Below are 72089 nucleotides of genomic sequence, written 5' to 3'. Positions count from 1 at the left end.
GCAAAATGTATAAATTCAGTGTAAGACTTAAGTTTCTAGGGGCAACATCAAAAGACCAATGTGCATGCTAAAGCAAAAATGGAATTCACATAGTTAAGTCTGTGGCTGCTGTTGTTTTTTTCAAACTCATGATCAAGTTCATAACAAAATTACTAGATTACAAAAGGAATGCAACACTAACAGAATACAGAAGGACAATCAATGAACAAAAGACAAATAAATAAGAAACACTGATCCCGAAAAATAAGGCCTACGTCTTAGGGAAAACAGAACTTACTATTTGCAAAGTACTCGCCGTAAACACAATTTGTTAAACATTTAAATAATATGGAACGCCGTAACTGCCTTATGTTAAAAACTTTCATTATAGGATGGTACTTTGACATTATACGTTGGTACTTTGACAGTATCCGATGGTACTTTGACATTATATGATGGTACTTTGACATTATACGATGGTACTTTGACATTATACAATGGTACTTTGACATTATACGATGGTACTTTGACATTATACGATGATACTTTGACATTATATGATGGTACTTTGACATTATACGATGATACTTTGACATTATATGATGGTACTTTGACATTATACGATGGTACTTTGACATTATACGATTGTACTTTGACATTATATGATGGTACTTTGTTATTTTACAAAGACAAAGGGAATCATGGGAAATTAGAAAAAAACAAAATGAAAGAATCACTAATGTTGAGTGTACTTAGGAAGGTTGATTTGAAGCATGCGTTTGTACATTTTGAAAGAGAAAAGATAACACCAAACATTGTGGGTATGCTTTCGATGCATGAATTAGAAGCTCTAGGAGTTTCAAATTCAGCAGACATGATGAAGCTTCGAATTGAATGTATTAAATATGGGACTATCAAACCAAAGAAAATTCAAGGAAGTTCTGGACCTCCTAAATTTGACATAGATAAATCTACACTTGAAAATTTACTTGGTAATGTCATTGCAATTCAACATAGGATCTAGCAAATCATCTGAGTCACTGTTTGGATTTTCTTCATTTAGTTTCGCAAAAACACATGTATTTGTATGTTCTCGGATATCTTTTACAGAAAAAGTTTTAAAGCAGCTATTACATTTAACTTCTGATCGAGAATTACAACTCTTCTGTACTGGCTCCATATCTAAATCTGTTTGTATAGGCCTTACATACAATTTTGCCTGATTTCCTAAGTAATCGTTTAGTTTCTTGACGGACCATGTACAGTCAATAACCTGAAGGTCAGTGGAATTCTGGTTACATTTCAACAGCTCAATCCCGCCACAACCTTTTAGTTGAGGGAACCCAACGGTTTCATTATCTAGGCCTTCAACAATATCAGAATTTATTTTATCCAACAAATCTTGCTCTGTGTCATCTGCATGAAATTATATTTTCTTTGACCCTAAACCAGCCTTAAAAAGATTTTCCTTTTCTGAAGGGGATGGAACTTTGTCAGCATTTTTATTTGATAGACATACTACTGTTACTGTCCAAGTTCTATTGTTTTGTTTGGCCTTCTTTTTACTTTTCCCTTTAGATTGACCACCTTCCAAATCCGCTTTGTTATCATCCGTATCAAAATTTGCCAGGGACGATGACCTTTTCTTTGAATTATGTTTTCTTTTACCAAATAACATATTTCTTTGTCTCAGTATTCCAAGTGCTAATGAAGTGGGTTGCGATGAAGAAGACAAATCCGAGGTTCCTTCTTTTAACTGGTCATCTTTGCATAATTCCGACCTTACCCTTTCATTTAACCGCAATATATCACCCATTGCATTTACACCTAATCTAATTAGCTGTGTGTCATTAAATGACATGCATGTTTGAAGGTCAATCTTCTCTGTCTCGAAAGTAGGTATGACACTTTCCAAACCTAGCTCTTGTAGAATGATGTTTATTTTGTCTGCCATTGTCTTGTACGAATGTCCTGCCTTTGAAAATAAATCGCTATTTCTAATAATGCTGATATTGATGATATGATGAGAGTACTGAAGAATGCAATGACCGGATATAAAGTGATGTTTCAAGATCAAGATGGTGTGGAGTGGAGATTCCCACTCGTACCAAATAAGTCACTAATACTAACTATGCTGAAATTGAGGGTTTGACGATACAATACGACACTACTAGATGAGAAAATGAGACAGTATGCGAAGGTAAGCTAAAATGGTGTGGAGTGGAGGTTCCCACTCTTACCAGATGAATCGCTATTTTTTATTATGCTGATATTGACGATATGATGAGAATAATGAAGAATGTAATGAGCGGTATAAAATCACGTTTCAGGATGGTGTGGAGTGGAGGTTCCCACTCGTACCAAATAAGTCGCTGTTATAACTAAGCTGAGATTGAATGTTATGATGAGACTGCGCAAATTTACTGGAGAAGGCAGGGAGAGAACAAAAATGTTGGTTTAGGATGGTGTGGAGTGGAGGTTCCCACTCGTACCAAATTATTCCGTTTTAGGTGAACTTTCTTCAAGTGCTAGTGCCTGCTCTGTAATGCAGCAAGTATATATCAAATCAAACTTTTTTTATCGAGCCAAATTGTGTGAGTTTGCTTTTTAAATAGACAAAAGTAATGGTGTAGAGTGGAGGTTCCCACTCATACCATAGACCTGGTGTAGATTTTATAGTACAGTATTCTAAAAAAATCGATCCTCAAGGCACAAATAAAATATCCAGGTAGATAAAATATTATTGCGAATTCAATAAAATTTAGATATGTATCTGTTAAAAATTAGTTCAACTTCAATACAGGTAAAACCATTGGATAAAATACACTAAAATTATTGATCAAAGTACCTTCACTTTAGAAAGGAAGATTTAAAATTATATATATATGTACATCAAAGGTCACTCTAGTCTTTTCCGTGATGTATGAATGGTGTGGAGTGGAGGTTCCCACTCATACCGTGAAGTGTCTTGTATTATACAGTAGGAATGGTGTAGAGTGGAGGTTCCCACTCATACCAATGTACAATAAAATATAGTTGCCTGTTATCTAAATTCCAGTCCAGCAGTCCTTACACATTTGAATTTTTATTCTTTTAAGCCAAACTTTGGATAATAGCCTATCAGGATGAATTCTGTCTCTGTAAAGATCTAAATTGTAATGAAATCTTGGAATTGAGCCTGAATTACGACGAGTTAGCCTGCTGGGGTTGTGCAGAATATTATCTCTAATATGGTCTCGTAGCCAAGCAACCCTCTCAGCTGATTTTGCTCCATCTATTTCAGATGTATTTTGGTTTCTAAGGTATATGCCTTTACTGTCTGACAATACCACTGGGGTACGAATTTTTACCCCCTTTTCTGGACTAACTGACTTCCTTAAGTATTTTCTGAGTTTATTCTCAGTCATATATGAGGTTAATTGAGCTGTTATATATATATATATAGATGATAATATACGGTTATTACACAGCGACAATGAAGCAGACAATATTGAATCTAGGTGAGAATACACAGTAAGTTAAGTGTCAAATGTTAAAAGCAGGTAATGCACACGCAAATATTTCAAGCAATATGGATGATTATTATTAATGTGTATGATATCGATGGCTAATGATGGCTACACAATTAAGATATTTTCCAATTTTGCAACACTCAGTCAAAGGGCGCGAAAAACTGATGCGTTAAAATTGCATCGAATTTAACTAAAGTCTGAAATATTTAACGACAAACGGTCAATGTCTATTTACAGCAATACTAAATAATCAATATTTCAATGTTATACGAGAAAACACAAATCAATATATAGGTGCAAAACGTTTTCTTCTGTGACAGTCAAAATCCAAAACCATTCCCTTCACCGGATATGTACATGTACATATTTCATAAAATCATGCTGCGGTACCGGTCTTCGGTTCCGGAGTACGTAAGGAAAATTTTCTACAGCATGCGAGTCAAGTGGAATAACATAATGGAATTCTGTAGAGACAATACGTACAGTAACACTTGACAGAAGATAATATATGAGAGCTCTTCAACAAAGAATTTCATTTACTTATAGTTTGTCAAGAGGCAACTTGATGGACTGGCCAAAGACGCCGAAATGTGCATGACCATATCCTTGCATTTTTACACTTTAGCCGAAATAATGAATAGGTAAATAACAAAATAACTTCACTGCCTTTAGTCAGAGACATTTTTTTATGTCTCTGTTTCAGTTAACTTGAAACTGTGGTCTGTTAAAAAACGTGATTGCTAGAAACATCTCTCTTTTTTTCTTTTTTCTTTAAAAAAAAAGGGGGGGGCAATCTACTTGTTTTCAAATTAACTGAAACTAAAGAAATGATATCTAGATAATGAATCTAAATGGGGAAGTATGTGATATGCGGGATTTGTTTTTAAGCCAAACCATCTAAGTAGTTCACTTTTAGAAAATAGTTTTAAAAAAGAATGATTGTTTTGTTATCTCAATAAGTTACATGCGCATTTCGACAATACAAGTCTCTTTAGTGATGCTCGTGGCCAAAATATTTAAAATCCAAAGCTTATACAAAAGATGAATAGCTATAATCCAAATGGTCCAAATATAAAATATCTTATTTGATAATCTCACTCTTTTAAATATATTTTGAAACATTTCACAATAAAAATTGTCATACGTACATTGTATACGGCCTCCCAAGAGCAAACTGCAGGTTAATAAAATAAAATATCATACATTCTTCAGTGTGACTTAAAATAATTAAAATGCTTTTCAATATATTATTATTTATGTTTCTTTTAATAATAAACCTCGCAACTGATATAAAAATGATTAAATTTGTAGAAGACACCCGAGCTACTGTTAATTGACAAAGTACCATCATATAATGTCAAAGTACCATCGTATAATGTCAAAGTACCATCGTATAATATCAAAGTTCCATCATATAATGTCAAAGTACCATCGTATAATGTCAAAGTACCATCATATAATGAAAGTTTTTAACATAAGGCAGTTACGGCGTTCCATAAAATAATATTAATACTTTTATCATTAAAGAAAAATGGGACGTGTTTCCCGATTTTTGGGGGGAATGAGATGAATTTATGAAGAATCTGGTGCCGTCTCAGACTTTCGATTAGACCTGGTGAGTTATTTATTTTCAATACATTGCAAGTCAGGTAATTTTTTTCAAACCACCACAGATCAAACCATTTTTGTGATTATCAAGGCTGAATTATTTATTTTCAAAATCCTCCCCCCCCCAGAATATCAAATGGTCGTCCCCTAACATCCAAATTGTTTGAACATTGGTGGACAGTTGACTCATTGCCAATAATAGCAGATCTCCTTGTTTTAATATGTTGTAATCATTTCAGAACAAAATCATTGACTGCAGATCTGATTAACAATAGGGGAGTTATTTCTACCTAGTATTCAAACAAACATATTCTTTTGGAATAAACGCGATTATCTTGATTGCCTCTTATTAGTCACGTTTGTATCTAAGATGTGGAACAATCGAGATTTCAAGAATCAAAATTCGAATATATTTTAAATGATTTTAATTGAAACAAAGATACCAGGTATCACGTTAAATTAAATGATGAAAAATGTCTTAAACTGCTCAGATGGTTAATTATGTTAAATGATTTAACTTTTTATATGTCAGAGTCGTTTGCTGTAATCCCGATCATTAAATCGTAAACATTCACTTACAGATTGATGTATGATAACATTATGTAAATATGTTTACCACTAAACAACCGCACACATTACATGAAACATCTTTTTAACACTATAGTACAGTTCTTGCCAGTATCATGGATATCTATCATAATTACACTTTGCTGATGTTATCTCAAACAGAAGCGAATCTACTTAATATTTTATATTTGCTGGCTATTTTGACTGCATACATATGTCCCTGGGTTATTTTGCTACAGTTATTCTATTTATGATAACTAAATTATGATATTTGCAAGTGCTATGTATTGAATTACATCATGCAGTGTATAAACGCACCATCAGTACCAGGCGTATATTCACAACATAATATCGATGCATGCGAGACACAAAAATTAGACCAGAAATAATACGAAATTGAAGAGCATTGAGGACCAAAATACTTAAAGTTGTGTTAAATTCATTTTAGGTTATAGATTCCTGAGGTAGAAAAGCCTTAATATTTCAAAAACAAGGAGGGATGCATCACTTTAGAAACAAGATCTTAGTTATACAGCTCAGCCACAAAAACAAGGTCCTGATATCTTATGTCAACATGCTGAAAAAGTTGTAACTGTATATTATTAAATAGAGAGGTGAAATCTGACAGCTGAATATAGAAACTCATGGGATAAAATTGATTACAAACTATAGACAACCAATAGTACATAAAATTCAACATATAAAACTGAAAACATGACAACACGAACAAACAACAATCGGGGGTGATTTGGAGAACTCCTGACGTATAAGTTTGCTCAATACGTTGCACTCGGTAATTTTTCCAATATTCAAATATGAAAAAATTGTAGGGCACATAATTCAAATGAATAGGACACATAATTCCTGCTCTTTTATTTCATTTCTGATTAATATTTAAGGAAAGTGTACGTTCTTAAACCTATTCTGTCAAATTAAAAAAAAACTTATGAAAAAAAAAAGAAAAATGACTTTGTCTGATTATAATATGATGCAACATTTAAGGCGTTTAGATTATTTTTTTCTCATTTATACCTGGCTGACATCAGCAAAGTATTTTTTGTTATTTAATAAGTTCATGTTTCATGTTCGTGATAGTTGCATGCTGTTTATTTGACTTTGTCCACAAAAAAAACCTGCTTAATCATGATATGCACTACTTGCATATTTTGAACCACAATTTTTAACTCTCCTTCTTCATAATATATCAAACCAATGTTGTTTAAGCTATGTATCACGTGTCAAACAATAGAGAGAGAGTATAGAGTATATAAGGACTTCACATCTTCTACAAATCAAAGTCACTCATCAAAATGTTGACTCTACTTTTGGTTTCGCTTATCGCCTCTGTTTCGGCATACACCAAAGTAGGTCCTTTATAAGGAGGACTTGTCAATGGTGGAGTTCTCACAAATGGCCCACTCCTTGGCGGTGGTGGAATTATTGGTGGATCTGGAGAAATTATCGGTAGTAGTGGTCTTCTGTTAAATGGTGGCGGATTAGGAGGATGAGGTGGATTAGGAGGATTAAATACCGGTATGTTCTAAATGACCATTTATATTATCAAAAAGCACAAATAGCTACCCCTTTCAAAAATGGTTCTTAACAACACCATACACAACATATATCATATTTGCATGTATATTAATTCTGACATTTCGTGCAATTTTCTTTACAAGCAATTACCTAATTGTAAGTATTGAACACGTAGGACAACCTTTAGTTGTGTCATTTGGTCTTTAGCGAGTTAACTCATTGCCAATTACACCACATATTCTTTTCGATGTTTAAATCTTTGCATTTAACCATGTATAATATTCAAGCTTAAAATAAAACCCCATAATACTCTATGAAATACGCAACACTTACAGATTAAAACCTGGTTGGTTATTAATCATCGGTGGAATACACAGCTGAAAATAATACATGTATTCCCTGCAGATAACATACGAAATATAAAGCATCTGGGTTTAAATTTCAGCAGCCATAACTACATTTGGTCATTTATTGTATTTCCTGTTTTCAACATACAGGTCTACACAATTCATTGTATTTATTTATCTCTGGATTTTAGATGACTTCTGATGAGAGTTCTTTATTATGAAGAATCATGAAAACCGCAAAGAAAGTTCCAAATATGCATATGAACTTCATCAACCAATTGGACGATGTTATATACATGACAATATCAAATCTTGAATTTATTACATTTTGCTCATTTGCAGGACTTGTCGGTTGAGGTCAACCATGGTGCACATGTAGTTTGAAATGTGCTCAAGGACATATTAAGGAAGCTGGCTTGTCATGTTTTGGATTTTTTGACAGATTTTCGGAATCCTCTGGTTTTATCCATTTGAATACCTGGAAAAAATTTGCCCGGTGACCCCCATTTTTCTTTTTATAAATCTTTTACATGTATAATGATAAGCAATCTGTAAAAGTCTTATAAAATTTTAATTACTTTTTAACAGATTTTGAAAACTTTAACGTGTCAATGATAAAGCTATGAAAAGTCAAGAGAGAATATTTTCCCGCCAAAATTTCAATGGCATATATCTCGAAAACAAGCACGGTGACCTATATATTTGTTTTGCTCTTTGGACTCCTTTAATAACCCCCTATCTATATAAACTTGTGTTTTGAAAAGTTAATTACTTTGAAACTGAGAAGCGAACTCCCTTAAACTCCTCAATAACTGCAACTTGGCACATCTCCTGCCAGGTAGTTGAATACTTTTTGTTCCTTATTGCCATGGTGGGTAACCAACCAAAATTAAGGTGCTTCCCTAGGAAGAGGTGGTATTATTGGTGGTGGAGGTATCATCGGTGGCGTGAGTGGTATTGCAGGAGGTAATAGTGGACTTATTGGTCCAATTAATGGTATTGGAGGCACAATCGGTGGTATTGGAGGTACAATTGGTGGTGTTGTTGCAGGACCAGTCAGTGTAGTTAGCGGAGGCAGAAATGTTGTCGGTGGATACGGATCAACTGGTAAAGGGTACTAGTAGATATTCTAAAGGTAAGTTTCTAGTTTATCATTCATTTTTTTTTCATATCGACCGCTTTAATATTGTATTGTTCAGGTAGAGCAAAAGAAAGTTATATTCAGATGGCTTGAAGTTTCCAGATTTAAGACTGTTTTAAGCTGATCGAGTTGTCAAAATGAGGTTATTTATAGTTGCATGCTTCCTGCTGTGTTTTTCTAAACATAATACATACTTAGATAAACAACACCTTGCTACATAATCCAAACTTACATCAACTAGAGTTATGAAAATAAAATATAGGTGAACCTTTTTTTGTGTCAATCTTAGCACTATATACATGTTTTATAATATATTTTATCCAGAAAATCTTTGAAACATTCTAATTAATGTATTGTTTCGTTGTAGGTAACACAAAGAAGACCTGGTTTGAACTGCTTTAACATTGTAGATTTGTAGAATAAATATATCCCTGATCAACTTCCATGTTTATTTTGGTTATGTATTTAGTTGAGTAATGATTTTTTTAACTATTTTTTACCCAAATATTGTGAAGATTTTCTCATTCGTACGCAGAATGCACCACGACGACAAGACGAACATCATTCTATAGAACAAACTTTGTAGTAATCTATACTCTAATCAACTAAAACTAGAAAAAAATGCCAAAATCAAAACCGTAAGTCAATGAACGAATGGATATCGACTGTCTTATTTTTTACTGTGTATAGGCATTTTTACTTATTTCTAACATTGCGGAATGAAGATGATTGTTAAGCTGCCGACAATTATCACTTATATGACAGAACAAAACACACAGCCACAATACATGTAAAAACTAGGGGAAAACAGTCACATTGTGATGTACTCTTAAACACTATTAAACAAGGAAATATGTCAACAAATAAAATCACAACAAGGAATACAGCCAACAGCATGTAAATGAAAACTACAGACAATAGCACAAACATTTATCATAGCACAATGAGGTAATTTTAGAATGTACCGAGCCACGTGAATTGGATATTGTCATTAATAGACTAAAAAGTAAAAGTAATAAGTTTCATAGACGTACATGTAAAAAGACAATACTATAACACGTTATCAAGATGGTAAACAATGTCAGTACCAATACTTTATGATTCACGACAGTCGTATATTATTTGTGAATTTGAAACAGTATAGTTATCAATAAGGTCTTGGTTTCTTCTGATAAACCTTTTTTCAAGAAAAAGGACGATACGTTATTTGACATACTCTTTGATCAGCAAATTTCTACTTATACACTTGTTAATTTAACAAAGTATGTGTTTTTTAAAACTTCCCTGTAGTTGTTAGAAGAGGAAGCTTTCGCAAATGTTTCACCAAGCTTGTTGGCAATATCCTTTTCAGATGTTAATAAATCATTGCCGTCTTTCAAATGTTTTACAGTGGCTTTAGAATTTTTATCTTTTATTTTTTGTATTAATTCCAAACGTTTGTCATCGGAGTGCGAGATGTTATCCCCGAGACAAATTTTGTCCAGGATGATCGTCGGACTTGCTTACAAGTCCACCGTGCCTTAGCGCATAAATTACGGAAATTACTCAAGTTGTCCGTCGTTTGTTGTTGATGGAACCGTCTTTCAGATTTTACGGTCACTTATGGCTTGATCACAAGCGTCATCAAACCATGTTTTTGATGTTTCAGATTTGCCGAGGTCTTACGAATAGTTCTGTCAACAATTGACGTTAAAACTGTATTAAAAGTTAGAAAGGGATCTTGTACAGTCTCAAACATCTTTGACTGAAATTCCGCTTGACAGAGATTTTCAAACAAGGACCAGTCCGCCTTGTAAAGTTTCCAACGTGGTACTCTCTGTTGGGCAGAAGTAAAAAGATGTTCAAGTACTATTAGAAAGTGATTACTTTCACATAGTTCATCATGAACACGCTATGAATAATCCAGAATAAGAGAGGAATCGCAAATAGTGATACCAATAGAAGAATAAGACCCGTTTCCAGGATGAAGATAAGTATTAGATCCATCGATAAAAAATACATAATCCTTCTTGAGAGACAAAGTCCTCAATGATCTACCTTTGGCATTGTGAGACTTGATACCCCACAATGGATTGTGGGCATTGAAGTCGCCCATAAGTATAAATGGTGAGGGTAGATGATCAGTGAGGTTTTTGAGTTATTTGCTTTATCTATAATTGAATTGGGTGGAATATATATCAAACATAATGTAATTGTTTTATCTAATAATAAACGGATTGCAACTGCCTGCAGATCCGTGGTGAGTTGGACTGTGCTATGAATGACGTTGTCCTTCACAAAAATGGATGATCCGCCTGCAGCTAGTTCATCTACCTTAGAAAATGTGCTATACATGTAGTATCCTTTTAAAGATACATTGTCACTTTCTTTTAGAAAACTTTCTGGAAAACAGAATGCAATAGGTAAAAATGACTGAACTAGAAGATTTATTTTAAGACCTCGGCAATTTCATTGGATGATATTAGTCATTATTTGATAATAGAAGGGCGAATGCTGTCGAGTTTGCCAGCATTCTTATTTCGCTCACCCTGAGATTGTGATCTTTCGGGTGGCGGAACACTTTCGATTTCCATTTCAGTTTCGTCGATAAGTGTTGAAATTCTGTTGTTTGAGGATAGTCGTCGATCTGCAGGACCACACGCAGCTTGTTTTACTCCGCCTCGACCCCTATCCCGCGACCTAGAATCAGAAGACCTCTGAGAGTATGTATTTACTGGCTTCTTTTGGACATCCTTCTTTTCTGGAGAACGAAGAGGAGATGGGACTCTAGTAGACTTTGTACTGGATGAAGAAGATAACTTCTCAGATGCAGATGAAGGAAGACTATTTGAGGGGGAATAATCATCTATGTCACTGGGAAGATCCTAGACAGATTCACCGCCTCAACTGTCTGATTTAACTGTTTCCTTTTTACTTGATTTCTTTCTTTTTTTTTCTTTTTTTTTATGGTGATGATAGTGAGCTCTGTAAGGAAGATTGAGTTTACTGAGTACTGGTTTTAGAAGATTTTGGTTTTCTTGGAATTAATATTTGATCGTTAGGTTCTGTTTCAACACACAGCATTGTAAATGTGTTCGCATCAATTGGCCAAGTCATGCGAGTTGGTATATTCTCGTAACTTAATGAGCGGATACCTTTGCAGGCGTACGATGATCTGTTTGAAACAAGGAGATCATTGGAAACAGAAGCTATCTGTTTAGCTTCTCGGTAACTGATGTTTCTTTCTGTTTTAATTTTAATAATATGTTTTCTTTAAGGTAAACAGGGTAGTCCCTAGACGATGAAAAATGGGATTCACCACAGTTAATGCATTTAGAAGATTCAGAGTTACAGTTTGTTCCCTCGTTTACTTCGTAAGTCCACTTGAAACATCTTTGCGTACCACGACATTGTTTGCTTCCATGACCAAAATTTTAACAAGAAAAGCATCGAATTTGGTTAGAGATAAACATGTCAACTTTGATTCCAAAGCAACCTGTAGTAATACATGGAGGAGGAGTTGGAGTTCTTCAGGTCAAAATATGTGTTTTTAATTTGATTATATTTCCATTCTTTTTTATTTAGAATGTAACAACATCAGTGACACCTTGGCTTGAAAGTTCCTCACATATTTTCTCCCACGATAAGGTCACCAAGGTATTGACTGCTGTCTCGAATGATCCCCTTACAGCTGTTCAAATTGTTGTGAGAAGAGGCAGAAACAGGAAAGTTTGTTATTGTAGTCATTGTAAGCAAAATTGTTGATTGACTTTTGTTAGAACATTCAACCAACAAATTGCCAGATCTCATTTTTGATACTTTTTTTACAGTACCAGAACCGCTTTGCATTTGTTTGTGAATTGCGAAGGGTGATATGTTTGAAATTGATTTTGCATCTGTTCTGTTTATTGCAATAAATCTGGGCCAACTGTCATGTTCCCGACAGGGCACTGAATCATCACATTTTCTTTTATTATGTATTAAAGCTGATTTAGTGGTGTTTTTTCTTTGTGCAATATGAAAGGAGAAAGGATCACCATTCTTGTCATCCGCCCACCTCGGAGTGCATACAAGGGCGATGCTGTGTTTCCGTGGCGAACCGGGATCAAGTTCTAATGCTGCAAACGAGCTCCAAATATAATGTAGCTGGTCCTCAAAATAAGCACCTAAGATTCAATGCGGAAAGCACCAGATGTTCCAAGAATAGTATACTCAAGCAGAGTGTATCCATCAAGCAAAATAGAAAGCGTATCACTTGATTGACCCATAAGCCATCGCCGTCTTCAGTTATCCGAAATACAAAGCGTAATGTTAAACACATGTATATATAATGAAAATTGTTACAAGAAAGCTTATTGTTAAGGATTAACTGAAGGGCTCGACATGACCAGCCGATTGATCGAACTGGGTTCATCCGACCTCCCGTTGAGATGATATCGGAGCCAAAGCAGCTTATTGAACTATAGTCTCGTACGTCCGGGTATTTTCTGACCGTAAGGAGTCTGGCTATAGCTCTCATCCACCAGGATCTCGTCAACCACCGACACGGGTAGCAACCCTCGGCAAAAGGGTAGAGAGCCTATTTTATTCAAAACATCGGGCCACTCGTACGATATTTGGATCACTTTAGTCTGGTCTCTACCCTTTGACCTGTCCAGCATGAGTAACCCTACCAGAAGACCAGCTGGCATAGCTCTTGGGGTCACTGAGACACGCAAGCCCCCCGTACCACGGCAAGTTTAGCGATCCACCGAGGGGCCATACAATTTAAAATACAATAAAAACATATAAACAATATGAATATGTAAGTTGCTACTATTTTGAAAATGTCAATTGCAATGCTGAATCTTATACAAAAGGAAAACAGCAGTTAGTATATCAATAATATGTGTTTTAAGCGCTTGTCTTGAATTTGACCCTCACCAGGAATGTCAACATTATGTCGACTTCTGTTAAATCAAAAAGCGCACCAGTTCAAATATTTGGTAAACAACGTTGTCTGTGTAATGGACAGAATAATATCAAAGAAATGATTTTATCACTAAAAACAACCCAGAGCATTGTTTGTATAACAATTTTTTTAACGCTCATATTCTAGTGTGATACATATTAGACATTAGTACAACAAAAGATTCAAGTACCCTTTATTTTTTGTATGATCAATTGCAAAAGTGAATACACACCTCATGGAAACAAGATCTGAAAATGAGTATATGCGCCAGACGATCGTTTCGTCTGCATAAGATCAGTAACACTCGAATAAAAAGTTACACAGCCAATTAAAGAACAAAGTTGAAAAGTATGGAAGACCAATGACAGACTCTCTGTTTTCTTAATTTGTTGCTTGGTGATAAGTATGGCAAAAAAAAAATAAAGAAGTATTTGTATAATAAATATTATATTTGGTTGATGTTATTTCTACGTTTTAAATTGTTCTTTCTTTCTAATGACAAATCCTAGATTTTAAGTTAACGTACATTTGTATCTATCTGTTTTTGTCAAGTTATTGTATAACTTATAAATATATGTCTTTAAAAAAAACCATATACAAGATGCAATAGTTACAGGTTTACACTTGTCTCAATAACAATTTGCTTACATTAGCAAAGTTTATTATTATTAGTTGATCTTATCAAGTCATCAGTAATTTGCGTGATTGCTGTGTGCTCTGTGTCGTACTTTGTCCAACACCGAAAAACCTAACGTGCTTAATCAGCATACGAATGAACTTTAATCTTTTTAACCACAATTTTAAAATTCTCCTATTTCATCATATATCAAACAATTGGTTTTTTCTTCTTCTTAGCTATGTACAACGCGCCTTACAATCTCAGTAGAATAAAAGGACAAATATATCCGAATGTTACTGTACGTCTTCTACATATCTCGTAAAACCATGTCCGTGTTGACTCTACTTTTAGTTTCACTTGTCGAATACGTTTCGGCGTATGACAAAGGAGGTTCATTGTTAGAAGGACTTGGTAGTAGCGGACTTGTCAATGGTGATATACACTGATTGGAGTCGCGGTTAGGGTATCGGTGGTGCTGATGGAATTGTCAGCGGTGGTTGGAGGAATAAATACAGGTGAGTTTTAACTGACCATTTATTTATAACGTCGGTACAAGAATCCTATTCGAAAATAAAACCTTTTATAACAACGTCTCTCAAATATTTGAGATGTTACATGTGTATGAGATGCTTTAGTCCGAGGGAAATAACACTTACTCGGGTTGTCCATTTTGGATATTTATAGACACAATGGGTCATGATTGTTTTATGATACTCAATGAACATATTACATTTAAAAGATAAATTTTGTAACAGATAATAGTCAAAACACTCACGTTAGATATACAATGTATATTGTAGTATTGACAGTTTGGGTATGTACAACAAAGGTAGACTTATTCTGTAAAATATAGATGGCCCTGAAAAGGTCCGTTTACAGTATGTGTAATGTTTTAATGGAGCCCCATATGTATGTGACACAACAAATGTTTGATTAAAAAGAATGTATTTGATGTGATGAAACAACAACAAATATTGCAACGGTCAGGGTATAAGTCAATAAAGTGACGACAGAACAAAAATATACAAGACATAGCCGTTCATCTAGTGTCGACAATATCTCTTTTAAACGAGCCTTTTTAGGGCCATCTATATTTTACAGAATAAGTCGTTAAAATGTAATATGTTCATTGAGTAAAATAAAACAATCATGACCCATTGAGTCTATAAATATCCATAATAGTCACACTTAGCTCTATGTATAATGAACTTGGCCCAATAGTTACAGAGGAAAATATTTTGTAAAATTTTACTATACAGAGGAATATCTCCTTAAGGAGTCAATTGACCTTGTTGGTCATGTTGAATTATTGAAATGTCTTACTTTTTATTATTTCTGTTTAGTTGACGCGTCATTGTAATTATAAAGGAATTTCATGAGACTGTCAACATAGTGAGTGGTTTAGCGCTATAAAACCAGGTTTAATCCACCATTTTCTACATTCGAAAATGCCTGTACCAAGTCTGGAATATGACAGTTCTTGTCCGTTCGTTTTTTATGTGTTTTGTCATTTCATTTTGCCATGTGATTATGGACTTTCCGATTTGATTTTCCTCTGAGTATAGTATTTTTGTCTGATTGGTCGGATTTGATTTAAATGCTTTGGTTTCAGAGATATAAGCCAAAAACTGCATTTTACCCATTGTACTATTTTTAGCCATGTCGGCCATCTTTATTCACCTACGGTGTCATCAGACACATTTTTAACTAGATACGCTAATGATGATTGTTGAAAAGTTTGGTTAAATTTCTCTAAATAGTTTCAGAGGAGAATATTTTTAAAAGATTACAAGAATTTACGAAAATTTGATAACAATTATTTAAAGGGTTATAACTCAATAAGGGGTCAACTGACCATTTTGTTCAGCTGACTCATTTGTAGATTTTACTTTGCTGAACATTATTGCTGTTTACAGTTAATCTCTATCTATAATAGAATTCAAGATAATAACCAAAAACGGCAAAAATTCCTTAAAATTATCAATTCAGTTTGAAAAGATTTAATCAACAATGCTTTCCGGTATGAAAATGATAGCATAAGCTAGAATTGTATTAAATTATGGAAACCTTACCATGATGAATATTTCGTTATAACAAATAAAAAGGTGAAACATGCCTCTTTGACAAACAAGTGATTAATATGCAGCCAGTTTCTTATTAACAACATTTTTGTGGACTTACTTGGAGACAAATGTGTTGATTTTGACAAAAGCGGTCATCTCAGAACCATTATTTATAACAAACAAGACGATTATTTTCTTTGTTTTGAAATGACCAATTTCATCAACCTGAGTAGCAACTTCATCTGCTTATGGGGAATGCATTCCCCTATTCATTCATGGTGATTTTACAGGCTGCGGCTACAACTGTACTACTCAGAATTTATAACACGTCATCAGTATCTGCGTAAAAAGTTAATGAACTAGAATGATTTGAAAAAACTTCTCGCCTTTTTTTCAATTGACACAGAGTTTTAAATACAGGGTCAATATATCTGCTGGTAGACTATCAGGCGTCGATGTAAAATGTAAGTATCACTATATATCTTTCATGTCACCGTGACTTTATATTAGTTGCAATTTTCTTGTAAAAAAGGGACGAAAGATACCAGAGGGACAGTTCAACTCATACTCATGAATTCCTTGATAGAGGAGTTGCTGCTTAGAAGGAATCTATGAAACCAAGCGTTCAAAATGGTGACGTTTAAAGTATCCCTTCGTAATATTTTATAGACGCCATCACGAAATGTTTGACCGTTATGGAATAAGCATTTCACAGATGATATCGAATAATATGTTATTCACTTCGTAACTACAATCCCCTTCCATTTTCATGAATGTGACCTTCTGAATTCGACTGTTTACCTGTAATAACTTGAGCAACACGACGGATGTCACATTAAAGTAAGATCTGCTTATCCTTCTTGAACACCTGAGATCAACCCTAGTGTTGTTGGTTTTCGTGTTTCTAAGTCTTCAGTTTTCAATGTTGTTTCTTGTGTACTATTAATTGTCTGTTTGTCATTTTCATATTTAGCCATGGCGTTGTCAGTTAATTTTCGATTTAGGAGTTTGACTGTTCCTCTGGTATCTTTCGATTTAGGAGTTTGACTGTTCCTCTGGTATCTTTCGATCTTCTTAAGTGTATCCAGCAATGCTTAAACGTTAAAGGCTATCATTATTTCCTGTTATTTTCTTCTTTTTTTTTTTAAAGACAGGTCAACAAAAACAAGAAACGAACAATTATAGAAGACTCTGTATTTAGAACAAAAGGATGGATATGATTGTGATTTTATTTTACATATACATTTTTTAAATATAACATATATGTATGGTATCTTAAACACAAAATCTTTAATTGGTACATTTTGGTTACAGAATGTTGATTGATTTTGTCATAACTATATTAACTGTTTATTAAACTTCAAATTTTCAATATACTGATTATATATAAAGCTTTAATTGTCTTTCTTATAAAGACAATCTGAATGTGAGTTATAGTAATACATTTTTTTGTGACTTTTTTAAAATTTTTTTGTGTAATTTTAAACAATCATATTATATGTACATTAGGTAAGTAAGCAAACATTTCCTCAACGCATACAAATACCACCACATGGAAATCTCAAATATATACACAACAGTCAAGCACACTACAAAATGATAACATACAGTAATCATGTTAATACGTAAAGAAATGTTTTTTTCCACACAATTTTGATTATTTCAATTTAAAGCTTATGGTTTTGCAATGTCACGTAAATAACCAACTCCACCTGCATCAACTCGTTGAAGTGCCATCATTAGACTAAATATTGTCGTTACTTTTGACTTTGCCTTCCATTTTATCAATATGTCTTCCACCAAACCAGGCAGATCTTTTGGAAATCTGAACAAACTTTGTTCAACTTCAGTGAAGCTTAATCCTAGCTCTATTCCTAACTGAAGCGGACAATTTCCTATTTGGTTTGACAATTCCTTCAAATGTTGATCAGTCGGATCCGCTTGGAGATTAAGCTCTGCATGTTCTAGTGCATGTAAATTGATCGTCAGTTTAGTGTCATCTTATGATTGATTATGTATTATAAATAAGGAACAATATTTATGTTTTGCTTTTTGTTTATATGTCTAGTTTCTTAATTAAAATAATACTGTTAAGGATTTCCTTATATTTCAAATAAAGAAGTACTAGCTTACATGTAAAATAACAAAAATACAGATTTCAAAATAAATCTTAAATGAAAAGTCCCTAATCAAATGGCAAAATGAAAAGCCCCGAGTACTTCATAGTAATGTTTGACAACTGTCACAACATTGACAAAACTGGAACAATATTCCAGATGTGGTATAGGCATTTCCATATGTAGAAAATTGCTAATCAAACCTGGTTTCACGATAGAGAGACTATTTATTAGATTTAAAGTACAAAATGCACTTTTACGTGTGTTAATCTGAACACCATTTTACCTAAAATGGCAGGTACCATATATTGCAATTAGCATGATTAGTATAATTCTGTGATGTTGCATTTGTGTTGTTGTACATCAGTGATCCTCACGTTCCTTTGTTTTCCTCTTATAGTTGATGTGTTTATCGCTGTTTTACTTCGTAATCAGGGCATGTTTTCTCTGAATCGATTAATGACTTTCAAACAGCGGTATACTACGGTTGCCTATATAAATCACTACGAAACATCATATATTTTACAAAAAAACATAACGGTATATAGTCAAATCACATTCGCAAAAACAAAAGATACTACTTGTCGTTTGTCATAGATTCTGGCACGGAGAGGACTGCGATTATCAAAATCGTGGTAAAAGTCTAAAAATGAGAGAGAGGAAGCCATGGCTGTTGTTCCTTTAATTTCTGGTTCCGAAGTATATAAAGTGAACTCAATCAGGAAAGTTTGAATTATGAATTTTTATAACATCATGAATATATCGGTAAGGGAAACTAAATGATTAGTCTTACATAATCTCACTGTCTATTGCAAGTATCTAAATGAACTCCGAATAATATCAAAATAACGTACAGATAAGTCGACAATTGGTCGCCATTTGTACGGATTCTTGTAATAGTACCCCCCAAAAAAACTCATCAAAGATAATGCAATCCAGGTAAATATATTTAAATATAACTTACCTACTAAATCCATGTTTTCTCTGAATATCTAATAAAAACGATAAGATTTATTTTTCTTATTTAAAAACAAAAATCATATTTCAAGTTCTCAATTATTCTCTGTAATGCATTACGAAAGAGGTAAACGATCTGAGCGAACACCCTAATTTACAAGTAAGGACAGCCAATAACACAGCTCGTATCACGACAGAACCATTTACATCTGGAACGTATTTGTGAATACATAAAAGTATATCAGTTTAAAAAGAGGATCTGTAGAAAACTCAACATGACAATAATACTTACTGTTATCGTAAACATCTGATCGTGTTAGTTGAGAGTGCATCTCGTTAGGCGATTAATGAATATTCTAAATGACAGAAACATACAAAAACACAAAAAACAGCAGTATTGTACTTACGCTCATGGTTTGGCGAAAACGTGTCGTACCATAAACCGTGAACTAACCTAGGTTCTCCGACCAGGTAGTTTTTAAATCGCATATGATGTTATTAATATGACTTTGGTGTAAAATAAACTGCAGTAAATGATGCAAACTAAAACGGGTAAAGTGAACGTCAAAAGTGATAGAAAAACTCGTCAAAACTGATAGAAAAACTTTAAACTTTAACTGGTGAAGCAAGATTCTTACCTGGCAAACAAGATGACTATCGAGGTTAACTTTTTTCAATGCGTCAGAAATGTCTTTCAAAGTAGGATCCTTTAGTTTTGATAGATTGCATGTCTTCCATTGTTTTAGTGCCATCAATCTAATGTCTTTGGAACAGCGAGAAGCATACGTGGACTCTGTGTGTTCCCATGTTTGTGATTCCATTCCCAAATAGAGTAAAAATTCTCTAAATATTCCATATTCAATCTGACTTCCCAATCTACCAAGATGCTTATCACTTGGTTGTGTTTGCAGTTCAATATCTGTGAGACCTTAAACAAGTACGTAATGTGTACTGGACGATCGCAAACGAAATTTGAAAATGAACATCATAAGTTGACCAGGTAAAAGCATTAATAAGTGAAAAACTGCATGTTACGAGTTTTTACGACTAGTTCAGAAGACAAGATCATTTTAAATGTATAATTTTGTGTTATTATTGTATTTTGATGAAAACACCAAATTTTAAATAAACACATATCCAAAATTATACTTTACTTACATTGTTATTTCTTGTTTGTTGCAGTTTACAACCATGGTATCTTAAATATTTGAGTGATGTGTAGTATATGTTAACATTAAATAACAATGAAATTCTGTCTTTTCAGAAAGCACAACACTGACTACATATATAGATTGCTTTGAATACATGACCTATATACATTGGTAAAGCATTGTTTGAAATTTGAGTATGTACCTTATACTGACCAATTAGAACACTGAGCTTGTAAGCATTAAGTGGCCTCTAGGTCATTCAGGTTTATCAAATACATGTATATATCTAATGCTTACTTAATAAGAATACAAGTATTACGAAACCAAATTACTTGATTCTGGTTTTTTAACTATAACTGAGTGTATGTTTAAACAGGTATATGCGTCTTGTAAATAGTTCCAATTACATAATATTACATTACAAAATGCGGTGAATGCATATCTTCGTCCATATTTTCTAATGTCTCTATATTTACCTGCACATCCTGGACTGCAATTTTTTTGGGACTGCAATTTTATAAAGTCACCAATAAGTGTAATAAAACAAAATAAATACTATTTCAAAATGTCAAAAGGTACACAGGCCCTTTCCAAATAGTATATACTTTAAGTCGAGAATGTCCATAACAACAATATAGATAAAAAGTATATCAAGATATAAATATACAAACTGAATTTAACTTAGTACAAATATTACCATATTTCTTCTTTGCTTTAATCTAATTCTTTCAGAAACAGATCGTGGACATTTGCAGTACTTCCAGTAATTCAAAGACAGGCTTCCTTCTTAGATATTTTTGTAAGTTTATTTAAATAAATATATACACTCGTTCCAGAGAAAGTATCATTTGAAAGATATATTTGTGGTTTTCATCATAATTTTGCATAAATTACAAGCGTTCTACCGGAAAAAAAACACGAGGATGAAGAACAGGAATTTGTTTGTGCAAAATCGTCTGCAGACATTTTTGTAACAAATTAAATATTAATAAATAAACCCTTAATCCTCGCTGCAATTGAAAGCTAGACAAATTAATCAACTCTGTGATAGAAATCCATGATATCCAGTTGTTCTATTTTGCATTAACCCGGTTAAAATACGAGCTACCCACGTTCACAATTGGACATCGTATTGGTGTTAACCTCTTTTGTCCTTCCATCATGTCAGTTGTTATTTTTGTTGCTAAATAAATACAAGCTGTATGTTTGCTTTGTGTTATTTGCTTATTTGTTGTTGTATTTATTTTTAGGATGTTTCTCTTTGTACAACTCAAACGTGACTAATACAACAATCATTTAAAGATGTATGTGTCTGTGCAATAAGATATGAACGAGAGTTATACAAATAGAAAGCGTGTCCTTACCTTGTCGAAGATCCAGTATCGTACGTAGTTCGTATTATGTTCCTTTCCGTTCTTGCATGTCCATTTGTTAGTTTTCGTCACTTCAAGAGACGATATAAAACAGTTTTCTCTTCCACAGGGAATCCCAATTTCCATATAGTATAGTTCTGATACTCTTGTTGGATTCAATGTCCTACCGACACTGTTATGGTAAAATAATAAAGACGACTCAATATTCTTGGTCAAACATTCCTGTATGCTTGCTGCAACGTCTGGTGAAATAGAGAGTAATGATTTCTTGTTTGTCAGGTAAACATTCACGCGATTGTCGTCTACCCATATTCGGAGTTCATCATCTTCACTTACGTTCAGCACTGCAGCCTTGTGATAAAGACATGGTTTGTTCTTTTCCTCTTTCAATGGCCAAGCGATAACTGCGGCTCCAATAACTTTGTAAGCTAATGCACTAGGTATAGAACTTTGAGCTAATATGTATTGCAGGCAGATCGTCTTCTCTCTTTGACTTCCAAGGTTGTTGAAATCCGGTCGCATTGCTTTGATCATACATGGTACGAGGTACACATCTGTAGATGATTGTTTAAACGCCTTAGGAACTATAAGTATGTCCAAGTGGACAAGAAGCTTTAAGAGGAATTCTTTGATTCCATCTGCAAGCATATACTGATTGAATTGGGGTTGTTCCCAAATCTTTAAAAGATCTCTCTTGTAGATTCTTCCCGTTTTGGTCATTGTTTCAAGTATGTATCTCAAGTCCGTATCTGCCGGCCAAAATTGTTCGTCTGTCACGAAGGACCTCAGTATATTCACCAATGTAGGAGGATGGATTATGATGAAATTGTCCAATCCAGGAAGGTTGTAATACATCAGTTTACCGAGTGAGTGTTGAACTAAAAGAAAGTCATCCATTTGATTATCATTCAAAGCCAGATCTGCATTTAGTTCATTAACTTGTTGGAGGTTTGCCTTTGTTAAGATGTTAATGTTCTTCATTTTCATGTTGGAAATTTGTAGCTCTAAAGGAACCCATTGCATGGGTCTTCTTTGACCCCAAGACGTTTGCCTCATCGCAAATATGACAATTTGATCTGTCATTTTTTGTATTTCGACATCGTGTTTATCTACTCCGTTAATAAAGTATATCGTCTCCAGATGTATGTGATTCTTTTTCTCGTGACTGGAAAACATCTCTTTAATATCTGCTAGGAAGCGTTCCTTCATCTTTGTTGTATCTCCCTAAAAAGTGGAAATAAGACTTAAATATTAGGTAGTGGTACGGCATTGGCTCCTTAATATGACTTGAGGAACGTTTTGACTTGAGAAAAGGACATGACTGATTAATTTCATTGGATATATATTGGGTTTTATAAATTAGTTCGTTAATTCGTTATTGTGGTGTTTGAAGACAGACGTTAAACGGGATATTAATCATTTATGGTGTTCATACAAGTGTAATATGTCTAGATTGGTGAGTTCACATTCAAAAATGAACACGTGATCTGGATAACGACAATAAAAAATATCAAATGTTAAATATATATACCATAACGACTAGTCAATCAATGACAGTGTCATTCCTTCTATATAACCTCACTTTTAGCTGTAGCTCTGGGGACCTTGTCAATGTATTTTTGCTTTCTAAATCATGTGTTCAAAATGTAAGAAATAGTATGATAATCAAGGTATAGGGCATCTTTGTAACGTAAGGTATATTTTTATCAAATCAAATAATGGCGTGCTTTCCCTATCCATCTATAGTTGTATTATACGTTTATTAAATATTTAATATATATCTACCCCGCATAAATCTCTATGTGTTGCTGCAAACAATATCATTGGCATTATTTCATCCGTATCTGCAGTGTACGTCAAAATTGAATCAACCCAATGTTTAATTATAGCTGAAAAAGTAAGTAATGTAATTTGGTATGATTTGCAAAAAATACAACTATTGTGTTGTCCACTTTTTATCAAGGTTTTGTCTCCAATAGGCTTAAATAAAACAAATAAAACCACTTAAAGATGTATTACCATTTCATAGAAATAGAATGATATTATATTTTTAGTAATATCTGAGGATAAGCATATAACAGAAATACAAAGAAAACGAAAACTCCACAAATACAACCATTGTTAATTGTTAATTTATAATTGACGAGTTAAAGGCACACTATTGCATGATAATATTATGTGTAAAAGTATTTTAATAACATAGCCTTTTTAGTCTAAATAGAACATAATTTCGACATTATCATGGAGATCTCCGCATGTAATAAACAGTTGATCATTAATATCAAACATATGAATTAAACTCGTCATACTTAATTGTGTGCATTATACTTATCCTGGTATCCATGATGAGTTTACTTACACGCAGCATTAACTCCCTCGGGATAATCCTCCAACTGATTATGTAAACCATATCTACCATCAAACATCAACAGAAATGATCCTTTGTGTTGTATGAACAGTTGGTGGGTCATATCATATGATTTCTGTCCACCAAAATCTATCAAGTCAGACGGTGCTATATCGATTTTATAATTTCCATTCCTTACTTCGTCTAAAAAAGATGATTGCAGTTGCAGCTTCTGGAATTCTAAGGACTCTAGTTCAGTTGTTACAGTCGAAGGGCCTGAGGCGGTAACGTGTGATTCAAAATGTCCGGGCAAATGTTTGATACTGGAAGCAGACGTCTTATCGGCAACGTTAACTGTTGAATGATGACCAGAGGCGTCATCTCTCTGTGTGTATTTGACTGTTGATACAGGTGTGGCCACATCTAAGTAAAATGCTTCACCTGCCTCTTCAAGAGCTAATATTTGCTGTCTTGTTTCAAGATCAGGCGATCTACAAAAATCTGGTTTACCTCGAATAATTTTTGCATACACTTCATGACCTCGTTCACCTTTAAATGTTGATACAATATGTATATTGAAGTATACATTACATATCAATTATGTGTTATACTTAGATATTTAGATTTACAATGAACACAATAACAGAAACTGTTAAAACGTTTACATCGAACCGGGATTCCGAAACTGTATACATGTGTACTACACTTTTTTGAAAAATATTGTTTTCTAATTTCAAAAATATTCTGTATTCTGTATTTGATATCATTTATATAACTGTGTGTAAAAAGTAAACATAAAACAACCTCATGTGACGTTCTTCATCAAGAGACTGTTGATATCCTTTTTCTTATTCGATTCAAACAGGATACTGAATGACAAAAACATTATGACTGAGTCATCTTAACGAGGCCGTTTACTGTGAAACAATGTATATGTCATTGACTAACCAACGTGAACATGCACATATACATAAGGTCACATGATACTTTTACGGTTACCGATGTACAGTGTTAAACTCGGAAATCAGTTTGACGGTACGAGATAATTGAATATGTTCAACCCAGCATTCATAACATCAATGTCGTCCCTCACAGTACAACCTTTGCATTAGATGAACCGTTAATTATGTCTCGTCCTAGATTTGTATAAAATAATTGCATGTTGACGTTTAGTGAACAACTATCAATCAATCATTCTAGGAAAACGGAATATAATATCTATTTAGTTCATTATCAAAGATTAACGAGTACTTGCATGTTCATACAATATCATAAATTTATAACTGTATTCGTTCGTAATGTGTTTGTATGAATCGAAAATTCTGAAACAAAGGGTTGATATTTTATATCTGTACATTTAACCATGTTGTCAAATGTCTAATATTCTATTTGTGAACTAATTTTTCATGATCATCAATGCAAACAAATTCAGCAAATCATATTTTTTGTATACAGAAATCGGGTATATTACCGTATGTGTTTTTCGCAATACTATACATTTATAGCTTATATATATTATCCTGAAAGAAGTACATTGACTGAGGACGAGGTCCGAGGTCCAAATACTTCTTCTGGTAGAGGTATCCCGTAATGACCTCATACAAAGGCTATAATTGCTAGATTATTTATTTCTGACCATATTTGTATCACAATTGTCAGTGTAATATATTCAATCGTTTAATATTGTTGAAATTTTATAGATATCATCGTGTCTTTTAGAAAAAAAAAACATATTAATAGTCATTTGATTTATGTTATGTTTTTTTTCTTCAAATAATCGATAATACATAAAAAAGAATCTTAATTTTAATAACCATACCATGATATTCATTGCTCGACGTGACAAAGTAAATCAGTTCTTAGAAATTCTAGAAATAACCGTGCAATATGCTTTTGATGTGCAATATGCTTGTTGCTGTCCGTAGTTTTCTATATACCTTCGAAAATAGTTTAATATGTGACTTTTCCGAATCAAATTAGTTAAACGATACGAATGAATAATATTCTTATATATCTTTTTAACACTGATATCATGTTAAGTTTCTATTTTTTCATAAGGAAATCAATGGATGATTCACAATGGGAAACAAAATAAATGTGAGTATGGTCTTAGATAACATTACATCAAACATACCCTTTTTAAGTGGAACCATTTTCTTATTTTCTATATCGATACCATTCCTTCCAAAAAATATGACAAGTCCGTCGGTAGAATTCCATTTGAGAGGAATTTCTTCGTCAATAAGCACACTTGCTAAAGTACTTTTCCCAGCCCTACAGGGACCACCTAAGAGAAAACAAAAAAAATGAAAAAAGATGCAAAGAAAATAGATTCTTTTTTTTCTAATTTGAAGTCAACAATATTGTCGTTTTTTAATGTATTTCAAGATATTTCAGGAATATCAATGATTCAAATATATCAGGTGTCGAAGTTATTTATCTCAAGCATATTGATTTTTTGATACAAAATACATTGTTATGATATGTTTTTGAAAAAAGTGAATTTTTCAACATTTAATCCGCTTTTTTAGTGAAAGGAAGGTATAGAAAAAATAACTACATTTGATAAGGTTGCAGTCAACATTCGAACATCATTGTTTGTGTGGTCTTTTAGGAATATATGCTTCATAGATAAATACGCAAATCCTTCCACTGAATTCATTATGTATGTTTTCTTTCTTCAAAACATCACCTTATACATGTAACCAGAAGCTTTTTTGTCTATTGTAAACTGTGGTTTTGTCTTTCATACAACGTTTGAAATCGAAGTGTCTCTTTCATCTAGTCGCCGTTTGTCTTTATACATCATCAATTACATACATTGCGGTGTAAAACCAATTGATGCATACTTGAAATTATCTAAAGAAGGTGTGCTTTACATATTTAGTTTGTATTAACTGAAGAATTATTGAATTGGTAGACTCATTTCTTTAGGTGCCAATAACATATTTCGTAACTTTTTAGGGCCAGTTCAGAAACATTCAGTTGATGAAAAACAATATGATGTTTACAAAGATAATGAAGGTATTAAGAAATTTCCGGCCGTCATTGTTTTCAGTTTCTTATCGGTGCTAAAGAAAGATGCATAATCTTAGTCCAATATATTGGACAAATATACCTTAGTTTATTTCCGAACAGCAACTCCAGCTTTGTAAGCAATGTATTTTTCATAATGTTGGCTTAACATTGAGTTTTCTTTCTGACAATGTATGCATTCATCCTTTGTGTAACAAAGTTATGAGGAGGACAGATTAAAAATGACACTCCGTAAATTTGCAGTCGCCATCACGAATTAGTTGATCCATACGATGTGTCTTTGCCAAAACTAACTCAGGAAATTTTTACCACGTGATTGACTGTGGTTTGTCATTACGTCGCCTGATTACCGAACGTGACTTATTCTCGATTGTTACTGTTTTGCTGAGTGTGAATTCGCATCGCTATAAGACGTGACACGGTACTTTTCTATCAAAAATTCATGTATTTGGTTTGGATGATAATTTAGTTTTGTTGATAATATGTTATTCTTTTGATAATATTATAAATTGATTTTTTTCAAATGTCTTATCATTTGATGATGTAAATTTTATCTTTTTTTCTGTTGTATTCGTGAGTTATGGTAAAGATAATTAATCATCCAGTTTATCTATTAGATTTTAGTTTGGTTCAACTAAATGTATACTATATATATTTGGTTTACAGTTTGGTTTAGAAGAAACACTGATTTAGTTAGATAATAAAATTGATTATCTAATTCCTACCACACTTTGATATTAATTAATATTGTTATTGTCATGATCATTAATAAATGCTATATTAGCATTACAAACTTAATCTTGAATTTGATCCTGGTTTTATCCTATATTTTTTTCTTAAACACTAGCCGTATTGGGCAAATGTTTTTGGAGTTTTCAATGCTCTTCAACTTTGCCTTTTTTGGTTTTCGAACTTTTTTTCATCTGACCGTCACTAGCTAGTTTTGTGTTGACGAAACGCTCGTCTGACGTTTTAAAATTTAAACCTGGTACTTTTTGTTGACAATTATTAGTGTATTTCTCTGTTTTTTATGTTTTAACACTTATTTCTATTGTAATCCTATCATGTAGTGTTTAGTCATTTAATTGTTATGTTCAACATTGCCATTAAAGCGGGAGGTGTGGTCTATTAAACATGCTTGTATAGAAACATTATCAAGGTGTGTTTATCACACAACTAAAAAACAATCTTTTTAAAATACATTGTTAAAGTGTGTTGTTTGTCTAACTGGAGTCCACAATACATTATTATTTTTTTTTTACATTACTGTTCATGCTCAAAATCCGATTCATGCAATTGTTTGCGTTATTGTTGAGGTGCATCTGCTAAATTGCACTATTGTAGATTTAAAGATAAGGTATGTCAACGAATAACATCAATATAATGTGAAATACTTGAAAATTGTGTCTATCAATAATAAATGTACTACCAAGACTCAAACGGTTTTCATAAGACAGGTATTCTCCATGTGAAAGCATTCGTTTGAACTCATCAGCATCAACTAACCACGGTAGTTTAATATCTTTCTCTAAAATATATATATATATATATATGTAAAAGTATTACTTGATCAACTTCCGGAAAAAGACATAACCATGCATTTGAAGAATAGAATTATCGACAAACAGGCCATTTAACTTTCTCTGTTTTCGTTACGGATGGTTTCATTGTGAGATTATTTGATGGCGGTGGTGTCTTGCAGTAAAGTTACTTTTCAATCTAATCAAATTGTGTTAAAATCATTCGGTATACGACATAGCATCGCCTCGCTGAATACACAACATCAAATGATTCTTGACAGTTTAAACTGATAAATTCGTGAAAGAAACACTTTTTCTCGAACCTACCTCGACCGATCCAATCAAATTTAAGTATACAAATAATCAAGTAGTTTATATCATTTGAAGAATTTCGCATATACATTTTCCGCCATTGTCCTGATCCTTAAATAAACTCATCACAGATGCCAGGACTAAATTTTGTGTCATTTGGTATAAATAAGCCATGATGATATCACATGGATGCGTTTAAGTAGATAAACGTTTTTGCATTAAATTAACACACTACACTTACCAATTTTCTGTTTGTACGGTCCAGCTTTCGGAAAGTTGGATTGGTGTACCACAAGGGTCTACTATTGGTCCAGTTATTTTCAATGTTTTCATAAAAACCAAGTTATGTTTGTACAAAACAATTATCCTGAGGTTACAACTGTATCATACAGTGATAGTGATAAATAAAATTGTTAGTTTTGTAAACACTGATACTAGTAGTCTAGTATATCTAATAAACTGGGTTTTTGATTTTAGTGAAGGCTTATCCTGACACATTAACTCTATAGCCATTGGAAAATACACACTTTTTTTGAATAACAGCTTAATGGAAATACAATGCATAAGAAAGATAACTCTATCTCATGGTATGTTTCATTGCAGGATTAAAAAGCACTGGGAATATTATAAATGAATGTATAGTAATATTTCTTAACAAAGTTTGCTGCTTTGCATAATTGAATATCACATGACAATAAATGAACTTTAAAAACAGCAGAAACTAATCCCTCCACAAACCCACATCAAGAGCCATGCTGTATATGTGATAGATATTACGCAGTAGTGCGATGACAAAAAAAGATTGTTTTCAATAGATTATTTGTTGGTTTTTTGGGGCCCTGGTAAAAAAGTTATTTTAGTTCAATGAAAAACAAACTCTTCGCATACCGTACAGCACATCTATAGGTTCACTTTTACCATTTCCTTTTCTTTCATTGCTTACTACACATGTATATTTCCCCATGTCACTCTGCTGAATTTTATTTATAGTAAGTTCTGGTGAATTGCCTTTCTGTTCTATATATTTGTCAATATTTGTGCAAACTATTGGTAGATTTTCTTTTTGCCACTGGATTGAAGTAATCGCTGATTCTGATATGATTTTACATATCAAATGATTAGAGTCTCCTAATTCAAATATTGGTATGGTTTTTATGTCTGTGGTGACCACAGGCGATGCTTAAACAAATATCGAAATATCATCTTTAAAAAATTTGGCATGCTTTTTTTAGGCAGTCGTTATTTATAAATTTATACAAAATTATATGCTGCATGCACTTTAAAAGTACACGTGAAATTACCACAACAACTAACACGAATAATTAGTATTCTACTGTTTGTGCAAAAACATGGTGTTCTCACGTGATCGTGGTTGTCAATTACTGACTTTTAGATACAATTTTGCCTGTAACGTAAATCTGGTGTTTGTTGTTTACACTTATCTTAAAAAAATAAGTTAGTGGATAAGGTTCGTTGAAACAGAATACAATTCACTGAACTTAAATTTTAAATTAATGTATTGAAGTTATTTGACTCATGAGGTCCATTATAAATGTGATAAATTCCTTAAAACTTATAAAAAAAACTTCCAAAATAAAAATACTATTTTATTGTTCATTTCATATTATAATTTATGAGTTTTGAACAGCGGTATACTACTGTTGCCTTTATTTATTCTTCACATACCGTAAAGCACGTCTATAGGTTCACTTTTCCCATTTCCTTTTCTTTCATTGCTTACTACACATGTATATTTCCCCATGTCACTCTGCTGAATTTTATTTATAGTAAGTTCTGGTGAATTGCCTTTCTTTTCTATATATTTGTCATTATTTGTGCAAACTATTGGTAGATCATCTTTTTGCCACTGGATTGAAGTAATCGCTGATTCTGATATGATTTTACATATCAAATGAATAGAGTCTCCTAATTCAAATATTGGTATGGTTTTTATGTCTGTGGTGACGACAGGCGATGCTAAAAATAAGACGAAAAAAAAGTCGTAACATCATTTATAAAAGAAAAAAATATAGTCAGTTATTTTTACGGATACCGAAATTATTTGCGGTATGTATTTTACTATAAAAGAGGGACGAAAGATACCAAGGGGAAGTCAAAATCAGAAATCTAAAATAAACTGACAACGCCATGGCTAACAATGAAAAAGACAAACAGGAAAACAATACTAGACATGACACAACATAGAAAACTAAAGAATAAACAACACGTACCCCACCAAAAACTAGGGTGATCGTAGGTGCTCCGGAATAGTACGCAGATCCTGCTCCACATGTGACACCCGTCGTGTTGCTTATGTGATAACAAATCCGGTAAATAGTCTAATTCGTAGGTCACATTCATGAAAGGGAAGGGCATTGTAGCTACGACGTAAGGAACATATCCGATATCATTTGTGAAACGGTTATTCATTAACGGTCAACAAACTCTTGATGTCGTCCGTAAAATTTACAAAGGGATGATTTCAACATCACCATCTGGAACTCTTGGTTTGATAGCTTCCTTGTGAGCAGCAACCCTCTATCAACATGTACATCACGACAAAGAAGAACCTGAATGTTGAAGTTTTTACTGTTTATGTGCAGTCGTAGATGCCACTTACCATGATTGCCAATTACCTACTGTCTACAATGTTATATTTCAATTGTATTGTAAAACCTATCTGGTGTTTGTCATTTGAAGCTTATCTGTTAATGCAAGTAGAAATTCACTTTCGTGTAGTATATTCGATGACGTAAAATACCATTTTTTATACTCCAATATCTAAGTTAATGTATTTAGGTTATATGAATAATCATGTTTATAATATCAAAACAACATACTTATTTTATTTTACCTTGCAAGTGTAATTCGTGTTAAATATTTAGAGTGTAGACATACCCTTACCAATTTTGTAACTTGACTATCTATGGATTCATTCTGAAAAAAGGGGTCAATACCTTGAAATCTATAAAAAAAAAAATCAAAACCAAAATGATATTTGATTGTCATATTTCATATACTTTCCAATGTCACTCTTCTGTACGTTCCTCATAGTGAGTTTTATTTTTTATAATTACCGTTTAAGTTTGTTTTGAAGTTAATAAATGGAAGTTTTTAACGACCTTGACTGGGTATTCAGCACGGTCGGCAAAAAAAATATTTTCATACATTCAAGACATTGTTTATATTATTTATTAAATTTGAAGGAAAGTAGATGTTATATAGTCAAATGACTTTTTTATCAAGGCGATTAACATGTAAATGTTCATTGGTAAATATTCTTTTGATCAACACGCTTTCGGCATTAAACGGAATATGATATTTATGATTTATTATAAAACGATCATTTCACATACCATATATGACTTCTATAGGGGTACTTTCAACATGTCCTAGTAAAGTCTGTATCACACATATATATGTTCCAATGTCACTCTCCTCTGCATTGTTGATAGAAAGTATGTATGGTTTGTCTTTCTTCACAGTGTATTTGATATAATTTTCGCAACAGATGTACTGTTCGTCTTTGTAAAGGTACCATTTGACTGATTCCAGCTTAAACACTGAAGTTATTTTACATAGCATATCAACACTTTCGCCATATCTAAATATTTCCAACCTGTTGCTCATGGTTACTACAGGTAATGCTAAATAAATTACGAAAAGAGAAACGAAGTGTTAGATAATCATGGAGTTTTACAAATATTGCGCGCAAAATCATTCGCATTGTGGTAAATTAAAACTTTTTAAAAGTTCTTATTATCATTGCAAACGCGTGTCCAAACCACGATATACAAATGTACATGCCGCATTGATCTATATATTATAATGCTAAAAAAGGAGACATTTAATGTTGCAATCAAGATGCAATAGTAGTTTATGAATGTTTAAATATCTTACCTTTATTTAGAAATCGATATAATGAACAGTGACGGGATCGTATGAACTACAAAATGGTGGAGGGCCGTTTTTTCAACAGACTTATTGTCCCAATCCGCCATTAATTCTAAATGTCAAAAGACAGTGAAAACTTGTCGTTTGTAATTGGAGACATGGACTTTCGTCTGCAACTATTATTGAGCTTGAAATGTATGTATACTGTATTTACTAAACACCATCGGATATATAAATAGTCTAATCGTTTAAGCTTCTAACAGTATATACGTTCCATGTTTAACCCATAATAAAAAAAGAACCTATAAAAACAAACAGCTATAGGTCGTCGTAGGGAACAAAACTCTTAGCGAAAAGCCACAACCACAAATAAGCTCGGTCTCTTGCATTTTTAACAACTAAGTAAAAAGTCCAGCGCAATGTAAAACAAAGCAGTTTCAACATAAATTATTATGATCTTGACTAGCATGGATATACATTTAACCTGCAACTGGACGATTACACACAACTGTAATTGATGACTGCATAACTTCAACCTCAGTCAAAACCTAAATGTCACTGTTTTGAAAGAAACGAAGTCCATTTTGTAGTAAAGCATCCGACCCAAATTTCTGAAATTCTATTATGTTTGACAAAGATTTTGATATAAAACAAAACGTTATCCAACATACTGAACATAAAAACTGACGACAGAAACTAGGATCGCCAAGTTTTGCTTTCTCGATACTTGACAAACAGAATGGTGTATTCAAGGGATCTAAGTAGGCAGGTACTTCATTCATACGTCTTAACGATTATATCTGCTTGCTTTCGAAAAGACGGCAATCATTGTTTTTTTTTGTCTAGGGGTGTGGGGTGGGGTAGTATTTTTGTCAATTAATTGTAACATAACTACCGTAATAACGATGGCGATCTAATTAATCAATAAATTTATAACACCCCAGTTCATAATTTCAAACATTTCGTATCTAATCAGTCGATAACAAAAAATCACGATCGATTTTGCACATGCGCATTGTTTCCCTGAAATAAAGTATTAAGAACATTTTCACCGCTTGGATGACATATTTTTTTTTATTATCTTAAATTTTTTATGATCCTTCTATATTCCAATCGTCTCCCTTTATTTTTCCGATCAGTGCTCTTGTTGGTTAATACACCTACTATTTGATGGCTTTATCAAATCTTTTTTTAATCTTTGAAACAATATGTTCAATGAAAACTATTTCCGATCCCACTGTCACATTTTGGCTATAAGTATGTGTTATATTACGGTAGATCACAAGTATATATTTTTGTAGATAGAATTTTTTTATCATTTCAAAAATGAAGATTTTACTATGCTCTTTTCAAAAATTTAATAACAAGTATGGGTCACCGTGCTATTTTCCAAGCTATGAGGCGTTGAAAATTGTCAACATTTGGTTAGTTTGTTTATGAAAAAACACATAAGTGTGCATAAAAAGAAAATCCATGAGATATAATTTGAAATAAATTGTGAGAAGAATGGTTTCATAATATGCTTTAAGAAAATAAAAAGAAAAAAATGGTGTCACCGAACTTCTTGCTTCAAGTGAAAATAGCCCAGTATAAATTTTGTACTAAAAGAGTTATCTCCCCTTAGATAGCTCATTTGAAAAAAAAAATATTTTAAAACCAAAAAAACTATTTTGAATAATACGATTAATAAACAAGTTTTTTTTAAATAGAAAAAAACAGCCTAACCATTGAATTGCAAATCTGTCTTCAAATTTGCAGATTTAGGCAATTAACTAGACCGATTTTGTACTGTGATTGTACAATTCAAAATGGCGGTATTCCATGAATCTACTTAAAGCGACTTTTTGTGAAAACTTAGATCACATATTTGATTTTCAATACATGGTGTCGTGTTTGCAGCTATGTAAACTACAAGGGAGATACAATCGATGTACACATTTGATCTAATGAAATGATGTCATCAATAGAAAAAAAGTGTTATGTTTAAAAACATATTGTATAATAACAACTAAAACCAATATAAATCGTCAACTTTACAAAAATCAACAAAGACTGTAATTCAGTGGTTGCCGTTTGTTTCTGTGTTACATATTTGTTTATCGTACATTTGTTTTTAACATAAATTTGGTCATTAGTTTTCTCGTTTGAACTGTTTTACAGTTTTCATTTTTGGGACCTTAACAGCTGCGGTATGGCTTTACGCATTATTCAAGGCTTTAAGGTGACCTAAAATTGTTAATATCTGTACCGTGTGGTCTCTTGTGAACAGTTATCTCATTGGCAAGCATACCACATCTTCCTTTTTCAAAAAAAATATAAGATTTAAGCAATATTGTTATAAAAGTTAATAACGTGTTTTGTTAGATTTTAAGCAGTATTGATATTATAATAACAGTACATTACGCGTTTTGTGGTCGTTAAAAACTTCCATAGTTCGTGGTCTTTCATTCTATAGAAATTTGTAGATCACCTTATTACTTTTTTATTTTGGTATCACTTTTTTTGTTTTACTTAAAGATATCTACCAATTATGGTTATACGAAATAAAAATAACTATGTAAAAGCTTGTGACTTACTGTGATTGACGATGAAACCTGAATTATTAAAAAAAGACATATTATATATATTGTAGCAAAAGACAAATTTATTTTATTTCATTATTTCTAAAATCGAACAAAAAACTTTTTTTTTTTTTTTTATCTTTTTATTCTGTTATTCTTGATATTATTTTTAAAAAGAAACCGTGAACGACCAAAAGTAGCTGATTAAGAATAGTAAACATTCCATTCTTTTCGTAAATGTTCTTAAGATTATTTCATTATTAAAAGTGTAAGAAAAAATTAATTGATGATAAAAAAAGTATATTCTTTTAAAGCCTCAAAATAGTGTATGTGCAATAATAATGAGTATGCATTTGTTCACACAGTTTTTGGAAATATTCCGAATACCTCATCGGTATTCATGAATTCATCAACAGAAAAACAAACAATCATCAAACAAGAGGCTCTCAAGAGCCTGAATCGCTCACCTTATTTTTTTGGTTAAATCTCTCATCAATGATTATTTTGGCTTTTCAATTTTTTTAAATGTTCTTTGAATCGTCCTATTTTCTTCAAAAGCAAAAAAAAAACCATTTTCTCCTATGTTCTATTTTAGCCATAGGAGCTATGTTTCTTGACATACAAGGAAATGAAATATAAAATTTATACTAGATACTCTGAAACTCATTTAGCCTACGTTTGGCTGAAATTGATATAGCAGTTTCAAAGGAGAAGATTTTTTAAAGTAAGTCAACATGATGAACAAATTGTGAAACAAGTCTTTAAAGGGCAACAACTCTTTAAGGGGTCAATTTTGGTCAAATTGACTTATTTGTAGATCTAACATTGCTTAACATTTTTGCTATTAACAGTTTATCTGTATCTATAATAATATTTAGGATAATAACCAAAAACTGCAAAAAAAAAATTAAAATCATCAATTCAGGGGCATTATACCTGAAAAACCAGTTACCCAATTCGGCTGAAAATTTCAGGACAGGTAGACCTTGACCTAATAAACACTTTAACTTCTTGTCTTATTTGCTCTAAATGCTGGAGTTTTTGAGATATAAGCCAAAAACTGCATTTTACCCTGTGTTCTATTTTAGCCATGACGGCCATGTTTTTTGACGAAATAAAAAATAAAGCACAAACTATATTTTATACACCCTACTGATCATTCAGTTGAAGTTTGGTTGAATTTGGTTGAGTAGTTTAAGAGAAGAAGATTTTTTAAAGTTAGCAAATATGATGAACAAATTGTGAAAATTGTCATTAAAGGACAATAACCCCTTAAGGGGTCAATTGACAATTTTGGTCATATTAACTTATTTGTAGATCTTACTTTGTTGATAATTGTTGCTGTTTAAAGTTTATCTTTATCTATAATAATATTGAAGATAATGACCAAAAACTGCAAAATTTCCTTAAAATTACCAATTAAGTGGCAGCATCCTGGGTTGTTTGATTCATCTGAAAATTTCAGGGCTTATAGATATTACCCTAATGAACGTTTTTACCCTCATGTCAGATTTGCTCTAAATGCTTTCGTGTTTGAGATATAAGCCAAAAACTCCATTTGACCCCTATGTTCTATTTTAAGAAACGGCGGCCATGTTTTTTGACGGATCAAATATCGAAGCACACACTTTGTGCAGGATAATCTAAGGACCAATCATGCTAAGTTTCATTCAAATCCATTCAGTAGTTTCAGAGAAGAAGATGTTTGAAAAATTGTTAAAGACGACGACGACGACGACGACGGACGCAAAGTGATGAAAAAAGCTCACGTTGCCTTTTAGGCCAGGTGAGCTAAAAACGGTTTAGATTTTCGTATTTATGAAATATCAGAGTAGGACATTTTGTAACAGATTTTGTATCACAGCTCACTCATTTTGCTTCCTTTTTTTCGATTCTCAAAAACTTTGCCGGACGGTGACCTATTGTTGTTAATTTCTGTGTCATTTGGTCTCGTGTGCAGAGTTGTCTAATTTGTAATAATACCACATCTTCTTTTGTATAGTAAGAAGGCAGAGAAAGAAGTGCAAAGACCTGAACAACAAAATCGTATTGTCTTATATAAACTCATATATATTTTTTTACAGGTATTTGTCATTAAATTATCTTCAAAATCAGAGTATGATAACGGAAAAGAAACATTTATGATTCATTTTCATAACTGGCTTTATCGACTCTGGACTAGAAAATGAAAACACTATTCCTTCACATGATAATAGGTTAATTCAATATTAATTTTTGAAATTCTAAGTATTTTCAACCTTTTATTTTGTCTAGTAGATGGCATATCAAGATGGTAGCTAACATTTTGTACTTCTCTTTGTATGGATCTAATCTTAATTGTAATGCAAGTGTTACAACCGTGTCCAGGACATACAATACAACGTTTACTGTCGCTACTCAAGATATGCCTTGATACGTGTTTGTACATTAAATGGGCAAATTGAGTTGATACTCACAGTAAAGACACAAAGTAACAACCATAACAACCAGTAATACGACAGTAACTTGGACACAATGCAACCTAGAGGTTATACCTGTAACAAAGATGCATCTTTTAAAACTGTAACATATGTCTGTAAACGACTATATAATTTGCTAGTAGTACTAAGTAAAATGAAATATGAATTAGGAGATAACTGTATTGTATTTTAAGCTCCGACGGCATCAATTGAGGATTTGATGGTCGCAAATTAAGTTTACTGGCGACGCGTTAGCGGAGACAGTAAACGGATATTTGCGACAATCAAATCCCCAATTGATGCCGTCGGAGCTTAAAATACAATATTGTTATCTCCAATCTAATGAAACCGACAGAAAACAACGTTAAAACATGTATTTAAAATCTGTCATATGCCGTCTGCGATTGCGCGTAGGGCCCAGAGCATCACTTGTCAATTGATGCCATGTAAGAAAGTGACGTTATCCAATCAAAATGAACGTTACATACGTTGTTGCATTAGAATTATTCTTTACCTGATACAGTAAAATCAAAAATAAATCATGGTTATTTATTCTATCAAAAATAGCATTTCTCTCTCGGCACTAACAAGCAGAACGAGAAAAACAAAGGTTTATGTCGCATTACGACAAACCTTATTCGCCTTTAACTAACAAAATGTGCATAAATATGTGAAACGTGATTGAAGAAAGATGTTTTAATTTATCACATTTTAAGTAATTTAAGGCTACTATAATTAAAAGAAATCTGCATGTCTTTAATCACTATCCCTTATGTCACCAATGCTGCACTGTACATTGTGATATATATTTATTAATTTATTGATCAACCATTTAATAAATTTTCAAGGAACTTCACAAAACAAACAATAGAAAATGCAAAATTCGCAATTCATGAATCAACCCACCTTGATTGTTGATTATGGAAAGGTAGTTTGTTTTGTTAAATCTTTCTTCAAGCGATGCTGTCTTGTTTTCTGGTAACCTGCTCATAAAATAAATAGTGTAGTTAGTATGACGAAAGCCTTGTTTTCATTGTTATGTATCCTAATAACAACACATTGTTTTCTTAGTTTTATGCAATAGACGCATCATTTATATATTAACATTCTCAACAAGATTTATAGTTTTTAAACGATTAAAAGATAGATATAAGAAGACGTGGTATGAGTGTCAATGAGACAACTCTCAAGCTAAATCAATTTTTGAAAAGTAAACCGTTTAAGGTCAACACAAAACCTTGACTCACAAAAAAGACTAGTGTAAAACCATGTCAATTGTCTAATCGTTATGCATAAAGGAGAAACGAGAAACACTTATGAAACACATCAACAAACGACAACAACTGAACATCAGTTTCCTGACTTAGGATAGATTGAATAAAATTCTGCGGGTTAAAACGTTCCAAATGGTGCCGTTCTTTATCTTAACCTGAAACAATAGTGTTACATCATAACATAGAAGGACACACTATAAAATATCAATTAAAAAGGCTTAATTCAATCAAAAGAATTATTAAATTATTAACAAAAACAAGTAAGCATACACTGAATAAATTTGATCTACGCCACAATGTAAATATGTCATTTATAAAACGAGGGGTTTAGATTAAAATAATATCAGAAAGATAACCAATTAGGTTAACTGTAAGTACGTACATAAAATCTGTCATCACTGAGTTGTCATTCATCGTCGAAATGAACATTGGTAATCTAAAGTGCGATGATGCGTGTTATTAATGGATCCAATGCCTCAATACAATAAAGTGCGAGTTTACGCAACATTGCATGTGTGGTCGAAAGTTAGGACAGTAGCATAAAAAGCATTGTGACATTACAAACTGTTTGTACAAATAAAAATAGACATGTCGTTAGACCAGACTGTTTGTCAAGATAAGACAGCGAAAAAGAAAAAAAGCAGCGAAACACTTTCTACAAAACCGGAACAATCCTGATCGATACTGGAAGGGATTAACTAATTGTGGTGAATGTTTGTTTACAAAAGGACATAACACGACCAATAAAAAAACAGTTCAAACGGGAAATTATATTACAAAAACATAAACGAAAATATATATAACATACAGGAACAAATGACTACCACAAATTTACAGGTTCCTGGCGTAAAAAAAGTATGTACTAACTGCTACAATGTGACAATTGCACTTTTTCAACAACTATCGTCTTTTAATTAATAATGAGTTAAACATCAACACAAGACCAAATCTCGTTGATGTATCCAACTTATAATAATCGTACGGACGTTAATCTGCAGCCTTAACCCACGACGTCTAGCAAGCAATAAAGAGCGCCATTAAATCACCAGTGTTTACCAATTCAAAAGAAAAAGACCTTAGCATGTTTCTAAACAAAAAATAAACTAAATCGTTATGGAACACTACAAAAAGAAAACACCATTGCCTGAACCAAATACCCTGTAATAATGTATAACACCATCATACTTAAACACATCGTTTTTTTAAAAGGAGACCATTGTACTTAAGCGTTTTGTATAATTGCACTTAAAATATCACGTAGATTTTCTTACTTTAGCGCAACTTAACTACTTTAGAATACCTTCGCACACTACAGTCCAAAATAGAATAAAAAATGGTAAGGGTAATAATTCGACAAAACAATTAAAGGTCCTTCCCCACAAAATTTCCAAATAATTGATAAGAAGCTAGTTCGAGTTCACTTATAGTTTTCATTGACCTCCTATCATGGGGTTCTTCATAATGATTGAACCCGATTATTATTTTTAAAAACTTTTTTTTCTGAAATAAGGGAAATAATTTGCTATTTCCGGTTAAGAAAGTGTCTCGTTCGGCTTCATATTATAGCTGATTTTACGCTGAATCGAAAAATATATTGTTAGTATATACCTTGTCCTGAAGTAAGGGTGTTAGTTTGCTTTATCCGGTTAAAAGATTGCACGTGTGCGGGAATTCTAGCTACATTGAAGACCCATTGGTGGCTTTCGGCTGTTGTCTACTCTATTGTCGGGTTGTTGTCGCTTTGACACATTCACCATTTCCGTTCTTAATTTTACTGTCAACTTAATAGGATAGCTGTATTAACATTGATTCCAAATTCAGATGGTTTCTATATATTTCGTCCGAAATTAGTTAGAATATTTCCAACTTTCGGTTTATGAAATGTCACTGCTGTTCATACAACTGTATTTCGACTGATTCGATCTAAAAACAATTGTTTTTATATTCTTTTGCCTTAAAAAATGAGAAAACATATCCGATGATTTTATAAAGAATGCCAATTTAAAAAATATAGTGTTTTGGAAACTTTTTCTTGAGTTAAGACATGGCTACTTTCGGTTACTCGAGGTCACTTACGGTTGATATTTGTGAGGTTTATTTGTCACTCGACATTTTCAAAACGACCTTATGACTGTATCGTGTACCATATTAAAGTAATATCTATTCAACCTTAAATTTAAAAGTTTCAAGGACAAAAACTCCTATAATATATTATAAGATTGTATCATATCTTCATCTTAATAAAACACGCATTGTACTTTGATCATTTCAGAGGGAAAGCAAAATTCAAAAATTACAAGTTATCCTTGACCATTGACCTTTATTACAGTTGACAAGTTAGGATATATGGACCTCAAATATGAATCAATGTGTATATATATATAATACGACTTGCAGTTTGTGGTTAGAAAAACATACCAAAAATTGTCAATGGTAGATCACTCCTATCAGATGTTGTAAGATCGCTTCGGTTCAAATCAGTTGAAATTTTCCGTGAAGCAAGAAATTAAGAAAAAAAATGTTGTGAATATCCTTTTTTAGCCATTTTGGAGATATTAAAAGCGGGAAAACAGTGTTTGGGGAGCTTACTTATGAAAATAGTTCTTCTAAACATGATGTGTTTCAAAGTCTCGATAACTGAACGATATCATAAACCACACATCTAAGCAAACTCTGGCGAAACAAAAAGTACACGCAAGAAATAAAAATGGTAAAGAAAAAGATGAAAGACAACTACTTGAAAGGTTGAAATACCTACTAAATTGCTGTATGTCGTTTTAATATCGTACATGTTCAGTTTAAAGTTAAATACATTTGACACTGCAGTTACTTGACATAGTGTACCCCTTCGGTTGCTTTTTTTCAAAACAGAACCCCACTTTCCAATGGTGTGCATAAAGAGAAATAATTCGGTATTGATGCAACATTTAAACACATATTAGATGCGTGTTGACAATCAAAATTAAAAGTTGTCTACGAAAGATTATTCAATTCATATATGGATTTACTCGATTATTTTTTGTCTTCAATTTCTTGTCGAACATACTTTCTTGATAAAAAAAATTGTATATCATCAATTGCGTATTTTACACTTCCTACTATTACATGTGTACACATAATCATTTAGAAGTGCAATGCAGATTAATGAGGTAAATATAATTATCGTTACACATTGATAACTTACAATCCCGTCGTTGTTCCTGAACACGAGGTATAATCAAATGCAGTACCATTTCCCGGATATTGATTGGCTGTAATGAATAAAAAAACACATGAGATTCTCCATACTAAACGCAGTTAACCAATTAACAAAGTTTAATTATATATTTTTGCAAGCATAACGTCAATAAGAGTGAAATCGTTTTTGATTTGAGCATACTTGGTTCATTATGTCAATAAAAAATGCTAATTGTTCCATAAACAAAGTTATAAATGTTATAAAGTTATATTCAAAGTAAACAAATATTCATTAATGTGTTAAGCACTAATCTCATCGGCGCATGCACAAATTACGATATATCACTTGTTTAACAAGACCTCAAAATCAACACTCATAGATATCATAAATGAATGACGTATTTTGTGACATTACATTGGCAAACAGCTTACAGATTAGATTATTCTATATCGAATGTCTGTGAAAAGCATTAAACAAATGTGGAGTATATTTCGCCAGAAATACACAGACGTATGCATAGATGTTATTGTATGCAAACACCGCTAGCATTATCTTAAACTTACAATTCGCACTTTGATTCGGATTTCGTAATACGCTTGTAAATATTATGCATTCAAGAAGTTATACTAAGATTAATAGAAAATTAAAGAACCTTAGTGAGCACGCTCACATACCCCACGTCCCCAAATTGGCATTGGAGAAATTAAATAACTGTTTAATAGAGGTATAAGAAAAAAAAATGACTAAAAATGTCTAGTCAAGATGCACATCATATATATATAGGAAGATGTGGTGTGAGTGCCAATGAGACAACTCTCCATCCAAATAACAATTTTAAAAGTAAACCATTATAGGTTAAAGTACGGTCTTCAACACGGAGCCCATCTAAATAGTAATGTCATGAAATTCTGTTGTGTGGTTTTAGAAGAGTTGAGATGACAAACTGTTGCAGAAGTACATTTAAGCAAATGAGTTCAAAGGGGTGTAACTCCTAGAACAAGAAATTGAATCGCAATTTCCCGTCGAGATGCACAACTACATAGTATGTCCTTAATTTCTGAAAAGGTTTCGTGAAATTCTGTTGTGTGGTTTGAGAGGAGTTGCGATGACAAACTGTTGCAGTAGTGCATTAAAGTAAATAAGTTCAAAGGGGCGGAACTCCTTGAAAAAAATTTGAATCGCAATTTCCTGTCGATATGCACAACTGCAGAGTATGTCCTTATTATCTGAAAAGGTTTTGTGAAATTCTGTTGTGTGGTTTAAGAGGAGTTGCGATGAAAAACTGTTGCAGTAGTATATTAAAGTAAATAAGTTCAAAGGGGCCGAACTCCTAGAAAAATAATTGAATTGCAATTTCCCGTCGATATGCACAACTACATAGTATGTCCTTAATTTCTGAAAAGGTTTCGTGAAATTCTGTTGTGTGGTTTGAGAGGAGTTGCGATGACAAACTGTTGCAGTAGTACATTAAAGTAAATAAGTTCAAAGGGGCGGAACTCATTGAAAAAAAATTGAATCGCAATTTCCCGTCGATATGCACAACTACAGTGTATGTCCTTATTATCTGAAAAGGTTTCGTGAAATTCTGTTGTGTGGTTCGAGAGGAGTTGCGATGAAAAACTGTTGCAGTAGTATATTAAAGTAAATAAGTTCAAAGGGGCGTAACTCCTAGAAAAATAATTGAATTGCAATTTCCCGTCGATATGCACAACTACATAGTATGTCCTTAATTTCTGAAAAGGTTTCGTGAAATTCTGTTGTGTGGTTTGAGAGGAGTTGCGATGACAAACTGTTGCAGTAGTACATTAAAGTAAATAAGTTCAAAGGGGCGGAACTCCTTGAAAAAAAATTGAATCGCAATTTCCCGTCGATATGCACAACTGCAGAGTATGTCCTTATTATCTGAAAAGGTTTTGTGAAATTCTGTTATGTGGTTTGAGAGGAGTTGCGATGAAAAACTGTTGCAGTAGTATATTAAAGTAAATAAGTTCAAAGGGGCGGAACTCCTAGAAAAATAATTAAGTTGCAATTTCCCGTCGATATGCACAACTACATAGTATGTCCTTAATTTCTGAAAAGGTTTCGTGAAATTCTGTTGTGTGGTTTGAGAGGAGTTGCGATGACAAACTGTTGCAGTAGTACATTAAAGTAAATAAGTTCAAAGGGGCGGAACTCCTTGAAAAAAAATTGAATCGCAATTTCCCGTCGATATGCACAACTACAGTGTATGTCCTTATTATCTGAAAAGGTTTTGTGAAATTCTGTTGTGTGGTTCGAGAGGAGTTGCGATGAAAAACTGTTGCAGAAGTATATTAAAGTAAATAAGTTCAAAGGGGCGTAACTCCTAGAAAAATAATTGAATTGCAATTTCCCGTCGATATGCACAACTACATAGTATGTCCTTAATTTCTGAAAAGGTTTCGTGAAATTCTGTTGTGTGGTTTAAGAGGAGTTGCGATGACAAACTGTTGCAGTAGTACATTAAAGTAAATAAGTTCAAAGGGGCGGAACTCCTTGAAAAAAAATTGAATCGCAATTTCCCGTCGATATGCACAACTGCAGAGTATGTCCTTATTATCTGAAAAGGTTTTGTGAAATTCTGTTATGTGGTTTGAGAGGAGTTGCGATGAAAAACTGTTGCAGTAGTATATTAAAGTAAATAAGTTCAAAGGGGCGGAACTCCTAGAAAAATAATTAAGTTGCAATTTCCCGTCGATATGCACAACTACATAGTATGTCCTTAATTTCTGAAAAGGTTTCGTGAAATTCTGTTGTGTGGTTTGAGAGGAGTTGCGATGACAAACTGTTGCAGTAGTATATTAAAGTAAATAAGTTCAAAGGGGCGGAACTCCTAGAAAAATAATTAAGTTGCAATTTCCCGTCGATATGCACAACTACAGTGTATGTCCTTATTATCTGAAAAGGTTTTGTGAAATTCTGTTGTGTGGTTCGAGAGGAGTTGCGATGAAAAACTGTTGCAGTAGTATATTAAAGTAAATAAGTTCAAAGGGGCGTAACTCCTAGAAAAATAATTGAATTGCAATTTCCCGTCGATATGCACAACTACATAGTATGTCCTTAATTTCTGAAAAGGTTTCGTGAAATTCTGTTGTGTGGTTTGAGAGGAGTTGCGATGACAAACTGTTGCAGTAGTACATTAAAGTAAATAAGTTCAAAGGGGCGTAACTCCTAGAAAAATAATTGAATTGCAATTTCCCGTCGATATGCACAACTACATAGTATGTCCTTAATTTCTGAAAAGGTTTCGTGAAATTCTGTTGTGTGGTTTGAGAGGAGTTGCGATGACAAACTGTTGCAGTAGTACATTAAAGTAAATAAGTTCAAAGGGGCGGAACTCCTAGAAAAATAATTAAGTTGCAATTTCCCGTCGATATGCACAACTACATAGTAGGTCCTTAATTTCTGAAAATGTTTCGTGAAATTCTGTTGTGTGGTTTGAGAGGAGTTGCGATGACAATCTGTTGCAGTAGTACATTAAAGTAAATAAGTTCAAAGGGGCGGAACTCCTTGAAAAAAAATTGAATCGCAATTTCCCGTCGATATGCACAACTACAGAGTATGTCCTTATTATCTGAAAAGGTTTTGTGAAATTCTGTTGTGTGGTTTGAGAGGAGTTGCGATGACAAGAAACAGGACTGACAGACGGACTAACAGACGGATGTACGGACAGGTCAAAAACATTATACCCTCCGCAACCCGTTGCGTGGGGTAAAATAAACATAATTATATCATCGATGGATCACTTTCAATGTCGACAAATAATATTCTTAACAATATGAGGCCAAATCTAGGACTTAAATGTTGCAGTAATTGCATAAACGTTATCAATAGACATGATGTAAGATATGTGCATTCAAAAGAAGAGAGAATGGCAAGTTCATTACTATAAAATTAATAATAAGAACAATTTTAAAGTAAATAAAAGAAGACAGTCTGCTTACCATCCCGAAAACTTGATTTAAGATTTTATGTTGCTTTCGTTAAATGTTTTCGTTTTAACTTCCAGTATTTCACATGTATATTTAAAATGAAAATAGCTTGGAGGCAGACAAAAAAAATAGCTCAATCCGCCATTTTGTATCCTCCTCCCTCACAATCTATAAATTTTATATTCTGTGATGATATGAGTTAAAGTTGATACGGTTATAATTACCAACATAAAATAAACCTATCTAACTACATTTTACTTCATACACATCACTCTGATTCACACAAAAAGCGACATCGTACTTTACGTAATTTTTGTTAGTAGTAACACATGTATATCGGTTGGTGAAAGGTTTAACAGCAAACATTGTGCATTTCTCCGGTAATGACGATCTGTTAAGGTAATTGAGCGACAAAAAATAGCATTTAAATTTTTGGAAGTGTACACTTCTGTATAGCTAGATACAAAGCAACCCTTACTTAAAGACTATATTTCAATTAACAAAAAAATAATTAGATATCTGTCTCTCAGCCCCATATCGTTCATGTATTTGTGTCATTTGTTAATATGTTATAATAAAATGTGCAAGCTAAATTATTTACTTTGCCAGTCAGATGAAATATATGTATCTATAAACAGTTTAATGTCCACCTTTTAGTCATAACTCGTAGTATAAACGTGTTGCAGTGTCTACAAAAACAAGATGGCCACCAGAGGAGTTGTGAGCTAATTTAGCTCTACAGTTTTTTGGCATTTTGATGTGTTTTTAGAGTGTTAACATAAACAGAAAATATATGTAAATGTTAATTTTTGGTGGACTATCTGTTTCTGGACTTAATTGTGAAAAATATTTTCATTTGAAAAAGATACAGAGGATATAAACTTTTTAGTGTGCAAAATTGGATTTAATTTCATTAGTATCCATTGTTATCCATTACTACCACAGTATGTCTCTAGGCAAAAACCAGGCAGGTGTTAAGACTGTACAATCATTGTTAGCTACCAAGAAACCTGAAGGCAACAAAGATCAACAAGAAAAACCACCAAAGCGAGACAAACGAACCCATTCAGATGTGGTGTTTGAGGAAAGTATTGACAACATTGACATTATGAGCATTCACTCAGACCTAAAAGATATTAAAAAATCCCTTCAGGACACAGTGATCAAATCTGATTTAGAGTCGTTAGTCACACAAGGTGACTTAAAAATACTTGTTACAAGTATAGTTAGTCAATTATTGAATACACTAACAGATTCTATCACTGCAGAATTCAATAATAAGGTAAGAGAAAAAACAGGACAGTTGCAAGACAATGTTGATTCTCTAAACCTCGAAAATCACCTTCTGGAGGAGAAACTGAGGGAGAAAGAAATTAAGATAAAGGAGTTTGATGAAAAAGTGGAGGATTGTAATTTAAGAAGTGTGGATGCTTTGAAATCAGCAAATTACAATGAGCAATATTCAAGAAAGCACACAATTCGCATTGTGAACTATCCAGAAAAAAAACAATGAACATCTACTGATTTGATTGCCATACATTGCATTCCTGGAAAAGAAGGGGCAATACGTCCAATCATTGCCAAAGTAAGAAACACAGATTTGAAAATTAAGATCATGTGGAGCAAAAAAGGATTGAAAAAAGACATAGCATTCCATGATGATATCACCCAGAAGAACTTAGGACTGATGTCAAGACTTAACCTAACTGGGAAACTAGAGAATGTTTGGTTCTATAACTGTAGTGTTTATGGGAAGCTCCAGAACAGTAAAAATGGTAACCAAAGAATAAAGTTTGACTTGTTTGACAATATACAAGAGACAATTAGAAAGAAAACAGCGTCATAAGAAGGGAGATAACTCTAACTCTTTTTTAAATTGTAAAATGTTGGTCTCATCTGTTTATGTTACATTACCATTCCATTGTATATGTTGAAAGTTTTGACGATCAGGGAGATAATTCAATATATTTTTCAAGATAACAAACAAGGTGTTTCCCCCTTCAATTCAAGTTACTTTTACCAGGCTACACCTCTGTGATTTCAATAAAGAAATAAAGAAATAAAGAAGCAATCAATTCATTCTTTGCTTTAAATCACTATAAGACTACACATTTATTATTTATTTTTTTTACTTTGAGTAAGATAATCTTCAAGCCTATGTTGAAACATTTTTTTTTTGTTGTGTTTTTTTTTTTATTATTATTATTTTAAAACCGTTCATAATTTATGCCAATACTGTAAAACCAATCTGATGTGCTTTGTACATTATCACCAGTGTCATTTTATTGTATGTGTGTTGTGTGTATGTGATTACAATATGTACTTTATTACTGTTTTACAATTAACTTATTTGCTCTCCGGTTTATGTTTTATCTGTTATATATACATAACCTATGGGAATAGATAATAATATTAATATACTATCTATGAATGTAAGGGGTTTATTTTCTTATAAAAAGAAAAGATTGGATGTCTTTGATTGGACAAAGGGCAAACATGCTTTAATTATGTTTTCAAGAAACACATATCAGTAAAGATGTTGAAAAAATATGGGAAGAAGAATGGGACAATACTTGCATTTTTTGTCATCATAACAAAAGAAGCGCTGGAGTTAGTATCATGTTTAAAAAGGGTTAAGATTTTACTATTCATGACACTAAATTTAACCAGAATGGTCGTTATATTGTTATTGATATCACTTTATTTGAACAGAGATTGACTTTAGTATGTCTATATGGATATAATACGGATGAACCATTATTGTTTGATGATATATTATATAAAATAGCAAGGTATGCTAATACTAGTATTTTATTATGTGGTGATTGGAATGTTGTCCAAGACTGCAATCTTGATACATATAACATTTTTGAAATTTTTGAAATTATTGAAAAATTAGAACTAGAAAATAAAAGGGAACAAAAGATTGAAGGTTTACTCAGATCAAGAGCAAACTGGCATGAAAATGGAGAAAAATGATCAGAATACTTTTGCAAATTAGAGAAGAGTAATTTCATTAAAAGGACAATGGCTGAATTGATTGATGACCAAGGTAAACATATTTTTGAACAGTCGAGCATTCTTTTTGAACAACAGAAATTTTATAAAACTCTGTTTTCAAGCAGAAGATCTGACAGGGAAGACAACTCTTTTTATAACCATAATGTTAAACTCACACAGGAACAAAGTGACATTTGATTAATGTGCTTTGGCACTGAAACATATGACAAATGGTAGGAGTCCAGGTTCCGATGGATTTACAGTTGATTTTTATAAAAAAAATTGGAGAGATCTTGGTCCATTGATATATCGATCTTTATATTTTGGGTATGAGCATAGCAATTTTTCTAGTTTTCAATATTAGAGTGTCATTACTTGCCTTCCAAAAGATGGAAAAGATAGGAGATATATGAGTATTGGCGACCCATCAGTTTACTAAATACTGACATTAAAATAGCGTCAGCAGCTATAGCTAACAGACTCAAATAAAGGCAACAGTAGTATACCGCTGTTCAAAACTCATAAATCCATGGACAAAAAACAAAATCGGGGTAACAAACCAAAACCGAGCGAAACGCATTAATTAAAAGAGGAGAACAACGACACAACACCGAAACGCAACACACACAGAAACAGACCAATCATCAGACAAAACACCACGAGAATAACAAATGTAACATGAAAACCAAATACATGAATTTGGGATAGACAAGTACCGTGCCACGTCTTATCTCAATATCTCAAAAATAAGAGAAAACACAAACGACTCAACGTTTAAATGCAACACAAAGAGAAACGAACAATATTATAACAATGACCATCTTCCTGACTTGGTACAGGACACTTTTAAAGGGGAATAAAAGTGGTGGGTTGAACCTGGTTTTAAGGCATGCCAAACCTCGCACTTTAATGGCAAAATTAAATATAACATTGAAATGACAACATAATATTACAGGACTACAATACAAATAAATAGGAGAACATATTAGACACAGAAAAACATGATTAATAGATAACAAAAAGCATCAGGTTTAAAATTCAATACGCCAAAAAACGCGCCTTGTCCACACAAGACTCACCAGTGACGCCCAGATATAAAAGATCGAAAGTGAAAAAAGTACAAAGTTGTACAGCACTGAAGATCAAAAGTTGAAAAGGTTTCGCCAAATACGGCATTATTTTTATGCCCGGGATAAGAACATTCTTATTATATAGAACAATTCATGCTATTGCAAACAGTAAATTCTATCAAATGAATATGAAAGAGATATACACAAAGAAACTAAAGTATTAACTAATTAAAGAAAACTAAACCTGAATACATAACGCCTAGATATAAAAGATCGAACGTGAAAAAGGTACAAAGTTGTACAACACTGAAGATCAAAAGTTGAAAAGGTTTTGACAAATACGGCATTGTTTTTATGCACGGGATAAGAACATCCTTATTATATAGAATACTTAATGCTATTGCAAACAGTAAATTTTAACAAATGAATATGAAAGAGATATACATAATGAAACTGAAATATTAACTAATTACAGAAAAAACTAAACCCAAGTTTATCACAAAATAGACACACATCCGAATCAGTCCAGGCGTGAACGTAATTAAAAAAATTGTGACGTCACATACGATGGCGAAAAGGCAGAAACGTTATGCCACATTTGAATTTATGAAATTTAGAAACAGCATGACGTCACATATGAAAAACTATCATTCAAAAATGAGATAGAATTAGGATTGATTTAGAACTAAATACTGATAATTTATTTAAACAAAATGCATATTGCAATACTTATTAATAGCAATTAACTGTAATATATATATATATGTCCAGTTTGTTATGAATCCAACTTCAAACGTAAATAATCGTACAAAATTTAATATGATTAATAAAGAGGAGGTGATTAATTTTTCTATACGTCATACCTAAATATATAATGAGAAGACGTCAACACATTTGACAAAATCTGATGAGAATTACAAATATAACATTAAACATGTAAACTAAATACATGAATTTGGGATAAACAAGTACAGAAACACGTCTTATAGTAATGCGAATTCATATTCAGCAAAACGGTCACAATCGGGAATAAGTCACGTTTGGTAATTAAAAGATTAGACGACATAATGACAAACCACAATCTACCATGTGGTAAAAATGTCCTTAGCTAGTTTGGTTAAAGAGATATCATATGAATCAACCAATTCGTGATGGTGTCCATAAAATTTACGGAGTGTCAATTTTAATCTGTCCTCCTCATAACTTTGTTGGAGCAGTTTCTGCGTAAGGAGCACACTCCTGTATATGAAGTCCGTATAGTGTGAACATGCACGTGAATAACGTATCAATTGTGATATGTAAACACCATACGAAGGGGCAGAGGGTATGTTACTGCTGAGAAATGGGAAATTGATAATTGGGAAGTTGAAATCGTCCCGTTTATCATAGATTTTTGTGTGAAGTCGTCCATCTTCGTCAATATTGAGGAAAAGATCAAGGTATGAAGCAGTCCTTCTAGTATCAGTAGTATCCTTAATTTCAAGTTCACTGGGATATATGAGATGTAAGTATTGGCTGAAGTATGGGTTGTTCAACGATAAAACATCATCAATATATCGAAAAGTAAAATTAAAGAATTTCGCAAGGTACTTTTTCTTTTTGTCTTTTAGAAGGTTTTGAATAAATTCTGCTTCATACGAATACAAAAACAAATCAGCCAGCAGGGGTGCACAATTAGTACCCATTGGAATACCGACTGTCTGTTGAAATATAAATCCTCCAAACTCAACAAATATATTGTCGATAAAAAAAACCAGCATTTTCATAATATCATCTTCAGTATATTTTCTGGAAGATTCAGTGTGATTCTTCACAAAATATGAAGTATTGTATCCCAAAACAAGAAATTTGTATCTACGATTCCCATTTTTATAGAAAAAGCTCTGTTTTATGAGTTGGTGAAGTCGATCTTTCAACTGAGCATGGGGACCAGTACAGTAACTGCCATTTATTATAAGTGACACTCAGAATGGGTTTATTAAAGATAGGTTCATTGGGGAAAACATTCGCTTATTATATGACCTTATGCACTATCTAGAAGAGCATAATATGACTGGTTAACTGTTACTTGTTGATTTTGAGAAAGCATTTGATTCTGTTGAGTGGGATTTTATAGTAAAAGCTCTAAAAAAGCTTTAATTTCGGACAATCTATATGCAAATGGTTTGAGACTCTCTATTCAGAAGCTAAAAGCTGTGTAATAAATAATGGTAATTTGTCAAGTTTCTTCAATCTTAAGCGAGGCTGTAGACAAGGTGACCCCTATCCCCATATTTATTTATTATAGGTGTTGAATTATTAGCGCTAAAACTAAAATCTACATCTGACATCCATGGTATTCCTATTAACAACAAAGAATTATTGTTGAGCCAGTATGTTGATGACACTTTTCTTGTTTTAGATGGAAAGGAAAAATCTTTAAAGGAGACTTTAAAATGTGTTGATTCTTTTCACAGGGTTTCTGGGCTAAAAATGAATGCATCTTAGACCAAAGTTGTTTGAATTGGAACCAAAAAATATTCAGACCATACACTTTGTCCTAATTATAATTGTCAATGGACAAAGTCAAATTTCAAACTTTTAGGAATAGATTTTTCATTAGATTTACAAGCTATGTTAGATATAAATTTCACAAAGAAAATCAAGTAAATGTCATCAATACTAGTACTTAAGGCTTGGGAACACAGAAAACTTACATTACTTGGTAAAATTACTGTTGTAAAGACTCTGGCATTACCAAAGATAGTTCATTTGCTATAAGCTTTACCAAATCTATCCAAGATTAAAATTAAAGAGTTAAATACTATCTTTTATAACTTTATTTGGAATGGGAAATTAGAACGTATAAAACGCAATACACTAATTGGGGATTTTATGCAGGGAGGTTTGAACATGGTGCATTTGTCATCTTTTAGTACATATCTAAAAATAAGCTGGGTTAGAAGACTTCTTTTGAACTTAGAGGGATCATGGCAGACATTATTACTGTCTGAATAAACCAAATTTGGTGGTGACAGAGTCTTTTCTTTACAAAAAGAAAAACTGCTAGAAATTCATGGCTATGTTAAGAATCCTTTTTGGAAAGATGTTTTATTTTGCTTACATACTGCAAATCCTTATACTAAGGCTTGTACAAATGATATATCATCACTAGATATTTTTTAATTTTGTGCCACTTTCAGATTACACTATTTATATGCAATTGAAGGACTTTGGTGTACAGTTTATAAAAGACCTTGTAAATGGTCAAAACAAAGAATTCTTTACATTTGAAAAGATTAGACATAAGATTCTTACAAATAATTTTCTGAAATATTACAGTCTAATCTCCAATATTCCAAAATTTATTAAAGATCACATATAAGAATATTGTGATTCTCAACAGATTGAAAATGTCAACATCTCTGATGCTTTTTGTACTCAGATTATTAATAATAAGAAACCAAAATTTGTGTATAAGAGTCTTATCGATCCTATATGTCAACCTCCACTTGAAAAAATTCACAAATGAGAGCAGTTGTTAGACTCAAAAATTGAAAATTGGCAAAAATATATTTATGCTGCTAAGGAAGTCTTGCAAAGATACCTACTCAAAAAGCTTCCAATACAAAATAATGCACCAAATAATTCATACAAACTCTTTTTTGTACAAGATAAAGAAGAAAGATTCTAGTTCATTTACTTTTTGTAAACGTGATGACGAAACTATTGTACATTTTTTCTATGATTGTCCAATAACATATCAATTTTGGTCATCATTATTACAGCAAATAAGATTGTATAGCAGGAATTTTGTCATCAGTAAAAAGCAGATATTCCTTGGTTTCTATTCAGAAAGCTTATTCATGAATCTTTTATTTATAGTAGCAAAAAATTATATATATAAATGTAGGTTTAAGGAACTTACTCCTAATATTTTTGGTTTTAAAAATAGAATAAATCAATATCAGTCATATGAATATTATATTGCAAAGAAAAATGATAATGTTGATGTATATGAAAAGTTTTGGACCCCATTACAATATATATTTCCAGCATAGAGTATGATATTAATCTGTGATCAAATTTATTGATTATATTTTGTTTATTCTTTGATGCATATAATTGTAAACAATAATTATGTACATAAATTAGTAATGTTGTGTGTATGTAAGTAAGAATTGTTTGTGTATATGAGAGACTGAGAGAAAGTGAAAGTGAATGCAAGTGGTTTTCATTTCTTTTTTCTATTTTCCTCTTTACATTGTTTTTTTTTCTGATATTTATTTATATATTCATAAATTTTCCCCCTTTCCGTTTTTTTGTTGTTTTTTTTTTTTTGCTTTCTTATTTCTTAATTACTTTCAGTATATTTTAAAGCTTATCTTAGTTATTTATTTTTTATTTTATTTATTTATATGTTTTTCTTGTGAGGGAGGAGTTAAAATTTAATAAAATCATTTAAAAATGTATTGCTTCAAAAAAGAGAGGGAAGAGAGGAGAAAGAGAAAAAAGATATGAAACTACTCTTGATTTGTAATCTTTGTTTGATTCCTTAAAATCCAAAAGTAAATAATATGTCATTTATGAAGTATTGTTTATTTTTTGTATGTTATATAAGACATTTATGTTGAACCATCTTTATATTTGTTAGCATCTAACTAACATGTATTTATACCGGTATATTATATATATATATATATATTTGGTGAATATTACTAGCAACCACTAATTCCTTTATATCTATGTCATTACTAATGTTAACGAGGCCGGGATAAGGTACCAGTAATCGATGTATTAAACTAACAAATGTAAAGATTTCAATAAAATATATATACCTTAAAAAAAAACAAAAAAAAAACATGAATGTAACAAACGCTAATTCATCAGTAGCATAATTGTATAATTGTGTTGTATTTACCTTTTGTATTGCTAGTTATTCTATGACAGGAACAGTCTTCCTCTGAAGGTATACAGAAGTAGTTGTTTCTTGGCTTGGTTACAAATGTATACCCTTTTGAAAAATTGCATCCACATGTTATGTCACTTTTTAAACTTCTTCGTTGGAAAATATATTGACCTTCTTCATTACAATACGATTTTTGAAAGACACATATACTACTACCATCGGTTAGGAATAGAAAAGGCTGATATCGTTCGTAGCTGCAGGGTGCTTTGTTGAAAAATGGTTCAAAAACAAGTTTACTGCCTAAAACAAAGGAAGCAAAGGAAAGAAATGAGAAATTACAGGCATATCAGCCAGTTATATCATAATAACATGACTGTGTTATCGGCTTATTTGATATCTTAGCTCACTTACCTCCGTCAGTGAATCAGTCGGTTTTCCAAATTATTGCAAAAACTGTGCTTATGCATATCAATGATACAGCTCTTCAAATTTACTCAGTGTACTACAGTAAGTTTTGTCTTCTCAAAACGAAGGACGGGTTTGTTATTCATGTGGTCGTTTTTGTGTGCGGTTTAGAGACTATTAGATGTTGCCAATTGTGAACACGTGTGTTGAGTGTACGAAATCACATATTATGATTGTCAAGAGTTCTGTTTTATTTCTGTTTTTATGTTTTCAAAATTGTTCAAAACTATAGATAGAACAACAAAGCGTGTGGCAACGACGGCTTATTTTATGGGCACATACGGTATGGCGGTAAATTACTTATAAAACAATTACATCACCTCTTCAACTTGTGTATCAAATGTGCTTACATTCCGAACGACTGGAAAAAGAGTATGATAAAACTTCTTTATAAAATTGGAAACAAGCCAAAACAGATACAAACTCATAAAGATCTTCGAGAAGATGGTCGACTGGCTACTTACCTTATTTCGTACTGATTTCCCGAATGTTTAACTGGTAGCTTACCAAAAAATCCTTTCTAGTTTAAATGATTCAACCAACCGTAATGAAGTTACTATTTATCACATAAAAAAGAACGGAACAGTTATACTAATTTAATTACTTTTCAAATAGGGTGCGACCGGAAAATTATGGCTACTATTAGATAACATGTACATAGATTTATCAAGTGCTATTCTGTCTGGTTGAAAACTTTCGAAATAGTTCAAACTGAACCGTTGTGTGCGCCAAGGTAGTGCATTGTCTGCCAAGTTATATCTGATTTGTATTAACGATTTGATAAATGAACTCGAAACTAGCAACAAAGGAGCATTCTTATATGACATTTTAAAATACTAGTTCTCCCGTTCGGGCCGATGAAATTTCTCTCGTTGCCACAAATCACGAATCCGCTCAGAAAAAGGTATCAATTAACAAACATTACAGCGAATCACGGAGCTTCTCATTTTCACCCACGAAAAGCAAACTTCTTCAATTCGGCAAAAAACTAACAGATCAAGATAAAATCCCATACAACAATCCTATTCTAACAGTTAAAAGAGCAACACATGTTGGTATTTCACTAGACACTTCGATGAAAACAATGGATCGTAAATTAAAAGCGTGTCGAACCTTAAGAGCAACCACTGCGTCTGTGATTCGCTCTGGTAATCATCTTTCTGTTCTCAACCCTATAGTATGTGCAAAGATTATTCGCCAAGTAGGCTACCCAAAAGTTCTTTGCGGAAGCGAAATCTGGGGCAAGCTGTCTAAAACAGAAACACTTATGTTAGAACGAACGCATCACTATGTTTGCAAGTTCATTCAAGGATTACCTAGACGGATTAGAGATGATATGTGTCTTTCTCTTATTGGTTGGTCAAACCTAGACAGTTTTATTAATGAACGCAAGTTACTATTATTTTGACGAATTTGTAATTTACCACAAAGAGCATTTTCATTTCGTATTCTCGTACGTAAACTCTTTGAACTCAAGTATTTCAATCAAGAGTGCATCGGATCTTTCATAAAGCTGTGTGGATTTACTCTTCAAATACCATTTATCGGACTATTTAACAAAGTTTATGGATAGCAAACATTTCCGTCTCAGCGTATATGGAAGCGAATAGTTCACATATCTATTTTTGAATATAAACTTAAGGAATGGCAACAACGTATAAATATAGATAGTAATTTGAACATTTTCAAGAATATACAGAAAGTATGTCAGCCTCATCCTGCTTGGACAATTGCATTATACTTTCCTTATTTGCATAAACAGGCAAATTACATACTATCCCTGTGTTGTTTAGTCCACAATACGAACAGTTATAGTATTTTATGTGATAAATGTGGTACATTTTCACCGACCCGTGTATTCACGCAATTTCGTCGTGTGACTATTTATCCGACATTCGGCCAGAATTCTGGTGCAAGCTACTATGCTTAAACCCAATAACTTTCAGTGCCTTTCTTGTTTCCTTAGATGAGGAAGATTTCTGTTACATTTTGATATCATGCAAAACCGAATTTGAACTAGACTGTGAGCAGAAAAACACATTTTCAATTTTATGCGTCAAATATGTTTACAGTTTTTGCAAAACATAATCTCATTCCTAATTGACAATATAAATTAAGTTCAAAGTTTTTTCTCAAACCGAATTAGGTTTAGTGTACTTTTTGTTCTCAAATTTTAATATATTGTGTTATGCATTAATATAGTACTGGTATCACTGTCTCTCCCTAGGGAGGCTACTAAAGATATATGAACTGAAAGTATATATCAATAATAAAATTATTTTAAGAACATTTATTGGAAGATATGCTTTTATTTTGATCATAAGATGCTGTCTGTACTGCACACACTTTGTCAATTTGATTTTCCCGTAAAAGTGAATAATGTTGTCAATATGAATACAGTTTTTGATTTTGAATGACGTCTATTATAAGTTCATCATTATTTAATTCTGTTTTGAAAACTGTTCGAACGAATAAGCACGACCTTAGTCTTGTCTCTATTCAATTTCATTACCAGCACACCAATTAACTATTTCACTAATGGATATGATTTATATAATATGGTATCATCTGCCATAAAGTTCAGAAGAAACAGTATAAAACTCAAGAAATAAATCATTGATCAATGTCATAAAAAGGATTCTTGTTTAATTTCATATCGTAAATATCATTATTACTATGGACAAATGTTTGTTATCAATCATTCTTGGCAGACAATTAATAATGTCATAATTATGTTTGATTAACCGAAAAAAAATATCTGAAATACCATTTCGTACCCTAATGTTTTTATGACATATGACTAATGAACAAGTGACAAAATCCGAATTTAGGAATCAAACTGATATTGATTTTCTTTCTTGATTTTTCCAATCCTGTTAATATCGCCTTTTCATTATCATTGTTGATAATTTTCTAATAACTTATTAATCCACTTTTATCTGCTACCGTTGCAGAGATATGAAAAAGTTGTTGTTTCATTTGCAATTTTTCTGCATTTCATTTTTATATTTATACATAACCACATAACACATAGGTTGCATTTCTGTTAATTTCTGCAATGTAATTTACCATAGGAAATTCCTTGTACGGCTTAAACTGTACCACTTTCAATATGAAATTTTGAAAACAATTTTGTCCTAGAATGGAAAGTATATCTGCACCTCTATTGTTGTCAAATAATCAAATATAGGGATGTGCGGCATATTTTCGACGTACACATGCACCGAACTTCAAAGAATTATGTACTCCCCATACGTTAGATTAAGGTTTTCCACATATTTCAATTTGACCGCTGTGAATATGTATGTTAACTGGTGCCATTCCCAAGTTATGTCTCTACGAGATGAACCACAGCGATAATATCTGGGAATCAGTACGTAAACAAAATTAATAATCTACGAATAATATGTATCTCCCAAAAACAGGCGTTGTTTGTTATAAGAGCAACTTGTATTATCTACAGGACAAGCATGTACTATGATATATTTATACTGTGAGTAAAAATATTTGAAATTATTTCAATAATACTTAAAATGAGCAAAACAAATGTCAGCAATATCTTACCTCTATTGCTATAATCAAGTCCATCGCATGACTCATAATATATATTCTCAGGTAAACGTAACAAGCAAACATAGTCTCTTCCACAATTTAACCTTCTTGCTGTGAGACGCCATTCTCCTGGAACTGGACATCTGATTTCATATTCTAACGTCAGAGAAATTATCTGTAAAAGCAAAAAGAAAGCTTCAGTATCCCAAATATCCCAAACCATTCCATTATTTGGTCAACTGCAGCACGCTTCGCAAATGTAAACGTCCGTTATATAAATAACGTTTGCTTTTAATATAAGGTCTAAGTGCAGATCTATGACTGTAACAATAAACTTCTGGACATTATCAATGCAATACAATCCATGCAATTTTTTTTCAAATTAAGACTACCAAACCTTTCAAGTGTCTGAGTTTGTATTAGAACATGACAATAATAACAAAAATAGTGAATTGAATAAAAAGATAAACTATTTTGCATTTTTATTCCAAAAATATCTTAAAACCCCTCAAAGATACTATGTTTATGAACTGTTATACGAAAGAATCATTATTGACGCTCGATTGAAAACATTTAAGATAGATACATGGTATAACGCCATCTTGGATTGCACAATTGCAGTACACAATCGGTCTAATTCTTTATCCAATTCTGCGAAGGTGTAGGTCCTATAAGGGCCGGTTCATCTGATGAAAGATTGTGGAAACTTTTTAAACAGTGTTTATTCTCAACCTTTATATAAGTTATATCATCAAATACAACTTACAATTAAATATTCAGGATGAACACAAATTCGGCAACTTCCATTATAAACCGTCTAATAGTTAACAAAAAAGCTAACATTTCGAAGATTTCAGTATTTTAGCATGACTTAACGATACCAGAACCCAATACATGTGCATTATATTGTCAAAAATAGCTCATATTTTTTGTAACAAAAGTATTCCACTTTCCAATAATTTTGAAAAACTGCTATATTTTGGGGCCAAAGAGGGATTACTCCTTTGGATACAGATTTGCAATTAATTGGTTATACTGTTCGTTTTTATAAGGAAAACTAAGTGATGTTTTGCGTTATCTAAAATGTTTAAACAAATAACAAATATTTGTGTTTTCCAGAATCTTTTTTTTTTCAAATTAGTCATTTAAGGGTAGATAACCCATATAGTAAAACAAATATACTGGACTGATAGGGAAATTGTGAATGTTTACTTGTAGCAAGAAAACAAGTGCTGTAAGCCCATTTTTTATTTCCATTTTCTTAAAACATATTATTAAACCTATCTTCACATATTTGATATCAATTGTTATCTCATAGATTTCTCTTTATGCACGAAAATACTTTTTATAATGTTTTTGAAAAAAGCATAGTTTAAACCTCATTTTGGCAAAGTATAATAAATTCTATTTGAGGAAATATATACCGATGATCTTACTTAAAAGAACAAAGATTCATTAAATATCCCTAGTTTGCTTCTCAATTAAATTATATATGCAATAATTAAAACAAGCGTCGCTTTGTATATGTAATTCTGATTGGATATATTTGTAAAATGTCTTATCGATTGCAGTTTTATTCGCATGTAAAAGTAAAAATAATTAATCACCCAGTCATCTATATGATTTCAGTTTAAATCATTTATATGTACACGATTTATTAGTTTTACAGTTTGATTAAGAAGAAATACCGCCGTACAAATGTAGCTAGAAAATACATTTAATTGTCTAATTTCTAACACTATTCTATATTAATAGTAATTGTAATAAAATACATCAAATAACATAATTACAAACATAATTTTGAATAATATCAAATTATCAGAAACTTACATGTGACGTAACTGTGAGCTGTCAGAGGTTGTTGTATGTGTTCGTTGTTATTCTGTGGTTCAAAGTGTGGTTAGCATGTCGAAATTTATGTATTGTTTATTTGAGTAATTTTGTTTTGTCCTGAATGTTTTTGCATTTATTTGTGCTGTGTTCCTGTCATTCTAGTGGTATTTTAAACATTGCCATAAAAGAGAGAGGTTTTGCTAGCCACAAAACCGGGTTCAATCAACCATTTTTTTCTTAAAACGTTCTGTGCCAAGTCGGAAAAATGACAGTTGTTATCTTATAGTTCGTTTCTATGAGTGTTGCATTGTCGTTTGTTTTGTGTTGCACTTCAGTGTTTCTGTTGTTTCGTTGCTTTCTCTTACTGTGTTTCCCTCAGTTTCAGTTTGTAAACCGGGTTTGTTTTCTTTCAATCGATTTATGACTTTTGTACAGCGGTATACTACTGTTGTCTTTGTGTGTGTGTTATATTGTGATTTTTTAGATTTACAGTACCAATTGAGATTCTGTGCTATATTAGTGGATAATCAATTCCATCTTTTCAGTTGACTTATACTAGTAACTAAAGAACATCAAAGTATAATTTTTTTTACAATAGTTCTACAAATCAAAACACGATGCTCCGTTCTTACAACTATTATTTATTTACCATCAAACGTCTCCAATTGATAATCAAAGTCATTTCTCTACACATAAAAGTGTTGTATTGTATAAGTTATACTGGTTCTTCAACCACTAACAACTTGTTCTTGTGAAATTCGATTTTTTTCGCCATATTAGGGGATTAATTTTTAAAAAGTCAAAATTTATTAACAGATATTTTGTATAACAAAGATTGAGGCAATTATTATATAACAACAAACACTATGTATCAAAACATTCTTGATATAAGTTAATGAACTAGTTACAAGCGCTGAAACATTAGCTGTAAAACACTCATTAGAAGCCGAGATGATACGATATTTCGATGGGTGATTTTTATGACGATTATGTCATTAATACATTGAACGGATCTTTTGAAATCACTGATGTGGCTCTGATAAGACGGTTTACTGTGTGACTATCTGTGGAGCGCTCTGACCTGAATGACGAATAATTGATGATTTCATTCAAACGAACTTCCGTGTAGTATATGCGTCATACTACCACCACATTGCTGGGTGCCTTGGCGGTTGGTACTAACCGAAAACGTTTTATTTGAAAGTTCGTTTCTCATTCGTGAGATATGAGTTTTATGGTATGTCTGTCATATTTGTTGTTCTTATTATATCATTACAACCCTGTCCTAATGTATGAGAGGGATGAAGGCATACAACTACTGCGGATAAACACTTAAAAGTATGTTAATATATTCCATACATGTTTTGTTAAAATATAGGAGAATTAATTGATTATAGAATTATTGCTTAAGTCATTATAATGTTTGATTAGCAGGGAAAAACTCCGTTCGACCCTGTCTTGCCCTAATCTCAATTTGACGTGTGCCTAGCGGACAAGTGACAAAATCGGTATATAGGAATAATAATATATAAGAATGAGGGCCTATATGAAGTATTTTACCCAGGCATCTTCGTTATGTACCGTTCCATCAGCATTTGTTGTGTAATTTTCATTGGTTGTTGTCGGTCATATTTAGTAATGTACCTTAATCAGGCCACTTGGTTCCTCTTTTGGGGATTTTTGTTTTATAATTTATCATAATATATGGATTTTGCTCGTTGTTGAAAACTTACAGTGTTATGGTTTTACAAAGTTTAAGAAAAAAAAAAAATACAGAACTTTCCAAAGCATCAAGGATTTGATTTGATTTGATATTATGTTTTAAATACCTTTTTTAGCACCGCTTTTGGGCTATTTCGTGGCGGTCAGTTTTTTTTTATTGGTGGAGGAAAAAGCATGAAGGGAAAATGGAAAGAACTAATAGCAAATAATAATGCAGTCAATCTTTGAAGAGAAAGCGTTGGGAGGTATATTGATTTTGCTATTTTTTTACTAGATAAAATTATACTGACTGCAAACATTGATACCATAATACTGTTGAAGGGCTATAAGTGTTTGAATATATATTCTTTCGAATGATAAACATAATACTTTTTAACATTACTTACATAGATTAAGAGAAGCAGCAATACCGTTGTCATGTTTAATCAAGTCATATCCATCTACATAAAGCAAACAAAAACATTCATGTTATATATATAGTTTACGGTCTCGCACACGATGGTATTCTTATTTATGAATCTTACGACACGTATTTCATAATTTCATAATGACCATGAATTGTGATCATGGCAAAGTATTTTTTTAATCCGGAGATACCAAATTTGCTAATTATAAAACATCAAACTAGATGTGTGACAGAGTCTAAACTGCACAGCCAATACAGTGCATTATTGATTATGAAGTTAAAACAAGACTAAGAAGATAGATATCTACAAACAAATGTTTACGCATAACACATAGTGGTATAAAAACGTATCAATAATACACTCTTATGTAAATTGTTTTCAGTTTACTAAAAGCAATTGAACAAGAAAATTTTACGTTGGTTATTATTAACCCGTACTTCGCACAAATCAATAACAACTTTATATAATAATTGTCCGAATTGAACGACATCTTCACTTCAATAAGATAACGGTAAAATTATTTATACACTGTTATAAACAATTTATATCTTATCGCTATTTAAAAATAAACACACCTAGAGGATCAAAATGTTCCATTCACATAATCCTAAGATCAAAATACACAAGATACACCCATATATTTTTAGCTTCCTTCATGCATCGACTGCTTTCAAGTTATGATATACCCCATACTATGAAGCCTGATTTTTTTACAGTCAATGTATTCAAATGTAAAAGTTTAGAAGCTAATTACAATTTGAGTCAAATAAATCTGCCACGTTCGGTACAACTTTCATATTGACAGGGTAGTAGAACAGTTATTTGCCTACTTTGAACACTCGTTTCCCGAGGTCAAGCCTTACACATCAATTAGAATTCAAACCTTAACGGCACTTGGTCAAAATGTATATCAGATTTGTAGTTTAAACTTACCCAATACGTATATGAAGTTCGACGATTCCTTTGGAAAACCAGGTATACATCCCAACGATATTGATAACGTTAAAACTATATGCATATGAAACAATAGAGTGTATAACAGGTTCAACTGTATTTTTGTTTAGAGAAAATATCTTGACAGTGTTTAATTGAAATGATCATTTTGTCAATTTTGCTTTAAAATATGTAGTCAAAATTTCTTTCCCTATCGTTGATTTTTCTTGATTTGAAAGGTGGTGTTTCTTTGGCACCATTGTACGGTGTTAACATTTCTCACCACGTTCGCTATTCCACCCATTAAGGATTTAAAGATTTTAAGTACTGGAACCGAATATTGTTTTTATTTGAATAAATGTTAATTTAATTTTTAGTAAATTGAAACAATGCATAAATTGTATTGTTAAAAATATATGCACATTAACGGTCCTACAATCTGTCGATACCTTTATTTTGGCATTGTACAAGGTAACGATTTCCCTTGACTGTTTATGCTGTCTTTGCACTAAATGAATTGGATGTTGGATGTTAAATGATTGTTATTTCAGTCTTAAATAAATGATTCTGTTTTAGTTGTTATTGGCTTTACTAGCTGTCATCAACTGCGAGTTCTCTCAAAATTGTACTGTGTTTTTACATACCATGTCCAGTTTGTGTTTTAAAGATGTGTGTTTCTGCTTTGTATCGATCTGATGTGTAATTATAAAAAAAAATAAGATTGCTATTGAGACAACTCTCTACAAGAGACAAAATGACACAGAAATTATCAACTGTATATCACTAAACGGCCTGCAACAATGACCAAAGACCATTCCGCATAGGCAGCGGTAAAAGGCCCCGACTTGTCAAATGCAAAACAATTCAAATGAGAAAACTAACGACATACTTTGTGTTAAAAAATATGAAGAAAAAAAATGTAACATATAAACATACGACAACCATTGAATTACAGTCTCCTGACTTGGGCCAATCACATAATACAGAATACTTTTTTATCGATTGGTTGTTTCATATTTTTCATGTCAGGGCCTATATTGTATGGATTTTTCTCATTGACTAAAGATCGTATGTGTTCAATAATTGCTTACACTTCATTTGAAGTTTGGTGGATAGTTGTCTCATTTGCAAACACACCATATCTCATTAGGTTTTATGTTGTCGTATTGTACGTAGTGGCATATCCCCGTAATAGGTATTACTTGATTCATTTGAATTGCGTGTTTATTCTTAATACAAATTATCAAACAATTGTTTGTAAAGTCAATGAAATAGATTCCTACAAACATTCTTTATCAGTCAAATGTTAATAATATTTCGATTTTAAAGTTCATAAAAAAATGTTGAAAATTTTAATAATTTTACATCATTATATCACTTAAAGGACATCGACAAACCAATAATAGAGATTTAGTCATTTATCGAATGGATGGTTGTAGCAAATTTGATCATATGTTTAATGGTACGGGTAACTATTTTGACTCTTAGAACGATATTAAATGAGGATAACAACAAACACTGATACATGTCATCATTTTGATATAAATGCACGGAACATTCGTACGTTTATATAAAGAATCAAAGTGAAACAAAGTATATCATATATTTTGTTTGATTATTGCTGTTCTTATGCTTTAATTGTAGGCTTTTGTTGTAACGTTCAACGATATGGGAACATTTTCGAAAGGATATTGGGTATGTGTGACAGACAGTCCTAAATGACAACAAATTGGTGCTATTGGGTTATCTACTAAGTAATTAATTATTAACAAATATTAACAAATAAAGAGATATATCAAGGCATTACCTTTAGTTATAAAAATAATCCACTTGTTCAACCACCCATTTTGTTACATTATCACGATTATAGTCGTTTACTATATTTACTTAGTCACCTGATTTTTGTTTTATCTTGATAATACCTGATTTGCAGTCAAGTACATACTATACGTATTTTTGAATGATTTTAAACGTCAGTGTAAAGTTTAAATTTTACATATCTTTCAAAAAACATTTATTGTATTCCAAGAAAAATGTGAAGTAAAGAGTAAACAAGGCAAGGCATATGCATATATTTTTGTGTGCTTTAATTTAATACACAAAACTTTATTTTTGTATGTTCCAATTAAGGTTCCAAACCTGTAAATGACAATGATAAATTTAAATGTGCGTCACGTGATCAATGAAGAATCAAGTGTACTGTCCTCTACTTGATTAAGAATCTCATATATAGCTTGTATTACTCCATGCTCAATATTCTTCCTGCCTAACTCCTTGCTTTATGTTCAGTTAATTTTCCCATCGAACTGATGTTTATACAACTACACTCCATTCAGGATATGTAAACGAAGCCATAGTGAAACAGATATCCCTGTGAAGTATAACTTTATGTAAAGACTACTTTGGCTTACGATCTAAAACTCTGATTTGTCACCGAATAAGTAATTCATAACAAAGGTGTTTTGTTGTATACTGCATCAATTATAACCACATTGAGTTATCGACAAATTTACCGAGCATGTCAATTGTATGCAGGAGTAGTACAGGACAAATTTACCGATCATGTCAATTGTAAGCATGAGTAGTACATGACAAATTTACCGACCATGACAATTGTACGCACGAGTAGCAGAGGACATATTTACCGACCATGTCAATTGTACGCACGAGTAGCACAGGACACAATTACCGATCATGTCAATTGTACGCACGAGTAGTACAGGACAAATTTACCGATGATGTCAATTGTACGCACGAGTAGTACATGGCAATTTACCAACCATGCCAATTGTACGCACGAGTAGCACAGGACAGTATAAAGAAGAAGATGTGGTATGATTGCCAATGAGACAACTATCAACAAAAGACCGAAATTACACAAACATTAACAACTATAGGTCACCGTACGGCCTTCAACAATGAGAAAAGCCCATACCGCATAGTCAGATATAAAGGGCACCGATAAGATTTACCGACCATGTCAATTATACGCACGAATAGAACATGACAAATTTACCGATATCCATTACCGATCATATCAATTGTACGCACGAGTAGAACATGACAAATTTACCGATATACATTACCGATCAGGTCAGTTGTACGAGTAGTACAGGAAAGTTTTACCGATCATGTCAATTGTAAGCACCAGCAGTACAGAAAATATACCGATCATGTCAATTGTAAGCAAGAGTAGTATATGACAAATGTACCGATCATTTCAATTGTACGCAAGGGTAGTACATGACAAATTTACCGATCAATAACTTCCCAATGTATTCGTTATTGCGTATTTAACGTTCAAAGACAAGTATATTGTACATGTTCAGGACGAGACCTAGTTTGCAATACATAATACATGAATGTGTTTTACAAGTGGCGTCCAGAAGTAAATGTAGAAAAATAAGAAACAGAAACAGAAACAGAAATGATATACGAATCTCTTGATGTTGATATTTAACATTTTGGAAGATGAACAGTTTGAGCAGTTTAATAAGAAGCGACATAGATAGAAATCTGGCAAAGAAAGAGGGATAACTACAGATGGGTGCGGTCCTAACCTTGACAAAAGTTAACTTAGAGTTAACTTGTTGACTGCTTTCTAAGGTAACTTGAGAATTTTTAAGCAGTCAAGCAAGTTAACTTCGTCGTTGGTGGACCAGACCTACGGTCTGCTTTTTTAGGACTACTGCAGACCTATCGACAAGTCTGCTCCAGACCAGACCTGTGGACAAGTCTGCTTTTGACCAGTCCTGAGGACAGGTCTGCCCCAGACCAGACCTGTGGACAAGTCTGCTTTTGACCAGTCCTGAGGACAGGTCTGCCTCAGACCAGACCTGTGGACAGGTCTGCTCCTGACCAGACCTGAGGACAGGTCTGCTTTTGACCAGACCTGTGGACAAGTCTGCTATTGACCAGACCTGAGGATAGGTCTGCTTATGACAGATTATCGTTATAAGAGTTTTCATTTCAGACTTGAGCTTTCATTAAAATATGTAAACAACATTCGCATTGTTTTTCCACAGATATCATTTATCATTTACTCGCTAGACTCTACTAGATATTATACAAATGCTCTCTTTTATTTGATATACATGTATTTGTAACGTTTTTCGTTTATTACAAGCATCACTGGGTTTTATGATCATGATATAATTGGATTAATTACTTAGCCGCATTAACTGTTATAAAGTAATCCCTTTCAATCTATGTTTATCACCTTCAATCAGATTGTACTTGTTAACTGTCAAATCAATCATGTTAATCAGCTGGTGCCCTTTTGCTAAGTTTATACAGGTGTCTAGGTTGACCTTAGCTTTGGTTGACCTTAGCTCCGGGCTCCGGGCTCCGGGCTCCGGGCTCCGGGCTCCTGTAATATAGCTCTTGTAGAATATTTCTTTGTTCAGAGTCATTTAACCATATTATAATTGAGATAATAGAGTAGTATAAAAGAGAGAAATAGTTGTAGATACGATATACGAGAGGTGTATACTTACGATTTATGATTTACCACCGTATTGTTCAGCCTGCAGTTTAGATGTTGTAAATTTACATTACTGTTACATGTAGTTTGGATTTTGAATAATACAGTATTGAACTTTTAATCGACTTTGTGTTTATGTTAACTTGCAAGACTTCGTTCAGACTATACCAGGATCCATTTATTTATTTATGTGACCAGGATTCCCTTAATCACGCTACCAGTAGATTAAAAGGGTAACCCTGTTTAAAGAGTATACTTGGCATTTGTCGTTCCGTGTACGAGTGAAACTTAGACACCCAACAACACAACACAACACAAGAATACACACTTTAGTTTAAGTCCTCATACTTATACTACAGTTGCATCACGGCAAACTAACCAACGAAACTACTTTTTCGTCACATTGGTGGCAGCGGTGGGATTTACTGTGTGTGACTTCAACGAACTTGCTAGAGATTACACAATGGAAACACCAAGAAGAACAACAAGAATATCAACTCAGGCTCCAACGCTCTCTCAGGTAAGGCAGAATTGCTTTAGAAATCAAGTTTCCCCAGAAGATTCTGGGTTAGGTAGTTCGCCTGCCACTGGATGCACTCTTAATGATATTCATTCGGAGACTATGCCAGAGGTCCGGTATCGCCGGAACATCGGGCACTGTTACCCAAGAAAAAATCATTATAGAGTTATCCAGGAGAGGAGCAATACGGAAAAAGACAGAGGAAATGGTTGGAAGAAATTTTGGCAAATATGGGTTATTTTGCTTACACTCAGTAGCGGCCTCGTCGCATCAGCATGGATTTATTTTCCTAACAACCGGGTTGTACAGAAGTCTCAGGAATATGTTATGACTGGACTTATAGTTATAATAGGACTATTAATTTGCACAATTGTTCTAAAATTAATATGGAATTTCGTTCTTAATGGTCAGGAAACAGACAACGCTCCACAAACATGGTCCGAGAAGAGACGAAGACCTGATGACATTCGTAGAAAGTATATTTATAGGACTCCAGCTCACACCATAATGGATGAAAGCGATACGCCCTATGACTCAGATGCAGTGCCCTCTTACTCCTGTCCTAGTCCTAATAGCCCTGTTTTTAACGGGCAAAGGAACACGGAAATAGAGTTATCCGGGCACGAATCGGAAAACATGGGCACATTGACAAAACAAATTCAATCGCCAGATTTTCATAATCGGGCAAATGAATTAACTACGGATATGCCGAAAACGAGGTGTTTTCGTGTGAGAAATATTCGACCAGCAAACGAATACCCTGTCCGTAGAACGTTTTCCGGAGTTAGCGATGACGTTTGGAATGAATTCATCCAATACTTTGAGAATGTATCCAAGCTAAATGTTTGGAATAATGAAAAGGCACGTAGGATGCTACTTAGTAGTTTAAGAGGACAAGTTGAGACCTTTGCATACGGGATGCCATTAATTATTCAAAAGAGATTTTGAACAACTGAAACGGAAGATGGAAGAGAGATTTGGACATACGGCAATGAAAGAAAGGTATGTGACAGAGGCGACACTGAGGAAAAGAAAAACGGAAGAATCTTTGAGAGACTTCGGCCAAGCCATAGAGGATTTGTACCGTAGAGCGTATCCGGGCAATCCTGAGATTGTAGAGGAGAACTCTATTAAAGCGTTCCTTGACAAGTGCGGACAATCAGACGATTTTCGACTTGTTGTCAAGCGAACCAGACATAATACCCTGCAGGAGGCGGTAAATAATGCAATGCAGGAAGAATGCTTAAGAATTGGAGAGAAGGATCTCGTTACCAAGCATTTCAAACCAGTTCAGCGGCCGATATTTGAAGTTGAAGACTGGGATAGTGATGAAGATGTCACTACAGAAGCAGAAGGAACACGAAGAGAAAATGTTGACGGAAATAATGTTCCTGATTATTACCCATGGAATAATGGTATAGAGTCCCGAGTGCGATTTTATAACCGTGATAGATGGCGTGGAAGAGGCAGATCCCCGATGTTTAAAAATCGTCCACCAGAATTTCCGGAACCGAGAAGGAGGCCGTAGAGATTATCGAGAGACAGATTTACGTAGAGGAGATCGACAGACGAGGCCAGGTGTCGGTCACCCGGGCATGGACGGCCTAATAAAAAGGAAAAAAAACACAATGAAACGACGGAAGACGATAGTGAATAAACCAAGTGACTTTATGAACAATTGTTTATTTATTGTGTAAAACTATCATGTTGTTTTATGCAGAAGTTTTTCTGTGACTGTTTATTATAGTCGAAATCTAAACTTTATTTGGTACACGAGACCCTAAACATGTTGTTATGGTGTCACGGAGTCCTTTAAAAGTACAAATTGGTGCACGAGTCCCTAAACATATTGTTATGGTGTCACGGAGCCCTTTAAACAACTAAAAAGTTTTAAATCTAAATTGTAGACTTAAAATATATCATTGTCAGCATTAGTTAGTAGATATATTTTGTTATATTTTTTTGTTTTGATAGGTGCCTATAGATTTTTTTTTTGTATCGCAAATATTATTTGTTTTTTTAGTCGTTTTTAAGTCATTATGAAAATTTGGAACCTGTGACCCTACTATTTAATTGGTGTCAATCGGAACAAATTTCATTTTGGTTTTTTTTAAGTTACTCTTGTATTCCAAGGTTGTTTTTTTTTTTTTTTTTTTGTTTGTTTTTTTAGTTTCTAGTAGTAGTCGGGATATCCCTATTAGATGAGTTTTTTTTTTATAATTTTATATAGTGTTTTCTTTAAAGATACAATATACTTAAAGGAGCTTTGTCAGTTTTTTTTTTTTTTTTTAAGTGTGATTATTACTTTATTATGAAATATGATACGTCTCAGGGTTGTTTTGTTTTTCATATGTGTATAATAATGGCAATTTTTAATTTAACAGTGTGGTTTTTTTTTATAAATACTATTTTTTTTTATATATATATGTACCTGTGGTACTGTATTATAAGTTATCAAGCTCAGTTTTATTATTATTAAAAAAAAAACAAAAAAACATTTATGGTGCGTAAACTGAACAGTGGAAGTTCAGGGCTAAGAGGGGGGCTGTGTAACGTTTTTCGTTTATTACATGCATCACTGAGTTTTAGGATCATGATATAATTGGATTAATTACTTAGCCGCATTAACTGTTATAAAGTAATCCCGTTCAATCTATGTTTATCACCTTCAATCAGATTGTACTTGTTCACTGTCAAATCAATCATGTTAATCAGCTGGTGCCCTTTTGCTAAGTTTATACAGGTGTCTAGGTTGACCTTAGCTTTGGTTGACCTTAGCTCCGGGCTC

General features: G+C 32.7%; 1 protein-coding gene across 1 annotated transcript; it reads right to left on the bottom strand.

Annotated features, from left to right (window-relative positions):
* Positions 1-17478: 17478 nt before the first annotated feature.
* Positions 17479-63403, bottom strand: LOC143052878 (uncharacterized). Its single transcript, XM_076226025.1, has 18 exons — positions 63345-63403; positions 59416-59578; positions 55399-55686; positions 42485-42551; positions 38933-39009; positions 38024-38101; positions 35583-35600; positions 32469-32759; positions 30799-31089; positions 28710-28808; positions 26379-26531; positions 24257-24793; positions 23683-23786; positions 21889-23121; positions 21001-21031; positions 20012-20301; positions 19381-19408; positions 17479-18263 (listed from the first exon to the last, which is right to left on the bottom strand). The coding sequence occupies exons 1-18, from the start codon at positions 63375-63377 to the stop codon at positions 17974-17976; spliced, it is 4071 nt and encodes a 1356-aa protein (XP_076082140.1). The 5' UTR covers positions 63378-63403; the 3' UTR covers positions 17479-17973.
* Positions 63404-72089: the final 8686 nt, after the last annotated feature.

This window comes from Mytilus galloprovincialis, chromosome 11, assembly GCF_965363235.1.
Source record: "Mytilus galloprovincialis chromosome 11, xbMytGall1.hap1.1, whole genome shotgun sequence".
Lineage (NCBI taxonomy): Eukaryota > Metazoa > Mollusca > Bivalvia > Mytilida > Mytilidae > Mytilus > Mytilus galloprovincialis.
This window is presented reverse-complemented; position numbering and strand designations above follow the sequence as displayed.

Bases quoted from the DNA above. Each gene is read 5' to 3' on its own strand.
- LOC143052878 (XM_076226025.1), bottom strand. From the start codon at position 63,377: ATGACAACGGTATTGCTGCTTCTCTTAATCTAT. The intron at 55,687-59,415 runs GTAAGATATTGC...CCTTTGTTTTAG, and splicing joins ACTTGATTATAGCAATAGAG to GCAGTAAACTTGTTTTTGAA. The intron at 31,090-32,468 runs GTATGTGAAATG...TCTTATTTTTAG, and splicing joins CCCTATAGAAGTCATATATG to CATCGCCTGTCGTCACCACA.